Source organism: Urtica dioica, chromosome 9 (genome assembly GCF_054948205.1).
Source record: "Urtica dioica subsp. dioica isolate 48M chromosome 9, U.dioica_male_clone48M_v1_H2, whole genome shotgun sequence".
Classification (NCBI taxonomy): Eukaryota; Viridiplantae; Streptophyta; class Magnoliopsida; order Rosales; family Urticaceae; genus Urtica; species Urtica dioica.
In genome coordinates this window covers 25,962,151-26,018,066 of record NC_142764.1, presented here as the reverse complement: position 1 = coordinate 26,018,066, position 55,916 = coordinate 25,962,151, and the positions used below count along the sequence as shown (strand labels likewise).

At 36.0% G+C, this 55,916-nt stretch overlaps 4 protein-coding genes, 1 long non-coding RNA gene and 2 pseudogenes across 7 annotated transcripts in view; all 7 read right to left on the bottom strand.

Annotated features, from left to right (window-relative positions):
* Positions 1 to 5,205: 5,205 nt before the first annotated feature.
* Positions 5,206 to 9,755, bottom strand: LOC149386255 (uncharacterized). The gene is made up of 7 exons (XM_089626498.1): positions 9,600 to 9,755; positions 8,396 to 9,319; positions 7,766 to 7,840; positions 7,346 to 7,661; positions 6,503 to 6,942; positions 5,469 to 5,971; positions 5,206 to 5,389 (listed from the first exon to the last, which is right to left on the bottom strand). Exons 1-7 carry the CDS (start codon positions 9,753 to 9,755, stop codon positions 5,206 to 5,208), a joined length of 2,598 nt encoding a protein of 865 aa, XP_089482624.1.
* Positions 9,756 to 17,731: 7,976 nt separating this feature from the next.
* Positions 17,732 to 18,622, bottom strand: LOC149386254 (wall-associated receptor kinase 2-like). Its single transcript, XM_089625984.1, has one exon. The coding sequence runs from the start codon at positions 18,613 to 18,615 to the stop codon at positions 17,830 to 17,832; it is 786 nt and encodes a 261-aa protein (XP_089482110.1). The 5' UTR covers positions 18,616 to 18,622; the 3' UTR covers positions 17,732 to 17,829.
* A 2,166-nt stretch (positions 18,623 to 20,788) lies between these two features.
* LOC149386253 (uncharacterized) lies at positions 20,789 to 28,029 on the bottom strand. Its single transcript, XM_089626497.1, has 4 exons — positions 26,868 to 28,029; positions 26,504 to 26,741; positions 21,010 to 21,080; positions 20,789 to 20,841 (listed from the first exon to the last, which is right to left on the bottom strand). Exons 1-4 carry the CDS (start codon positions 28,027 to 28,029, stop codon positions 20,789 to 20,791), a joined length of 1,524 nt encoding a protein of 507 aa, XP_089482623.1.
* Positions 28,030 to 33,886: 5,857 nt separating this feature from the next.
* On the bottom strand, positions 33,887 to 34,338 carry LOC149386252 (uncharacterized). Its single transcript, XM_089626496.1, has 2 exons — positions 34,332 to 34,338; positions 33,887 to 34,062 (listed from the first exon to the last, which is right to left on the bottom strand). Exons 1-2 carry the CDS (start codon positions 34,336 to 34,338, stop codon positions 33,887 to 33,889), a joined length of 183 nt encoding a protein of 60 aa, XP_089482622.1.
* LOC149386251 (wall-associated receptor kinase 2 pseudogene) lies at positions 34,296 to 42,571 on the bottom strand (annotated as a pseudogene). The gene is made up of 3 exons (XR_016301355.1): positions 42,049 to 42,571; positions 39,094 to 39,255; positions 34,296 to 35,611 (listed from the first exon to the last, which is right to left on the bottom strand). The product of XR_016301355.1 is annotated as a wall-associated receptor kinase 2 pseudogene (transcript).
* A 6,107-nt stretch (positions 42,572 to 48,678) lies between these two features.
* On the bottom strand, positions 48,679 to 51,637 carry LOC149386250 (uncharacterized). Its single transcript, XR_016301468.1, has 5 exons — positions 51,435 to 51,637; positions 50,951 to 51,025; positions 50,753 to 50,808; positions 50,568 to 50,611; positions 48,679 to 49,068 (listed from the first exon to the last, which is right to left on the bottom strand). It is a non-coding gene; the product is annotated as an uncharacterized LOC149386250 (long non-coding RNA).
* A 2,628-nt stretch (positions 51,638 to 54,265) lies between these two features.
* The window catches only part of LOC149386249 (putative wall-associated receptor kinase-like 16 pseudogene), a 3,236-nt pseudogene continuing 1,585 nt past the window's right edge, over positions 54,266 to 55,916 (bottom strand). The window contains exon 3 of the transcript XR_016301354.1: positions 54,266 to 55,565. The product of XR_016301354.1 is annotated as a putative wall-associated receptor kinase-like 16 pseudogene (transcript). The remainder of the gene's footprint in view (positions 55,566 to 55,916) is intronic.

Below are 55,916 nucleotides of genomic sequence, written 5' to 3'. Positions count from 1 at the left end.
AATATTATTAGAGAAATTGCTCAAACTACAACCATTTCAATACTTTTTTCCAAAAATCCACCAAACTATAACTTTGGCCAAAAATACAACTTCCTCAAAAGTGAAAAACCAAATTTACCCTCAACTTTATTTTTTCTTTCAATTTCACACCAACCTCATTTAATATCATTCCAAAATAAAATTTCTATTTTTTATCTCTTTTTTATTCATAATTATTTATATCTCTCTCTCCCTAACCGTGTAAACCCTTTACCATTTACTCTCTCTCTCTCTCATTCGAACTCACCCAGCCAGAATCGCCTCTCTCTCTCACCCTGAATCGCCTCTCTCTCTCTCTCATTCGAACTCACCCAGACCTCGCGACTCTCTCTCCCTGAATCGCCTCTCTCTCTCCCTGATTCGCGACCAGCCTCACTCACCCAAAATCGCGACCGAACCCGAATCCTTCACGACCAGTCTCACTCTCTCTCTCTCTCTCTCTCTCTCTCTCTCATTCAACTTTGAGCTCACCCTCCGACACGCTCAAGGAAACACGACCAAAGCTCATAGATCCGGACTCAAGGTTAGTTTTGTTTTGTTTTTTGTTTTATCAAACTTTTCTTTGGTTTTTGGGTATGTTTATTCTGGGTATGTTTGAGATTGAAAAAAAAGACTCTTTTTGTTCTGGGCAATTTTTATTGTTTTCTCTTGTTTTTAGGCGAAGTTAATGAGTTGTTGACATCAGATGTCAACAGTTGACGCAACTGTTGACATCTGATGTCAACAACTCATGAACTTCGCTGATAGTAATGTCATCGAAGTTCATCAGTTGTTGACATTAGATGTCAACTGTTGACGTCAACTGTTGACGTAAATTGTTGACATTAGCGAGATTTAGAGATCAACTGTTGACATCAACTGTTGACATCTGAAGTCAACAGTTACTAACTTACCTTTGTTTATTGTATGCAGTGATGACGGAAATTTATTTATTATTCAAGCATAGTGGTACTTGGGTTGAACCTGGTCGGTATCATGAGAAAGGATCTTTCGGAATTATGGTGCCGTCTGAAGTGAGCTTCGCTAGTTTGATGCAAATAATTTACGCGTATTTGCGCAAATCACCATCTACCCATACAATTGGCGTTTCATATTCGATGGCTGGTGCAATGATACCTGTTGAGATAACCAACGACGACTCACTGAAAGGTTATTTATACTTGAGAAGAAGGAGGGAAGATGACACGGAGAAATTACAATTGATATTGGACATAAAAGAAAAACCATCGGGGCTCGATTCTCCAAGAGTTGGATCCACTCGCAACAGCCGTGATAGTGGTTGTGACGGAAATCCCCTTATGCCATCAATACCCGAGGAGGGGTGTGATTCGGTCCCAACTCATGAATCGGCAATTCGTTCTACGTTAGGATTGGATGACATTAGGTTGTCAGACAATGAGACACAACAACAACGACGAGGCTTCCCACCACGAAACCCAACTCCTCCTCAACCACCACAAAACTCCCCCCCTCAACCACCACGAAACTCTATGTCTCCACCACGACGAAACTCCCTTCCTCAACCACCACAAAACTCCCCTCCTCAACCACCACAAAACTCCCCCCCTCAACCACCACAAAACTCCCCCCCTCAACCACCACGAAACTCTATGTCTCCACCACCACAAAACTCCACTCCTCAACCACCACGAAACTCCCCCCATCCACCACCACGAAACTCCCCCCTTCCACCGCGAAGAACAAGTCATCCACCGTCCCCTCCACATAGTGTGCCAAGTTCGTCTACTACGAGAGAGGACACCCTTATTTTGGATGGTGATTCCCCTGTATTTATTGAGCGTTATGCATTGTACTCGAATAAAAAGACTTTAAAGAAACACTTGATGTTGTTCGCCATAAGCAACAACTTCTCGTATATGACAAAGAGCTCGGACAAAAACACCTTGCACGTTGTTTGTCCGGGAGAGCATTGTAAATGGGCTGTTCGAGCTGTGAGAAAGGAAAACACACCCATATTTCAAATTAGAAGGTAAACTCTTTGTTGAATTATGAATTTGAATTAGAGTTATCAACTGTTGACATCAATTGTTGACGTCAATTGTTGACATCTGTGAGATATTTCCTCTCAGTCAACAGAAGGCAAATAAGTCACAGATGTCAACAATTGACGTCAACTGTTGACATCAATTGTTGACGTCGGTGAATTATTTTCCTTCTTTTGACTGAGAGAGAGGACATTTTCCTTCAATCTCAATTGTTGACATTTTGGTTTTGAAACTAATTGTGTAATTTTCATATTTTAGATTTGACAATGAGCACGCTTGTCCCCTAAACTTAAGGCAATGACGTCACCCTCAAGCAACAGCTTCGTTAATAGGAGAGATGGTTAAGCATAAGTGTATTGATCCAACCGTTGGAATGAGCAAACCAAAAGAGATAAGGAATTACATGCAAATGGATTACGGAGTGTCTATGTCTTACAAAAAGGCTTGGCGGTCCAGAGAAGAGGCTCTAAAGTCCCTCTACGGCAATTCGACAGACTCGTACAAGTTCTTGCCTAAGCTAAGGTACATGATCGAGACTAAGAATCCGGGTTCTTTTTTTGACCTTGTCACTGGTGATGGCGGTGTATTTGTAAGTTTTTTCATGTCACTCGGGCCATGGAGAACGGGGTGGAAGTACGTAAGGCCTGTTATTATTGTCGATGGTACGCATTTGAAGAATTATTACAAAGGGACGTTATATACGGCATGTGGGATGGACGGAAACAAGCAGATTTTTCCACTAGCCTACAGTATTGGTCCTTCAAAATCTAACGAGGCTTGGATTTCCTTCTTTGAAAAATTAAAGGACGCAATTGGGGAACGGGAGCAACAAGTATTTGTATCCGATAGACATGCTGGTATAATCAATGGCCTCAAGACGGTATTTCCAAATTGTGATAATGGTTTTTGCATGTTCCATCTACACGGTAATTTGAAGACTACTTTCAAGGGGATCACGAAGGAGGTGAAGTGGAAATTTTACGGTGCCGCAAAAGCATACACTCAGCGGGAATTTGAAAGTTTTATGGTCATGTTGGACGCTGAAAATCCTGAAATACGTCGCTACTTAGCCAATGATGTCGGGTACCAAAGATGGGCAAGGTGTATGTTCAGGGGAAAGAGGTATGGTATCATGACGAACAACAATGCGGAGTCATTAAATGCATTAAATGTAAAGGTGAGACAATTTCCAGTTTCAAAATTGATGGATTGGCTGAGAGAGCGAAGTATGAGATGGTTTTATGAGCGTCGGGAAGCTGCGGCAAATACACAAACCATTTTGACAAAAGAATACCAAGCCAGAGCAGAAAAATACACTTCATATGCTGTTCGAATGTTGGTAAGTGTTTGAGAATTAACTAACGATGTCAACAGTTGACGTAATTTGTTGACGTTGATATCAACAGTTGACGTAATTTGTTGACGTTGATGTCAACAGTTGACGTAATTTGTTGACGTTGATGTCAACAATTGACGTAATTTGTTGACTTTGATGTCAACAGTTGACGTCAATTGTTGACTTTGATGTCAACAGTTGACGTCAATTGTTGACATTGATGTCAACAGTTGACGTCAATTTGTTGACATTGATGTCAACAGTTAACGTCAACAGTTGACGTCAATTGTTGACATTGATGTCAACAGTTGACGTCCATTGTTGACATCTGTGATGTATGAGCTCTCTGTTTGTATGTCAACAATTGACGTCAATTGTTGATGTTGATGTCAACAATAGACGGCAATTGTTGACATTGATGTCAACAGTTGACGTCCATTGTTGACATCTGTGATGTATGAGCTCTCTGTTTGTTGACATTGATGTCAACAATTGACGTCAATTATTGATGTTGATGTCAACAGTAGACGTCAATTGTTGACATTGATGTCAACAGTTGACGTCAATTGTTGACATGGATGTCAACAGTTGACGTCAATTGTTGACATTGATGTCAACAGTTGACGTCCATTGTTGACATCTGTGATGTATGAGCTCTCTGTTTGTATGTCAACAATTGACGTCAATTGTTGATGTTGATGTCAACAGTAGACGTCAATTGTTGACATTGATGTCAACAGTTGACGTCAATTGTTGACATCAATGTCAACAATGTAAGAATTCTCAGTAATTAAATAGTAAATATGATTTTTTGTGCCAGGTGAGGCCATCTTCAGTCGAGGAGTTTGAGGTAGTTGACAGAGAGGGCATTGTATATGCCGTTAACTTAGAAGAACATACATGCTCATGCCGGCGATGGCAAGCTCATGAATTTATTTGTCCACATGGAATTGCGGCTTGTCGTGAACGTAATCTTCCGGTTGAGAACTTCATTTCCAAGTTCTATTCAACCGAGTATTTGAGGGCAACCTACGCAGATGTACACCATCCTCATGGCGACATTTCGAGTTGGGTTATCCCCCCCGAGGTGGAGAATATCGTAGTTCTTCCGCCTGAACACGCAGCGCGTGCCGCCGGTAGGCCGAAAAAGAGAAGAATACCCTCTCAAGGAGAGGAAGTTAGGAGGCGCAAGTGTGCGCGATGTGGGGTACTCGGCCACAACCGTCAAACATGCAGTAGTGCTACTCCATTGTCTACGGATTAGTTATAGCTTTATGTATTGTATTAATTATACTTTCTTCAGACTACTTTTGTTAGAGAGAATGTCTTTGTTTAAGAATCTCTTTGTTTAATTATACTTTGTTTAGAGTACTTTTGTATTGTTGACATTGACGTCAATTGTTGACGTAAATAGTTGAAATTGATGTCAACTGTTGACGTTAATTGTTGACATTGACGTCAATTGTTGACATCAATGTCAACAGTTGACGTCAACAATTGACATCAATGTCAACAAACAGAAAGGTAATAAATCGCAGATGTCAACAGTTGACGTAAATTGTTGACACCAATGTCAACAATTGACGTAAAAACCATTAAAAAGAGAAATACAGATTGATAATTGAAATATTGTTGATATTCATTAAACATGATATCATAAAATAAAGAGAAATGAAAAGTTTGAGAAGTTTCCTAATTATCATCTATTGTTAACATTGCTTCCTAATTTACCAAAAGATTAAGATAATAGTACTACGTGAACAACATTTTTTCCTAATTTACCAAAAGATTAAGATAATAGTACTACGTGAACAACATTTTTTCCTAATTTTCATCCATCTCCATGTCCGATCCAACATGGGTCGCCAACTTCACTGCCCCATGCCTGTATAAGTCGATCGTGAGCTGTTGTCGGTGCATGTTCATATGTTCTTGTTTGACCCCAAGCAGATCTATGCCGTGACTCATAAACTCCATAGCCTTGACGACAAACATGCCACAATCACCACTGTTTTGAACAAATTTGCGATTAGACAATTTGTTCATCATATAAATACGGTATTATTAAATAATAGTTATATATGTACCCATTGCTCTGTTGTGGCATGGTGAGCGACGTGGATACTGTGAACGGGGCTGAGCTCGTGTCTTCAATACTCATACGATCAAACGCGTCAATAGAGCACAGGACTAGTGGGAGGAATTCTGCAATTTGTTGGACGTGGCATGTCACCATTTTGTTATGAGGCTTGTTGCTTGACATAGAATCATAGATTGTAATGGACCGTTCTCGAATCGATACAACCAGAAGCAACCAGTGCGTCCTATCCTTGAAACAACAGGGCAAATAGACGTGATCGACGTCTACCCAGGGCCAAGAGTGTGTCAAGGACTTGTTGGTCGCGGTTATGTAATCATAGATCCGAGACTGCCTTGACCAATTAAACTTGTCCTTGTCTTTGCATTTCATCCAAGCGTCATACCCAAGGAGGCAATAGGTGACAAAGAAAGCCGGCATAATTGTGAACGACTTTTGCAATTTCCCAGTCATTCTCTTCTTCCGGAGGTAGTAAGAGATGATATCAACATGCTGTCACAAAATATTGAGGGATTAATATTAGAGAACAAAGAGCTTTTAAGTCACAGATGTCAACAGTTGACTTCAATTGTTGACAAAGATGTCAACAATTGACGTACAGTTGACGTCAATTGTTGACATTGATGTCAACAATTGACGTCAACTGTTGACACAGATGTCAACAATTGACGTCAACTGTTGACATTGATGTCAACAATTGACGTCAATTGTTGACATCTGTGTCAACAAACAGAAAGAAATCGCAGATGTCAACAGTTGACGTCAACTGTTGACACAGATGTCAACAATTGACGTCAACTGTTGACATTGATGTCAACATTTGACGTCAACTTTTGACATCAATGTCAACAGTTGACGTCAATTGTTGACATCTGTGTCAACAAACAGAAAGATAATAAATCGCAGATGTCAACAGTTGACGTCAATTGTTGACACCTATGTCAACAGTTGACGTCAATTGTTGACACCAATGTCTAGACTTCAAAACCATTAAAAAACAACAGTAGAGTTGAATTGTTGTACCTGATCGCTAAGCCATTCTTCTTCGGTCCAGAGGTTACGGAAAAATGTCTTTGATCTAATTTCAACTTCTGTGAAATTCCATCCCCATGGCAATTTATCTTCCAGTGCCTCGTACCAACGTTGTTCATCATCTTTCTTCTTCAACAATCCAAACTTCAGCCATGTCTCCATTACAGTGATGTCCTCAAGATTTGATGGAGTAAAAGGAGGAGTCAATGGATTTTTGAATGGACGCGAAATTCCTTTCGTAAACTTCGCGAACGGCCTCGGAATGGGTGTAGGAGTGTACCTATCCGGCGGTCGAGTGATTCTCACAGGTCTTTGCGGTGAATCGTCTATGTTAATCGGAATCATCTTCCATGAATCCCGATTTTCCTTATCCTTTGCGGCATTTAACACGTCCTCCATTTCCTCGCGGGTTCGTCCCTCAGGAACCGAGCCTACATAGATAACTTGACTATCATCATACATCTCATCTTCAAACTGCTCACAATCTAATTCTAGAAGGCGGGCTCTCGATTGGGACTCTGTTAGTTCTTGACTTGATTCTAACTAGCTGTCTTTGATCAACCCTGAATTTAAAAGAATTTAAAAAGATGAATGTCAACAATTGACATCAACTGTGGACATCAATGTCAACAATTGACGTCAACAATTGATGTCAATTGTTGACGTCAATTGTTGACATTGATGAACATAGATAGACCACAAACCACAAACCAAAAACTTCATAAAAGACAAACCAGAAACTTTTCATCAAACACAAACCAAAAACTTCATAAAAGACAAACAAAAAACTTTTCATAAAACACAAACCAAACTCGACTCTTCAACCAATAATACCTTCTTGAGTCTCTTGTGTATCTCTTATGTCATCTCCTATGCTGACAACCGGCTCAACATCTCCATCTTCTTCTTTGTCTTTTTTTCTCTTTTCAGCCTCTTCCTCATCACCGTCTTTCTCGGTCGAATCTTCTGGATCCTGTAGCTCTTCAGGTTGTGCATCTTGGACAGCTCCCGGTATCCTCTTGGCCAGCTCCATCAACTTTTCATTCACACATCTAGTGAATTCTTTGAAGCTCTGTTCCATCTCCGTCTTGAACGCCGCGAACTCTGTCCTTATATGGGTGACAGAGGCTTCAACGGCCATCAACCGAGCCTATGTTAAAAGTAGACGTAAGCCAATGTTTTCTATTGACATCAACTGTTGACATCAACCGAGCCTATGTTAAAGAGTAAATCATGTATGAAAGATTTACAAACCTCAGAGTTTTCTCCGATGCCGGACGTATGTGTTGTATACGGAGTGGATGTGCCTCCACTTGATTCCACCGGTGCCTGTCAAAATTAATGTCAACAAAGGTTAGGCAACTCTCATAAATCACAGATGTCAACAGTTGACGTCAACTGCTGACATCATTGTCAACAAACAGAAATGTCATAAATCACAGATATCAACAGTTGACATCAATTGTTGACATTGATGTCAACAATTGACGTCAACTGTTGACATTAATGTCAACAATCAGAAATGCCATAAATCACAGATGTCAACAGTTGACGTCAATTGTTGACATTGATGTCAACAATTGATGTCAACTGTTGACATTGATGTCAACGGTTGACGTCAACTGTTGACATTGATGTCAACGGTTGACGTCAACTGTTGACACCTGTGATTTATGACATTTCTGTTTGTTGACAATGATGTCAACAGTTGACGTCAACTGTTGACATCGATATCAACGATTGACGTCAACTGTTGACATCGATGTCAACGATTGACGTCAACTGTTGACATCGATGTCAACGATTGACGTCAACTGTTGACATCAATGTCAACGATTGACGTTAAAACCATAAAAAAACACATAATCAAGATTAATCGATTACCTTCTGTTTCAGCTTCGGTTGGCTCGGCTTCTTCATTGTCTTCAAGCTAACCTCTTCTCCTCCCATTGGCTTGAACACAAAGTTCTCAGATTGCCACGAAATGGTTGAGAACGTGTTGTCAACGACATGAGTCGTTGATTTCCACCGACGCATGAGAGGTACAGCGGTATCAGACAATCTCTCGCAATACGAGAGTGTCGAGAACACGGGCATGGTTTCGTACGCCCAAATTTGAAGTGGGTACATGAAAGAAGGAAGGTTTATCTTCGCCTTGGAATCCTTCTTCTCCACATTCTTCACGTACTTACGGCAGTTTTCAACGAAGAACTTCCAAACCACATTGCCCCACGGGTACGAGTTAAACTGGTCCAAGTCCTCTACCAATTTAACGTACGACCAATCTCGAATGGTCGTACCCAAAGGGGCACCGAGAAGTACGTTGAAGAGAAAATGAAGCAGCAAGAGCTTGACTCGCTTCTCATGCGGCCACCCTTGCGATTCCACCAATTTTGTTGTAAGCACGACGCGACTGTTGGTCGTCCCCTTGGAGAACAATTCACTGAACAGTCCACCTTCGGCCGGCTCGGTATAATCCAAGGCTGGGACGTCCCCATGGCGCAGCCCTAAGATAGAACAAAAATCCTCTCTTGTGAACGCCCGCGGTTCTCCCCCGAGCTCAATAAAGAGAGTATCTTCCCTCTCTTCTTCACCGACAAAGTAACCGACCCTCATCAATAAATGGTTAATTATCTTAGAGGATCGGGTGACCTTCGGGACGTCCAGAAATTGGCCAAAACAAGAGTTGCTGAACATAGCCTTCACTTCTGGACCCATAGCCGCTGATTTATCGAACGTCTCCAACGTCCCATAAAAACTGATATTATGATCAACCACATTTGATTCACAAATGTACCTCCTCCACCCCTGAATACCGAGCACAATTTCACACAATTTCAAACACAATTTCAACCAATTTCAAACACAATTTCACACAATTTCACACAATTTCAAACACAATTTCCGAGCACAATTTCACACAAATTCCGAGCACAATTTCACACACTTTCAAACACAATTTCCGACCATAATCAAAGATTTTGTAACACATCAATTCACTACCACACCAGAATTCATTCACTACCCAACAGAATTAATTCACTACCCAAAACCAATAAATCTAAGAGATCTAAACCGGTGAGTTTACCTGGTCCGTATCAGAGGTGGGTTTCAGGCCACGGCGGGGCTTCTTCGTAGCCTTCTTCGAGTTCAACTTGGGCGAAGCACTCGTTTTCCTTTTCCGGGCCGGAGAAGTGTTTGGCGTGGTCGCTCCGGACGCCTCCGGTTGTTTGAGCCCTATCATCCTAGGACTCTTTCGCGTTGTGGGTTCGAAAATAGGATTGGGTGGGTCAGACATGGCGACTTGAGGAATTGGTCGAGTGAAATCGAGTTCGGGCAAGGGTTTCGGTCGCGATTGTGGGTGAGTTTGAATAAGAGAGAGAGAGAGTGAGTGAGACTGGTCGCGATTGTGGGTGAGTTTGAATAAGAGAGAGAGAGAGAGAGAGAGTGAGTGAGTGAGAGGCGATTCAGGGAGAGAGAGTCGCGAGGTCTGGGTGAGTTCGAATGAGAGAGAGAGAAATAGGCGATTCAGGGTGAGAGAGAGAGGCGATTCTGGCTGGGTGAGTTCGAATGAGAGAGAGAGAGAGAGAGTAAATGGTAAATGGTTTACACGGTTAGGGAGAGAGAGAGATATAAATAATTATGAATAAAAAAGAGATAAAAAATAGAAATTTTATTTTGTAATGATATTAAATGAGGTTGGCGTGAAATTGAAAGAAAAAATAAAGTTGAGGGTAAATTTGGTTTTTCACTTTTGAGGAAGTTGTATTTTTGGCCAAAGTTATAGTTTGGTGGATTTTTGGAAAAAAGTATTGAAATGGTTGTAGTTTGAGCAATTTCTCATATTATTAAAACGTTGGCTATTTCACAATTCTAAGTTTTAAAAAGGCTAATAAGCTAGAACGCCCAATAATAAAACTATTAAACGAAGCTGTTTTAATTAAACACTGGCAGACCTAATTAATATATAAAGTTATAAAAATCATAAGGATTTTCTTTAAATGATAACAACTTCGGTTTGACTGGTTCAGCATTCTATCATGTCTTTCAAATTTTCCTTGCTTAAAATGAGAATAGGCCACTCAAACTAATATCTTAAATGAACGGTCAGGAATCTCTTAAAAAAGACAAAAAAAAAAAAAAAAAAAAACAATTCTTACGAAAAAGTAGGAGCGGAAATTACACGTAATAGATTTTTGGAAGTTATCGCGAAAATAGCATACGTTTAAATGTGTATACAATTCAAGCATTATTGATGAATAATGATGTTTTATTAAATTATTATGATGTTTTATATATAAACTGCAAGAATTAAAATACCGCTACTGTACCACACATTGTATATCGATTATAATTTGTTATATTTTGACATTTGACGAAGTTCACAGATTATCGTTACCGCATGGTAAACTATTACTACAAAGGTAAACCACGAAAAAGAGGTCTAACGCGGTATTTCAAAAACAAATATTTAATATGTTTATGATTAAACCAAAGTTATCCAATTTATTACTAATAAAAACTTTATTATGATGAATATAAAGGATTCATGAGTATAATATTTACAGTAATTAATTTTGATATATGTGGTGTATTTTAAGTATTTTTTTTTAAAATATGTATCTTTTAATCTGATTTTTGGTATCTCCAGTATTTACGAAAATAATTTCGGTATTTACAAAAATACCACAGTATTTAAGATCTATCGTAATTTATACCTAGAACCCTACCATGGAGGTGCGGTATGCGAGATTCCGTGCTGTAAGTGCGGTATTTGAAACCTTGATACTGATTATTTAATTGTATATTGATTGCATGTTTACTAGAAATTATGTACTTAAACTATATGTATATATACTGAAAATTGTATTTAATTGTATATTGATTGCATGTTTACTGGAAATTATGTGCTTAAACTATATAATGTATACTGAAAATTGTATAATGTAGATAAAAAATTGTATACTGAAAGGTATTATCGTCCTAAATATTTGAAAACTTATATTTTTTTTTGTATGCTTTGAAATCACAATTAGTTTAAAAAGAAAGGCTCTAAAAATGTTAATTAAAAAATTCTCTCAGAGTAGAAAGAGTCGGCGTTCGGTAACAATCCAAACCGTGTGTAAATTAAGTGGTATTAATTAGTAGTCATAATTTTTATATATCTTATCAATATTATCATCATTATTTTTTTTATTCAAGATAAATAAAAACGTTCAAAAGCTCAATACTCAGAAGAGTAAGTTGAAAGGTCGGATATTTTAATACATCTACCCCGACTTTGTAAATGGTTTACTTTGTCTCAAGACAATGGGTATTATAAACTAATGGATATCCCGACCCTTGTCCGGGATCGTTTAGTTGAGGAAGCTTATTATTAATGAGATGTTGGGGTTCTCTTTTTCCTTTCCGATGCACTTTTTTAGGGACGGAAAAGATTTTAGTGACGCCCCTTAATTTTTCAAAAAAGACATCCACCCGCACACTAGTTAATTAGAGATCATGGGTTTGAGTCGACAAATTACCCTTAAGAAATACTATAGACATGAGTAGAGTGTTTACGGACACCTCTAGAGAACATGCTTTGACCAAATCTTTTGTATTTCTTACCACTTCTCTACTAACTTCAAAATTTTCTTAGGAAAAAAAAAAGATGATTAGTTTCAAAGACCTTTCACATTTTTTTATTTTTAACTTTTTGCAATATCATACTACAGATTATTTACAGGTACTATTTAATCAGCTTGTATGTATTTATTGCATAAATCGAGTGGGTTTTTTTGGGGGGGGATTAAATACACCCCAAATAGATGTATGCTCATTTATATAATCTAAAATACAGCACGTTTTTTTTTACATTGTGTTTTTGTATGTTATTAACTATTTTGCATAATTTTTATAACGTTTCGACTGTATAATTCTCACGACAAAAAGATAACGAATCATGTATATAATCTATTCCTATTTAAATGCATCAAACACCCGGCAACAACCACGGGCACAATGCATGTTATTTATAACACTCAATCTGATCTCTATACCAGCAGCAAGTTGGATAAAAACTTCATCGGAGACACGAATATCTACACACCTTAGTCCATTATTTCTGTATAAGGTTAATTTATTACATACCATAGATCCTGAGTTTTGAGAAAACTAAAAAACTATAATGATCATATCAACTTGATCAAACCTGCTGAGATTAAGAGGTCATATTTCTTAGCAACGGTGCAGCAAAGCGTCTTGACAGCTTTGAAAGCTTCGTCATCAATGGATACACTGCTCAGACGACTAAGCATAGTCTTCTCGGTAGCTTGATCAAATTCAGGCCTTGACTTGTATAAAAAGTGGCCTCCACATTCCCAAGCAGAGAGGAAGCCAGATTTCTTCAAAGGATGAAATGTGTCTAGTTAGCAACTTAGAAACATGTGAATTTGGTTCCATTAGGTAAATAGTCACATTTACAGTTCGACATATTGCTAAATAGCCAACGTTTCGTAAATCTTAAGTAAACAATCACTTATATTTACAAACTTAAATCTTAAGTAAATAGTCACTCAAACTAATATCTTAAATGAACGGTTAGAAATCTGTTAAAAAAGACAAAAAAAAAAATCATTCTTACGGAAAAGTAGGAGAGGAAATTACATGTAATAGATTTTTGGAAGTTATCGCGAAAATAGCATACATAGTCATTTTATATTGACATATTACATTTTGCCCTTGTTGATTAAAAATCGTATCCGTAGCTACTACTGTTTTACCTCTTTGTATGTCCCCAATAATTAATTCTGGTTGACCACGTCCTATACGTATCATCGAACCAATTGCAATAAGTCCTTTTTGAAGCGGCTCATATCCAGAACGAATATTGGAAATTTTTTAGATTGCATCAAAGTTGAAGAATTGCCGAATTTATTTCGAAGCTGTAGGAAAATTTAAGAAGTTGAAACGTGGAAATTGCAATCTAGTTAACGTTTCGATTAAGTTTCAAATATAGCCTCAATTGATGGCATGACTTTTATTAGTCATTTAGCAAATTACATGTTTATCATTTGTTTAAAATCCGGCTAAATAACACTTGTAGCCAACATTTGACCGCTGCTAAATATTGAAACTTTAATACACGTTGTAGCAAATTAGTGATTGTCCATTAAAACCCCAAACGTCACTCTCTCTCTCTCTCTCTCTCTCTCTCTCTCTCTCTCCCTAGTCACTCCGACCACCACCACCACCCTCACTTCTCTCTCTTTTCACTCCGACCACCACCAGCGTAGACCACCAGACCACCGCTCGCTGCTCCTCTGTCCACCATCGGCGCAGACCACCAGAGACGACCGTGCTCTCTCCTTCGCGTGAGACCACAGATCTGACGCGACCACTTAGATCCGCCATAATCGCCTCATCTCACTTCGTCGATTTTTATTTGAGAAATATGTTGTTAAAGACATTTAATCAAAAGGTCTACTAGATATATATAATCATAAAAATATTGAATTTTGGACTTTCTTGGGGTGAACCCAGAGCCGGCTTGATAATTTCCGGGGCCTTGGGCACAAATTAAGTTAAGGCCTCCTAATAATTTTTTTTAAATACTTTTATTAATTCTCATATAAATTAATAATAAGAGTTATTAGCAGCAAAAATACTCAATATTTTCTATTTTTTGTAGTTTAATATCTATTCTTTAAAAGTTACGGGAAAATATTCAATGTTACAATATCTTTCCACCGTTACTATTTGTCCGTTTAAATGGATTGAAAGACACATGTAAGTCAATTAAATGAGCAAAACTAAAAATGAACTTAATATTTTTTATGTTAAAAAAAATTAAAATTCCATATTCTCTCATCTCATCTCTTTTCTCACCATGAGCATGTATATTTATATATACGATTTTTTTTTGGCAAACTTCAAGCTAATAGCATTTTATTTTTTATTAATTTTTAATTCTTTTAATGTTGTAGAAAATAAATAATTTTAAATTAAAAAAATTAAATAAATTGCTTTTAGCTCTCTATTTATTAATAGTTTAATATATTTTTAATTTATTTAAAAACAAAGAGTGTTCAAACTTTTTCAGTATTAAAATAAACGTAAATGCGTTAGAGGGGTAGAAAATTTAAACCAATGATAGAGAATGAGAATTTTTTTTTTCCAATTTATTGAATATTATAAAAATATGATTTTATAGATTAATACTAAAGATTAACACATATTTGATAAACATTGAGTATTTTTTCAGCAACTTTTAAAAAATGGGTATTAATCTGCAACGATTCGAAAACATTGAATATTTTTTCCACCAATTTATCTAATAATAAATACATAATATTTAAATTATTTAATCGCACTTCAAATTATAATTATAGATTAATACTAAAGATTAACACATATTTGATAAAATTATAATTATAAATTAATATAGTAAATTATGACTATAAATTAAGCTATATTATAGGTTTAGAAGTACAAATATATATATATATATATATATATATATATATATATTGAAAAAATAAATGGGCCTTATTGGGGGAGGGGACTTGGGTAATGGCCCCTGATATATAATAAGACAAAGTCGTAAGAGCGTTAATAGTTCTATTTTTTTTTTGAAATAATGACTATTAACATGATTAAATCAACTAAATAACTTCTAAATTTAAACACATAACACAGTTCAAATTTAAATGAATAACTGCCAAAAATAGTTAAATAAAAACGTATAATAAATGTGGTAATATCTATTAATATATGCTAATAACTGTAAATATTTTGTAAATATCTTTTTATACGTATAAATGTGAACTAGGATTTTAAAGAACACAAAATCAGAAAAATAATTATTGGGTATATTTTGGGCAAAGAAATAATGTAGAAATAACTCCTTCCTATATCTTTGAAAATATAAAAGAGAGAATTTAAAATTCAATTTTAAAAAAAAAATTGCCTTACATAAACTGCCGAATTAATAATCAAAATTTAAATAAAAAGGAGGGACAAACCTGGAAAACATAAAATTTGTTATAGGACCATTTCATTTTTTGGCTATTTACCTAAGATTTACGAAACGCTGACTATTTAGCTATGTCAAACGTTTAAGTTGGCTATTTTCTTAATGGACAAAAAAAACTACAAGATATATATACAATCGTTGTTCTAATAAAAATTGTTCTCTCTAAATATATAACTATATAAAAATTCAAGTTTTACCATGTAATTAACTTTCCGTAACTTCTGAGTATATAATCACTAGGGCGGCGCAAAAAAATCGTAAAAACCGTAAACCGGACCGGACCGGTGATTTTTAAACCGCCGGTCCGGTTTAAAACGGTTTTTTTTTTCCCCGGTCCGGTCCGGTCCGGTTTACTCAATACAAACGGTCTGGTCCGGTTTTTTTTATAAAAAAAACCGTTAAACCGGACCGGACCGGTTTATTTATAAATTTTTTTTTTAAAAATTAAAAAAATTAATTAATGTCCAATTAGCCAAATTAGGCATTTGTGCATGTATTTAACTCCCATATATGACTATATGTTTGTGTTTTGGTGAAAAATTAATGGTTTTTTTAAAAAAAAATTATGTAAAACGGTTCAAAACGGTCCAAAACGGTCCGGTTTGGTCCGGTCTAAACGGTCCAAACGGTTCAAAACGGTCCGGTCCGGTTTAGATGATTTAAAACGGTCCGGTCCGGTCCGGTTTTTACAGATTTTTGGTCCGGTCCGGTTTGGGTTTTTTTGAACCGTTTTGAACGGTCCGGTCCGGTTTTTTGGCCGGTTTTGGACCGGACCGGACCGTGCACAGGCCTAATAATCACAATATTTTTTTAACAAAGCCAAAAGACGTACACAGTTGTAAATAATTGTTAATAATTATAAATAAATTATTATACTCCATAAGTATAAATAGAATGTTAAAAATCCTATTATGACCAAAATTTGTAACACAACCTACATTGTTATTGTAATAACATGAACCTGTGAGAAATGATGTCATGTTGATGTCACTTTGACCTTCAGGAGATGGTGTTGGTGCAGTGAGTTGATTGGAGAGCATGGAGATGATCTGGTGAATCTGATCATTGCTGAGATTTGGTGTTGATCCACGTGAGTCCTTCATCACTTCCAAGGAGGCTTCAGCCACATCTGTTGAGTTCTTTGACCTTGGCTTGTAACCAATGGGGTAGCCATGCAGTTTGTAGCATTTGTCAACAGTATGCCCGGCCATCTTGCAGTGAGTACATATAGGTCGATCTTTCTTGTTGTTAACATTGGTGTTGTTGACTCTGCTTTGGTCATTCACGGCCATTGAGACAGAGTTGGACTGGTCTTGATTGGCAAAAGTTTCAGCACTGATTGACATCTGCTTCTCATCTTGACACACCATGGCAAACACCTTGTTGATGGGAGGGAGAGGATCCATTAGCAGGACTTGACCTCGAACAGTCGAGAAAGAGTCATTGAGCCCCATCAAGAACTTCATGACATATTCATTTTGCATGAAGTTGAGTAATTCTTTGGATCTTTCACAGGTACAAGCACAAGCAGGCCTATAATTACTCAATTCTTCCCAGAGGATCTTGAGTTTAGTGAAATAAACCCCCACAGATTTTTGATCTTGAACCAAGTTCATGATCTCACGTCGGAGCTCAAAAATCCTCGGACCATTGCTCTGCTCATATCTCTCTCTCATATCTTCCCAAATATCCTTTGCATATTCACCATACACAATACTCGAAGCAATCTCTTTTGTACAAGAATTCAAAATACAGGTGATCACAATATTATTATTCCTTCTCCAAGAATGGAAGAGATCACCTCAGATTCGTCAGGTTTCTTGATGGATCCATCAATGAATCCGAGCTTATTCTTGATTGAAAGCGCCATCCTCATCGATCTGCTCCAAGAAGGATAATTCTCGCCATTCATCTGCTGAGTTACCAAGATCATCCCCGGTGAATCCGTGTGGTGCAAGAAGAACGGATCAATAGAATCATCAATCGGAGCTTTCCTCGATGAAATCGCCGTCGCCAATCTATCTCCAGACATAGCTTCTTCGGTCGTCATCGCCGATCGTGATGCAAAAAGAAAGACGGGAAGAAGATTTAGAACAGCTGAGATTTGGTGAACGATCGATAAAGCCTAGTAGCGAAAGTCGCTCTGATACCATTTCACGATTTGAAGCGTGAAATCAATCAGAGATTGAAAGAGAAAGAGAAGAAAAGAAGAATGAAAAATACTGTTTCATTGAAATTCACCGAAATACAACCGAGGATATTTAAAGACAATTGTTAATCGAAATGACTAAGTTACGCTCACTTAAGCATAAGTAAAGAGGACAAAATAGTAATCCGATAAAACAAAGGTTCGAAACAAAAAGAAAATCTTACAGCTAAGGTACACCATAAACACACGAAAATACAAACATAACCAACGATTCCAAAAGTCCTCGACGATAAAAGCGTAGCTGCAGAGGTTGAAATCCTTCACTTCGGTGTGGTTGTATAAGCTGGTGACCGTCACATTGATATCCTGGATACCCGAGGGGATAGCGATCTCGCAGCAGCCGGTGCCGGAGCACGATCCCCCGACCTCCGACTTGGCGCTGCCGCAAAAAGACACACAGCCCGTAGTCGTCAGCTCATCCTCCCCGGCCTTTTGGCCGTCGAAAGCGGCGCCGGTGTCGCACCCGACGCCGAAGAACTTGTTGCGCGACTGGGACACGGCCATTCCCTTGCCGAGCGAGAGACTCGCCCACAACATGGACCGGGTATTATCGTTGTCCCCGGTGTGGGTGTAGCAGTCTTTGACCACTGGCTGGAGGATCCGGATCTCGCTGCTGTTGGTGAAGATCTCCGTGACTGGGATTGTGCCGTCCTCCCCCAGGTACGCCACGGCCTTCGTGCAGGTCACTCTGAACTGGGGCTCCATGTAACAACCCTTGCCCACTCCGAAAGGGTAAGATATATTCGTCTCACCGCATCGCTCAAGGCACTTGGGGTTGGGTTTGGGGGAGCCTTGAGACGCCGCCACCGGCAAGGACAAGGCTGCGGCTAGTAATATCAATCCCACTTTTATTACTATTAGTTTCCCACGCCCACCCATCTATTAATAATTTTAGTTTTTTTTTTTTTTTTTTTTTTCTGATGCTCTTCGTTGCCACTGTTTTACCAGGGTATTATTATTATTCTCCACACTCGGTTCTTGACTTCTTATATAGCAAATGTAGTATTTGACTGGTTCAAAGTAGCTGACTATGTGTCAGATTCCCTATACTTTTCTTCGGACTCACCTAGTAACTAATTGCAATGTAGTTGCAAGTAGGGGTGTTCATCAAAACCGTCAAACCGAACAAACCGATCACCCAAACCAAACCGCACTATTTTTTAAACCGCCCCATTGAAACCCGATGAAGTTTGGGTTGTAACCAACCCAAACCGTTATTGTTTCGGATTGGTTTGGTTTTTTATAGTCGTGAGATTGGGTTGAACCAAACCAACCCGATAGTGTTAATTCTTTCATTTTTTAAGATTGCAAATATTTTATATGTACTATTACTAAAAAAATATCATTTTTCTAATAATATTATAATTAAATAAAAAAATACTCAGTATTATACTTTATTATTTGTGACTACATGAAAATTGGGTAGTTAAAATATGCGTAAATTTTATTTTAATAGGTAAATTTTCTAAAGATAAGTAAAATTTTGATTTTATTGACAAAACTTTTTAAATATAATATGCGTATATGATTTTCATTCGAGTTATAAAGTCATTTGTCGATAATTATAATCCGAAAAAATCAACCCAAACCAACCCGATTATTTTCGGGTTGGTTTGGTTTGGTTTTACATTTCAATCGGGTTGGTTTGAATTTTAAAACTAAAAAATTAGTTGTAGCGGTTTGGGTTGATAGCACATGAAAAAACCGACTAATCCAACACGATTACACCCCTAGTTGCAACTAAAATAAATAAGACATACCCTTATTATTATCAAATTATTTATCAGATAATTAGCAAATTAGCAAATTTTTACACTTTTAGATTGCTATTTAGTCAGTCTTTGATAAATAGCCAATTTTTATTACGGTTACAACTATTTTACACTATTATTTACAACTATTTACAATTATTTTTACAGCTGATTACACAAAAATTTACTATTTACCAAATATTTGTTAAAAGTTGGCTAAATATATCACATCATACATGTAAATATGACTATATATCTACTGGACCCATTATTTATAAGTAACTAAGTCACCAAAATTTAAAGATTTACTAAATAGCCAATCTTTGTAAACTTTAAATAAATAGTCATCATAATGTGGCACGGTTTGGATTTTATAACATTCTATTTATACTTTTGGAGTATAATAATTTATTTATAATTATTAACAATTATTTACAACTGTGTACGTCTTTTCGCTTTGTTAAAAAAAATATCGTGATTATGTACTCAGAAGTTACGGAAAGTTAATTACATGGTAAAACTTGAATTTTTATATAGTTATATATTTAGAGATCGCAATTATTATTACAACAACGATTGTATATATATCTTGTAGTTTTTTTGGTCCATTAAGAAAATAGCCAACTTAAACAGGTGACATAGCTAAATAGTCAGCGCCTATAAATTTTTTTATGCTTTCCAGTTTTGTCCCTCCTTTTTATTTCTGAAATTTCAGTTAAATTTTGATTATTAATTCGCCAGTTTATGTAAGGCAATTTTTTTGAAAAATTGAATTTTAAATTCTCTCTTTTAATATTTTCAAAGATATAGCAAGCAGCTATTTCTACATTATTTCGTTGATTCCTGATAGCATATCAATGCCCAAAATATACGCAATAATTATTTTCTTGATTTTGTGTTCTTTAAAATCGTAGTTCACATTTATACGTATAAACAGATATTTACAAAATATTTACACTTATTAACATATATTAACAGCTATTATCACATTTATCATACGTTTTTATTTGACTATTTTTGCAGTTATTCATTTAAATTTGAATTGTGTTATGTGTTTAAATTTAGACGTTATTTAGTTGATTTAATCGTATTAAGAGTCATTATTTCCAAAAAAAATAGCAAATAATTATTTTCTACATAATCACGTGAATTGTTGAAATCATATTAGTGCCCAAAATATATACGCAACAAGTATTTACACTATTATGTACACCTATTTACAAATGATTACAACTATTTATAAAAATTTACAACTATTTACAGACGACGCAAAATTCTCTATGGAGACTCAATAGGCCTATTCAGGGAAGACCGTAACTGATCTCCGCCTTTTCGCTCTCCTCAATGAGCGAGCCTACAACGGGAATACCGTAACCGTCATCGACCTCTTTGGATCCCGCAGTCATAGCCCTCCATCTCGGCCTCGTCGGATCTCACAATCCTCCGCCTCAGTCCTCCGCCTCGGCCTCGTCGGATCCCGCAGACTTTGTCTCAATCATATGTCAGGAAGACCGCGACCAACCTCGTCGGATCCCGCAGTCCACGCCCTCCAACTCAGCCCTCGGCCTCGGCAGTTCCCGCATTCCTGTCCACCTGGTACAAGACTATTTTTTTCGAAGAAAACATAGAAAAAATCGAGATTATTGATTACCTGTGCTTTTCGTCGTCTCTAAGATTCTAGTCGGCAGTGAGTAATCTTCGTCTTCTTGTTCTTTCTCTTTTTTTCCGTAGAAGTTCGTCGTTCCTAAGACACTTCTCGGCGGCAACAAATTTTTTCTCCGATAGTCTTTTGTTTTTCTTTTTCTTTGAAATATAATAAAATCGAATGAGGTTTAACGTGTGGTAATTGATATGGTCAGTTAATTTTCTTGATTTATGCAATCTATTTAAATTGATTATTTATTTTTTTAATTTAAAATAAAAGAAAAATCGATTTTGGGCGGGAATTTTATATATGGGTATTTTGTAGAATCGCTGCAGCCGATATCGGAGGTCGGCAATGGTGGACTGGATTTCGTCGGAGGAGAGACAAAGATTTTTCTTTTTCTTTGAGAGCTTTGTTTTTTTAAAGCTTTTGTTGCGATATTTCTCGCGCACGCAAGCGTACGTGTGTCGCCCAAGTAATATAAAATGTAAATTCGAGTATCGTACCCACAGAGACTAGTTACTACAGCGAGTTTCCAAAACCTGATGCTAATTAATTCCAAGTAAAATTGAGAAGATGGTTGTAACAAAAGAAATAATAAAACTAAAGCAGAAAGTTAAATACGAGTTTTGCAAGAAGAGAAGGTAGGGGTATTGATTTCACCGGAACTAACTAGGTTGGGGGTTTCGGGCTCGAACAACAAAATCTACTCCTATGGATGCTAATCTCACTCTATCAAAATTATTCACTAGCCTCTCTCGAGTGTTCTAGCAAACCTATGCAATTGACGGATTATTATCCTCTCGGCATCTAATCCTATTAAAACAATCACACGCAATGAAACAAGAGTTCAAACGATTACATAAATTGCCTAGAGTTTAAAACCTAGGATCAACTATGATGACATGAACAAAAGCACGATTATTTACTCTCTCTCGAGTAGCTAAACAATCCTAGATAACAGTTCTAATGGTGATCAAGCACTAGAAAGCATAATGAACGATTCATATCAAGCAATCCATAATAATGAAGCAAACAATAATTATCTAACCCTAACGAAGTCCCCAACCATTATTAATCCCGGCTACATCGCAACCCCATAAGAAACTTAGCCTCTAATGGAATTCATAATCAACGCTAAACACAACAGAATAATTAAAAGCACTAAAATAAAGATTGAAAGCAAAAGAGAATTCATATTAAATAAAATTGATGTTCAACAATAATTTAGAGCAATAAAATAAATAAAAGAAGAAAAGAAAGAAGAACGAATGAATTCGGAGCAGGAGAACTCGTCGGGTTGTCAATTCCGTTGAAGAACGCCGTTTTCCTCTTTCAAAAGCTCTCAAGAACAACCAAACAATAAAATAGAAACTAAAACAAAAAGGGAGATTTTGTTTTCAGAGCTTAGAGTCTAATATATAGGTCAAGGGGTGATTTTCGGAGCATATTGGGCCTTTGGAATGGGTTGATTCGCTCAAAAACATAAAAAACGGAAAGTAAGTCCGTCAAAACCCGAAGAAGGGCGCGGCGCACGATCTTCCTTGCGCGGCGCGCGCTCAGGAATTCAGCTTATGCGCGCTGCGCGCGTAAGACTCTGTGGAAATTCATGGTTTGCGTTCTCGGTATGCGCGGCGCGCGACTTGATGTGCGCGGCGCGCAGTCTCGAGTTTTTCCTTAGCGCGGCGCGCTGGTGTTAGTGCGCGGCGTGCGAGTTCGCCAATTTTTTTGCTTGTGCTTTTTGACTCTATTTCGACCGTTTTATCTCCAAATCCCGTCCTTTTTCCACGAAATTGATTGTAGACGCTCTATTGCTCATCTAAACCTGAAATTACTCAAAAACCTACTAAAAACCATTAAATTACTTGAGGACTCGTCGGTTTTTGGTTCGGGAAATATGAGTTTTACGCGTGATTAACGCACCTATCAAATCCCCCCAAACTTAAACCGTTGCTTGTCCTCAAGCAACACAAAAGACTAAACAATAAAATAAACACACCAAAGAAGTTACACTAAAAACGAATGGTGATTACAAAGTTAGCAACAATATCAAGTGTTAGTTAAATGCCTCAACCTACAAAAATTTCCGAATCCAAGTCAATCATCATATGAAACCAAAAAATAATTAGATTGACTAAATGGCCTTTTGCAACACATTCCCGATCAAAATCCCCCGTGTGTGAAATATGTCCCGAAAGAGAGAGGGGTCGACTCAATAAGTTCGTTCACGCCTTCTAATGTAGAATGCTCAAATAATAATGAGATGAATGAAATTCGAACACCATAATGCTTTTCGCCGCTCAATCTCCACTAATGCAAGACACTTACCGAGGAAATCAATAGGGCTTTGTCGGCTTGTAATGTTAGGCTAGGGTCAACGGTAGGATATGGTCAATATGTGGCTAAAACGTCAACCTAGCGACTCAATCTCACCAAACTCACCAACTTTCACATGATGTTACTTACTCACCCATTCCCACGTTCATGGCATAACATTTCACCTTTCGAGAACGTTTCCTTTTTCTAAGCCTTTACTTCCCAATGTTTTTCCCCCCAAACTTTGACTATGCAACATCTAGTCTCTAAAACCAATGTCATAGAACACCACGCCAAAAACTAATACAAATAAATAAATAATACGCATAAACTAAACACTCCTTTTTTTTGTAGCTTTTTCTTTTTTTCTTTTTCTCTTTTTTTTCGATTTTTTTTCCTTATAAAAAACAATAAACATGAAAACGAACAATCACCGGCGTGGTGTCTAATGAACTATAAAACACGTAGAGACTAGTCAAAAACATGTCACAAAATCGAAAGAATTCACTCAAGAGTCGCTAAGTTAACGGGGATCTTTGTGGGATTTCAAATATTTTTGGCTCGGCTTTTTCTGACTAAGTATCGAGAAAGGATTAATCGTTCGGCTTTTTCTGAAAAGGGTGCTCAAGGGGATGTTACGGGACGGCTTTTTGGCTTAGAGTGGCTAACAAAATGAAGGCCTATGCCATCTTTCCTAGGTTCGTGTCATGTCATTTCGCCTCGAAGAGGGCTAGAGCGGTTCTTAGTGTTCGTGAGCTAAAAGACATTTAAAAACGTGATCGAACCTCTAAGGACTACTCAAACCCCGGGACGGACGTGTGTGCATAAATGGGAAAAATCAACCGAAATTGCGTTACTCAAACCACTAGTCAATCACAATGAAGCACAAAAATTTTTAAAATTGACTCAAACTCGGATTTCTTTGAAAATACATGGTATCATTGGCAAGTAACGAGAGAAAACACTTTAATACTATCACCTCTAAGCAATCACCAAACAAAATTAAGAAAATAAAAATTAAATAAAGACAACCTAATCTAACAGAAATCCCCCACAAAGTAGTTCACCCCCCCAAACTCAATCTCTACATTGTCCTCAATGTAGATCCATAAAAACACGGGAGTCAGAGAACTTACCTCGCGGGGGTGGTAGAACTCCCCTACTCGTCGCCGCCGCGCTCGGGCGGCGGTGGATCTTCTTCCACGCGCTCTTTCTTCCTCCATACCTCTTTGAACGGTTTCGGCCAATGTCCTCGCCATGGCTTGAATGGAGATTTCAGCTTTGCACCCTTGCTCGCAGTTTTTGTTGATTCTTCTTTAGGAGGAGCACGTGGCGGAGGTGTGGGTGGTTGATAAGTGAGATTCATTCACACTTATCTATGACTCTTAGATAAGAATCGAAGCTTGTTCTTAATGTTTTTTATATTATTTTGTAGTTTTTATTGCATTTTCAGGTTTGAGAGAGTATGAGAAGGTTGTGGTGCGAAAACGGGCTGAATCGGAGCTAAATCGAGCAAGTTATGGTCATTTGAAGTCAAGTCAACAAAAGTCAACGACGGTCAACAAGACGTCAGCGTTTCAAGGTTGGCGCGCCGCGCTATTTAAGGGCGCGTCGCGCCCTGGTGACTAAATTTACACCCGAGAGCTCGAGCGGGCAACGCGCAAGAGAGGCGCGGCGCGCCTTCATAAATTCACGGGTGGCGCGCCGCGCCGTTATGTGGCGCACCGCGCCAGTTGCTTTTTCAGCACTTTTTGGAGCTCGTCTTTTAGCTCATTTTTGGCCCTTGGATCTCATCCAAGGGTCTTTATTTGCTCCGAAAACATCTCTTGAACCCTCATATACACTTGTTCAAGTGGGAAAAGGGGAAGCTTTAGCATAGAACACTTTTGTTTTTGTTTTGAAACCTTGAGAGAGAAAGTGAGAGAGAGAAAGCTAGGGTTTGACACCCATTTTGCTCTTGAGCTTGGGAGTGAAGAAGAAGAGGGAGAAGTGACAACCTCCATCATCCTCATCACCTCCATTTTTTCACTCTAAACTCTATCTCTTTTATTTATTGTTCTTTAGTTATTTACTCCATTTAATGTTGTGTTGAACATATTTTAAGCTTTGAAGTATTCTATTTGAGTTTTTGTTGATTACCTTTATCATTTGAGCATTGAGTATTGTGATAAATTTATTGTTTTATCTAAGTAGAATATTGAAGTAGTGCTTGAGTTTAATGATATATTTATTTGGTTGTTGAGATTAGCATTCAATGTCTTGTTTCTTTATTATTTTACTTCTTTTACTAATTTCAATTTTACTTTGTTTATTCTTAATCATGAGTAGCTAAGTAGATTTGGGGTGCGATGTAGTTGAGTAGTTGAGTTGGTTGGTCAAACATTTGGATAGATTGGTGCTTCATGGTTGGGTTGAGAGTGAAATTCTATGGGAATGGGGTGTGTGTTAGCGCTAATTAGAGTAGCTACCTAGTTAGTGAATCTTAGACGAGTTTAGAAACCGAGAGGTAATAAACGAGTGAGCTCTACCCGTCCCATCATTAACCTTCCTAGAGCTATAGAAAGACTAGGGGGTAGATGTAGTTGATTGAAATCCCGGGCTAAATGCGGTTTTGTGCTTTAATAGAACCCAAACCGAGAGGTGTAAGTTCGACACATAGCTAGATTCCTAAAGACTCGAGAGAGATTAGTGAATGTTATAGGAGGGATTGAGACTAAGTTTTAACACTCTAAACCCGAGCTTAGAATCATATCTTGACCGACCGACTCGATGAAATAACGAAATCGTGCCCCTTCCTTTTAACTTGTGTTTAAATATTGTTTTCACTTTTGTTTACATTTCATCTTGTTCTCAAAACAATAAAAAACCCCCATTTTTCACTTTCCATAACTCGAAAAAGAAAGCTAGTGAGTTTGCTTCGGAAATAGTCTAGAGTCCTTGTGGGATCGATATCCGTGCTTTTGCACACTATTACTTGACGACACGTTCGCTTGCGTCGTGTGAGATTTCTCTAGTTGAGAAAATCTCCATCAGTGGTGGAGTAGCGACTTCGTACGTCTCGAGGACGTAGACCTCTTCTTTTTCCTTCTCGCGCTTTCGGGTTTTGCAGGTCCCGAACTTCTCTTCCTCGTTCTTCACGCGCATCATCAGCTCGCCTCTTTGCACGTCTATGCGAACACCGCAAGTGGCCAAGAAAGCTCTTCCAAAGAGAATGAGAATATCTCGATCCTCGTTCATGTCGATGACGTAGAAATCGGCCGGAAAAGTGAATTTTCCGACTTTTACGAGGAGGTCTTCCACGAAACCGTGCGGGTGCCTTACGGTCCGATCCGCCAGTTGGAGAGTGGTGTGCGTGGGCTTTAGTTCACCCACCCCAAGTTTGTTGAAGACGGCCGACGGCATGAGGTTGATGCCCGAACCAAGATCGCACAACGCGTTCTCGATGAAGATGTCTCCAATGGTGCATGACAATGTGAACTTCCCCGGATCTTCTAATTTTGGCGGGAGCTCTTGTTTTAGCAGCGCACTACACTCGGCGGAAAGTGCCACCGTGAGCCTTTGCGGGAACGGAAGTGGCGGCTCATATGTATGGACCGGCGGGTGCGGCTTAGGAGCTTTGGTGACCGGGGCAGCCTCTTCTTCTTCTTTCTTCGGGCTCTCGGTGGCTGCAACGTGTTGATGAGAAATGGCATTGCAGTGCTCCCTTGGATTCACTTCGGGGGCGCTTGGAAGCGTGCCTTGGGGTCGTGTGTGAATGGCGTTAGCGAGCTGCCCCACCTGCGTCTCGAGGTTTCGGATCTGTGCCGATTGGTTCGAGAGGGCTGTCTTCGTTTCATGCATGAAGTCGGTGGTGGTATTCACGAAGGCAGTCGTCAACGTGGCTAGATTAGCTACGAGCTCCTCCAGATTAGTCTCGTTCTTGTAAGCTCGCAATGGTGGTGCTTGATACGGCGGTGGTCGGGGCTGATTCTGAGGCGGTCGAGGCTGAGCTTGCGGTGCGGGTTGCATCGGCATGTTATTTTGGTGACCGCGCCATCCCCCATTCTGATAGTTACTCATCGGGCCTTGATTGTCGGGCGGCCGATTGTTGATGAAGCTTGCTTGTTGGCCCTTGTTCCCTTGCGCGCACTCATCGCTAGAATGAGGGCCGGCACACCAGAAGCACGGCTCGGGAGTAGGGGCTTGGATAGCCTGAACTGTAGCTTGCTGCCCGTGGAGCGTTTTGGTGAGGTCGGCCACCTGTGCTGCGAGGGCTTTTATCATTTCCATCTCGGGCGTGATCGGCTCGCGCTTCTGAATTCTTCGCTCGGAAGGGCATTGATCGTTGTTGTACGCGAGCTCCTCAAGGATGGTATGAGCTTCATCCTCGGTCTTTTGGAAGAACGACCCTCCCACGGTGGTGTTGACGAGGGTGCGCGATGAAGGAGAAAGGCCGCCGTAGAAGATTTGCACCATCATCCACCCTTGGATGCCATGATTGGGACACCTCCTCTCTAACTCCTTGAAGCGCCCCCATGCTTCGAACAGTGACTCCCCGTCGTATTGGACGAACGAATGGATCTCGTTGCGTCTCTTGTGCATCTTCTCGAACGGGAAGAACTTTGAGATGAATTTGACGCGCAGGTCGGCCCACGAGGTGATGGAACCCGGCGGGAGGGAGTTGAGCCACGTCTTGGCTCGGTCCCGTAGTGATACCGGAAGAGGCGGAGGCGGATGGCTTCGTCGGACACGTTGTGGAGCTTGAACGTGTTGCTGATCTCGACGAAGTTGGTGAGATGGTCTTGCGGGTCTTCGGCCGGTGATCCAGCGAATTGATTCGCTTGGACCATGTGTATTATGCCGGTCTTGATCTCGAAATTCTGGTTACCCGCAAGAACCGACAGAACAATGGCCGATTGTGTGGTAACAAAAGAATTAATTCCAAAACAGCGATTTTCCAAAACCTGATGCTAATTAATTCCAAGTAAAATTGAGAAGATGGTTGTAACAAAAGAAATAATAAAACTAAAGCAGAAAGTTAAATACGAGTTTTGCAAGAAGAGAAGGTAGGGGTCACGATTTCACCGGAACTAACTAGGTTGGGGGTTTCGGGCTCGAACAACAAAATCTACTCCTATGGATGCTAATCTCACTCTATCAAAATTATTCACTTGCCTCTCTCGAGTGTTCTAGCAAACCTATGCAATTGACGGATTATTATCCTCTCGGCATCTAATCCTATTAAAACAATCACACGCAATGAAACAAGAGTTCAAACGATTACATAAATTGCCTAGAGTTTAAAACCTAGGATCAACTATGATGACATGAACAAAAGCACGATTATTTACTCTCTCTCGAGTAGCTAAACAATCCTAGATAACAGTTCTAATGGTGATCAAGCACTAGAAAGCATAATGAACGATTCATATCAAGCAATCCATAATAATGAAGCAAACAATAATTATCTAACCCTAACGAACCCCCCAACCATTATCAATCCCGGCTACATCGCAACCCCATAAGAAACTTAGCCTCTAATGGAATTCATAATCAACGCTAAACACAACAGAATAATTAAAAGCACTAAAATAAAGATTGAAAGCAAAAGAGAATTCATATTAAATAAAATTGATGTTCAACAATAATTTAGAGCAATAAAATAAATAAAAGAAGAAAAGAAAGAAGAACGAATGAATTCGGAGCAGGAGAACTCGTCGGGTTGTCAATTCCGTTGAAGAACGCCGTTTTCCTCTTTCAAAAGCTCTCAAGAACAACCAAACAATAAAATAGAAACTAAAACAAAAAGAGAGATTTTGTTTTCAGAGCTTAGAGTCTAATATATAGGTCAAGGGGTGATTTTCGGAGCATATTGGGCCTTTGGAATGGGTTGATTCGCTCAAAAACATCAAAAACGGAAAGTAAGTCCGTCAAAACCCGAAGAAGGGCGCGGCGCGCGGTCTTCCTTGCGCGGCGCGCGCTCAGGAATTCAGCTTATGCGCGCTGCGCGCGTAAGACTCTGTGGAAATTCATGGTTTGCGTTTCCGGTATGCGCGGCGCGCGACTTGATGCGCGCGGCGCGCGGTCTCGAGTTTTTCCTTAGCGCGGCGCGCTGGTGTGGGTGCGCGGCGCGCGAGTTCGCCAATTTTTTTGCTTGTGCTTTTTTACTATATTTCGACCGTTTTATCTCCAAATCCCGTCCTTTTTCCACGAAATTGATTGTAGACGCTCTATTGCTCATCTAAACCTGAAATGACTCAAAAACCTACTAAAAACCATTAAATTACTTGAGGACTCGTCCGTTTTTGGTTCGGGAAATATGAGTTTTACGCGTGATTAACGCACCTATCAGCTTTTTTTTTACCGAGTAAATGGTCCAGCGGTTAATGAAGAGGTTTAATAACCTAGAATCTCGGGAATAGAAATTTCCTGTTTTTTTTTTCATCATTAAATGGGCGGGAATAATTTTTTTTGGGCATTTTAGTAATCTTGGACGGGTAATTAATTCCTGCTGGCTATTTACTTAATATTTACAAAACCTTGATTATTTAGCAATTTCTAAGGTTTGAATTGACTATTTTACTAAATTACCCATTAATTAATGTGAATCCTTTGTCGCAGGCACAGCTATAACTCCCCGGCGTGTTTGTGCATGTTCCGTTACAGTTATTTTCCATCTTACACTCATCGATATTTGAAATCATTAAAGCAGTATATATGGAATTAAGATAATTTATTTTGGCCTTGCACTTCAAGTTTCAACCAATGGTCCTGACTCCTGAATATGTAGATTTTCGTCCTTTTCTTCAGCATACAGTCATCTAAAAAACAAATAAAAATGTGAAATTGACAGCAATAATATCATTTACTCGTCACTTACCAAAAATCAACCAAAACTCAAATATTGACATATTTAGTACCAAATTGGTCACGAGATGCAATCAGTTCCTGATTAATGTGTCACGAAATCAACGCAATTCGTAACCGATTATGTACTAAATGTGTTAATATTTGAATTTTGGTTGATTTTTGATAAGTAACCAGTAATTGGTATTATTTTTGTCAATTTCCCAATAAAAATTTGACACCTAAATCATCATAATATCGTTCATATTTTTCTAATAAAAACTGTATACTTCGACTTCGAGTATATATGACTAATTTGTATTTTAGTCATGTCATTAATAATTTAATTAATTATTTTTTATACAGAAAGAAAAAGTGAAATTCTCTCTAATAATAATTTTCATTTTTAAACAACTAGTGATTAAGGACAATTTGTGGAAGTGCATGTCAAATTCGGAAGCTTAGGACCGTGCCAAAAATCTGTAATTAATTTGTAGCCATACAATAAAATAAAAAGTTATTCGGAAACGTCCGATTTTGGTGGTTCCGGTGCCGGGGAGCTCAAAAAAGGGGGAACCGGACCGGTTCCCGTCCGGTTCCCCCGGGATTTAAAACCTTGGTTGCAACTAAAATAAATAAATAAATATATGGGATCTCCTAATTATTATTGCAATACCGAGAAGCGACAATATACTTTGATCTAGTAGTTTTTTTTAATTGTTTAATATTTTTTTATTGTAAGATATATATGTCAATTAGTTCTTTTTTTAAAATTAATTTTGTTATCAATGTAGATAAAATCTACAAACTCCACTTTTGAGGTGGTGTAAAATTACCGAGTAGGCGGTATTTAGTTCATTTTTTGAACTGCCCTAATTTCTACATTTTAGGAATTACAAAGATTAGACAGTTTAAAAACCTTATTTAAAACATTAATAAAAAATACATTATATTAAACGTAGCATATTTAATTAAAAATTGGCAGGCCTAAGCTATAACTTTTTATTCTTTTTTACTAAAATTATACGGATGTTCTAAGTTTTAAATCGTAACAATCGTGCCTAATTTGTTCGGACTTGTTTTTATTTTTATTCTCTCTCTCTCTCTCTCTCTCTCTCTCTCTCTCTCTCTCTCTCTCTCTCTCAGTCTCTCTCTCTCTCTCTCTCTCTCTCTCTCTCTTTTCTGCTTTCTTACTTCGGAATAAAGATATTTGTATTCATCTGGAAGCCCGCCAGCGAGGAATATTAATGGTCACGACTACTTTTCCGCGCCAGGCCATGTAATAGTGATGTGCCAAATTCCCAATGGCCGTGTTTGATACTCTCTTCGGACACTTGCTGGTAATTGCAATGTAGTTGCGACCAAAGTATGGGACATCCCCTTATTATTGTTGCAAATTGCAATAGCCATAGTATATGCGTTGATCTTTAACAATTAGTATTTACTAAAACATACAATATGTGACATCCCCTTATTTTATTGCAATAGCCACAGCATATGCGTTGATCAATAGAAGAGTAGTATAGACTAAAACCAATCGTCCAAATTATACGTAAAATAAGCGTAGTATTAAACTATTGCACGTATGCGTTAATATTACAAATTTATAAGTAATTAAGTCATTAAAATTTGAAAATATACTAAATAGCTAATTTTAAGTAATTAATCATTATGATGATGTGATATTATTTGAACGTTTTTTGTATTTTATTTATGCTCTTAGATTCTGATAATTTATTTACAACTATTAACGACTATTTATAAATATTAACATCTTTTGACTTTGTTGATAAAATTTTGTGGCTATTTACTTAAAATTGATCAAAATTTGATTATATGGTAACACTTGAGTTTTCGGTTATATATCTAGAGAGCGCTTAATATTATAGAGAACTAATAATTTAGGTATAATTTTTATTTAGAGTAGTAGACAGAAATCATACTAAACACTTTTAAAACCTTATTCAAAACATAAATAAATAAATAAGACTATGAAATGAAGCCATTTTAATTAAAAATTGGCACACCTAATTAATATATATATATATATATATATATATATATAATTATCAAAACCATAAGAATTTTCTAAGTTTTTAATGATAACAACTTCAGTTTGACTGGTTCAGTATTTCATTTCTTTTAAATTGTCCACATTTGAAATGAAAATTGGCCACTCAAAATTATATCTTAAATGAATGGTAAGCCTCAAAATTTAGGTATAATTTTTATTTAGAGTAGACAGAAATGATACTAAACACTTTTAAAACCTTATTCAAAACATAAATAAATAAATAAGACTATCAAATGAAGCCATTTTAATTAAAAATTGGCACACCTAATTAATATATATATATATATATATATATATATATATAAGGGCCGGCTAAAGAACTAGCCAAAATGACACCCCTACTTTAAAATTATAGCCAAACTATTAACATATTTAAGAAAATAGCCAATTTATCATGACAACATTCCAATATTCCAATTATACCCTTAGGCTAATAATATTAACTATCATAGTAAATAATATCATCTATAACAAAAAATTAATAAATCTAATTAACAATAACAAAAACTATATTAAATCTTATTTCTCGTAACAAGAATAATAGTAAATCTTATTTACCGTAACAAGAACAATAGTAAATATTATTTACCGTAACAAGAAAACAATAAATTTTATTTACCGTAATAAGAACAACAGTAAATATTATTTACCGTAACAAGAACAAAAGTAAATTTTATTTACCGTAATATTTTGTAGTTAATCTAACAGGAAAAATATCAGAGATGAGGACTAGTTAATCTAACAGTAAATACGATTTACTAATTATTTCCGTGAACAATCGAGGACTAACAATTCGACAGTAAATCATATTAACCATTGAGTAAATCATTCGTTTCTATGGTAAATATGACTAGTTAATGTAACAGTAAATACGATTTACTAATTATTTCCGTGAACAATCGAGGACTAAAAATCCGACAGTAAATCATATTAACCATTGAGTAAATCATTCGTTTCTATGGTAAATATAACAGTAAATCCGATTTACTGTTATATCGATCTTCTCTTTATATCGCTCATCTCTTTCATTTTCACATCAGAGATGAAGACTAGTTAATCTAGCAGTAAATACGATTAACCATAACATTTTCTAGTTAATCTAACAGGAAAAATATCAAATATGAGGACTAGTTAATCTAACAGTAAATACGATTTACTAATTATTTCCGTGAACAATCGAAGATAATAAATCCGACAGTAAATCATATTAACCATTGAATAAAGATCTGCGCATTCCATGAGTTGGCAATGGCATATCTTTTTGCATCTTATAATACTAGAGGCCACGAAATCCTGTGTTTATAGTATAAAATTTCAAAATTTCAACCAACTTGGAAAAATAAATAAATAAAGTAAATAAAACCACGTAAAATAAAAACAATTGGGAACATCTCAGGAAATGCTCAACTTTGCACACGATCAATATGATCACAAACAAAAAAACAACACCACTGAACCAAAAAAAAAAAAAAAAAAAAAAGCACAATTAATAAACATGAATACATTAGAAGAAGAAGAAGAAGAGGTAATTAAAAATGATCATCCAGTGTAGATATGTACACCAACAGCGATGAGCAAGATAGTGATGAGTCCAAAGAAAATGACCGTGTGAACCAGAATCGAAAGACCACTTGTTTGGAAATTTCCAAATTCGACCACTTTGTTCCTTCCCGGAAGTTGAAACAACAGTCCTGGGCTCAGCAAAACAAATAGCACTGATAGTCTAAACGACAATCATCACTAAAATTATGTATAGCAAATGTAGTGTTAGATTACCTATACTTTCTTCGGTTTAATTACCTAGTAATTGCAATGTAGTTGCATTAAAATAAATAAATATATGGGAAATCGCCTAATTATTATTGCAATAGCGAGTAGTGGTGACAATATACTTTGATTGATCTAGTAGGTTTTTTTTTTTTTTTTTTTTTTTAAATTGTAAGATATATAAAACATTAATAAAAAAAAGTACATTATACTAAACTTAGCATATTTAAAGACCTTGCAAGGGCCAATAACTAACCCTAACGCCCATCTTTATAAGACCTTACAATCGGCTGGTTTTGAATGCTGTCATAGAGAGAAGACGAAGCAACACTAGAACCAGTTTCAAGGTCACTATTACATCCATAGATGTTTGACGATGAACCAGGCAAGTACACATTCTCTTCTACATTCGCAAGTTCAACTTTTCCCGACGCATTTTTAGACATGACTCTAAGTCCTTCCAACTCCATTGCCACTTCCTTCATCGCCGGTCTATCTTCTCCTTTAATCCTCAAGCACCTCTTGGTGAGTCTCACAACTTCTTTGATTACCTCAGCATTAACTTCATGATCTATCTCTTCATCTATGACTCCACAAAACTTTTCGTCTTCTTCCAATGATATAAAAATCGTCGCCAAATTGATGGTAGTACCTTCTGATTTGTTGAAACCGAGAGCCCTCTTTCCAGTGAGAAGCTCAGCCAGCACCACGCGAAACTGTAGACGTCGCTTTTATTTGTTAATTGACTCGATTGTAAGTATTCGGGGTCTAAGTATCCGAGCGTTCCTTGCACAAGAGTCGAGAGCTCTTCCTGATCAGTTGGAACTAGCCTGGATGTCCCAAAATCCGTCACCTTTGCATTGTAATTCTCATCCAACAAAATGTTCATAGACTTGATGTCTCGGTGTAAAATCGGCGTATTTGTTTCGGAGTGCAAGTAGGAGAGCGCGCCGGCTGTTTCGGTCGCGATCTTCAGCCTTTGATCCCACGAGAGTGGCGATTCTCCAAACAAGCCTTTCTTGTGAATATGCTCAAAAAGTGTCCCGTTTGTGATGAACTCGTAAACTAGAATAGGAACTTCTGTGTCCAAGCAGCAGCCAAGGGGTCTAACAACATTTCTGTGGTTGATTTGCATAAGCAAAATCACTTCGTTGATGAACTGTTCCTTCTGTTGTTCTGTTTGTGTGTTGATCCCAGTTTTGGACTTCTTTATAGCCACCACTCTTCCATCACGTAATATTCCTTTGTACACTACTCCATAAGCGCCTTCGCCAAGGATCTGATTGTAATTATCCGTTGCCTTTTTCAAGTCTTCTTCTGTAAAGATCTTGGCTGTCTCATCAAGTGATCCATGTGCGTTACATAGTCTTCGTTGTAATAGTAGACCACCGTTTTCTTCAAAAATTCTCACTTTTTGCTCTAGTAACTTTCTTTTATTGTAAACCAAGCATATTAGTAAACTAGCACAAACTAGAACCACAACTCCAACGCTCACACCTTCATACAGAAAATTAATCACAAGTCAAATTATCGTGTCTGCTACTACTGAGCATATATATATTCATCGCTAAATAATTTAGAGTTATGTAATAATAGCAGAGCCAGAATTTAAACTGGTGAAATAATTAATTTTTTTAGGAAGAGTGTAAGAAAATAAAATAGAGGGAAATATATGAAAATTTGTATATTTGGTTTTCTGTTGAAAATGAAAATAATAGTACGAATTGTGTGTAAAAACCAATTTTGAATGTTCAATGTAAAAGTAATATGTAAATGTTCAATGTAAAATTTGACTAACAAAGCTGGGAAGCAAAACATGCATGCTGCATGCTTCAAGTATGAATTAGGCTATTTTTTTAATATTTGAGTGATTAAACTATAATTTTTATAGAATTGTAATCATTTGGCTAGTTACAAATCTTTTTCTAATATTATTAGTATTTGTTCTAGGCTACTTATTATATAGTGATAGGAAAAATAAATTGCACAAATGATGGACCCATAGCTAGATGACGATAGTTTAAATGACGATATCTGCATGTCAACATTCTTCAATTTGAGAAACCTAAAAATTAGACATTTATCATAACATGTATAAATGTATGGGAATTTCCAAATGTACCTGCTGTGATCTAGCTAACTAATTAATTAAAATTTAAAATGTTTAAAATGACTAAAATTTGTCTAAAATTAACAAAAAGTAAAAATAAATTAATAAATAAATAAATAAAGTACTAGATGTAAAAAAAATATATGTTCCGACATGTATAAATTTAAATATGGGGTACATAGTTTATTTTCGGTGTATATGGTTTATTTAAATAGTTACAGTGTCTAAAATTTATATGTCAAATGCATAAAATGTTTGCTAATTTTGCTTCGAACTTTAAAACCTTGGATCACTTTTCTAATTATTATTCTTCGATTATCCTTGTTTCAATTTAATATTTTTAAGTGATTGGCCTTTCAAGAAAGAATTTTGTAACTAAATAGCCCACCTTAAACTCAAGGTTTGGGATTTAGCCCACGTTTTGAAAGTTTTAGAAAAATAGATAATTATATTAGGTGGTATTATAAGTAATGAGTTAAAATTCCATATTTGTACTTAAATAAATATAGTGTTTTTTTTTCTTCAAGATTCATCATTTTCTCTCTCCTATTTTTTTCAAACATTTTTTTTCATCAAAACTTCAAAAGTCTATATCTATCTCATACGAACTCGAAATTGAGTAATTCCAAATCCTACCGATTCGTGGCGTCAAGATCTTAAAAAATAGACCCATTGAGTTTGATGAAAAATCATGTTTAATGCATCATATTTCCGTTTTCATTTATTTCCATATAATTTTCGAAAATTTTCAGTTATTTTCATGTCTAAGGCAGTAACATGATTTTTCTACATCTATGGCATTAAACATGATTTTTCATCAAACACAATGGATCTATTTTTGAAGATCTCGGTGTCACGAATCCGCATGATTTAGAATCACTCAATTTCGAGTTCATATGAGATAGATATGGTTTTTTTGAAGTTTTTATGAAAAAAAATATTAAATGTAGGAAAAAAAGTGTAGGAAAAAAAGTAGGAGAGAGAAAGTGACGAATTTGTTAATAGATAAGGATAAATTAGACTTTTTATTTTACTTATCAGTCTATTTGGCTATATTCATAAAGTTTGGCAAATATGGACTAAAACCAAAAAAAGAGATTTTCTTTTTATCATATTTCTAAAACGCCCTTAAAGAAACCGTATTAAATATTAATAATAGTCAAATGACTCCTTTGATTAAAATTATAGTTAAACTATCCGATCACAATCCAGAATCGTCGTTCCTCTCCAGAATGTTGAAATAAGAGGATTCAAATTCTTACATTTTTTATGGTAAGAACTTTTATCTAATGTTTGTCTGAGTTTGTCTAGGTTTGTGACCTAATTCTTTTAATTTCTACATATCTCTTTGTGTTGTCCCATTGTTAACACCTATTTTTTTTTCTTTTAGTATTATTCATCATTCACTTCGAAGAACATCTTTTATAGATAAGTTCATATAATTAAATTCATAATCATTTTCATGTGCTTTTGAATTTCGCAAATGGTAAATATAATTTTCAATCGTATGCCTATATAATAAATATTATTAACAGTCAATTTAAGGTTTATTTCTAATTTTGCTTGATATTTATTATTAATCATCATATGCATGTGTGCTAAATATTATTAACCATTTTTAGTGATGATTAATGGCTTATTAACCTTCATAGTTGATTTGATTAATAATCTTCGGTTTCAATTTTTTTTTTCGAATGGTAAATATTATTAAGCAATGTATGTGTGTAGAATAATTACCATTAGCCATCAATTTAAGGTTTTTTTTTGTCAAATGGTAGATAACCATCATATGCCACTATGATAAATTAAGCATTCAGAAGCGACAACAAATACTTCAAAAGACCCAAATATCACTTTTAAACGTCCGCTTTTAAATGATGGGAAAATATATAGATTACCCCTCGTGTTTAATCTAAATGCGAGATTTATCCCCTCTATTTTTAGAAATATCAGACATATCCCTTCAGTTTAATATAAATGACATATACATCCCCTAAAAAATGTTATATTACAAATATCACCTTTTTCGTTTATTTTTTACAAAAAAATAATTTGAACTCCTCAAAATACCCTTAATAGAATAAATATTTATTTACTATTTTATTAAAAAAAATATCAAAATCTCTCTTTATAAAAAAAACCTTAACTTTTTATAAAGAAATATTTTTAATTTAATTTTTTTGTATATAGAATAGAAGATAAAATTATTTCATTAAGGGTATTTAGGGGATTTCAAATTATTTTTTTGTAAAAAATAAACGAAAAATGGTGATATTTGTAATATAACATTTTTTAGGGGATGTATTTGTCATTTATATTAAACTTGAAGGATATATCTGATATTTCTAGAAATAGAGGGGATAAATCTCGCATTTCGATTAAAAACAAGGGATACTCTTGATATTTTCCCTTAAATGATTTGGAAGCGACATATTATTTATAATATTGTTTTTAATTAGTTTGTAAAACAATAGTTTAATTAGCGTTGCTTTGTTATACAACGACCTCAATTATTTTTTAATAATGATCTAGTGTCCTACTGACTAAATAGCTTCCCTCAGTTGACCACAGCCAACATCGTCTTCAGTCAAACGACAGTGGTTGACTGCGGTCAGCTATACGGTCAAGTTGAATGTTTTAAGGTTAAATTTTTCATTTTTTGTTTGAAAACTACGTGTCCAATAGTATTAGTGTAAAGTTCTACATATTTCGAAGTTTTAATTTTTTTATACATAAAATGAATTAGACTATTACACATGATTTCAAAAAACAAATTATTTTCTTCGTGATTTAGAAAAAAAAAATCTTTAACACAATAAGAAGAATTTAAGTACGTGTAAATACCAAAGAAGCATGTAAGGATTGTTACCTGACAGAGCATAGATAATAATTCTTAGAGTATCTTTTATGCATTCAGTTCCATTAGATTTGAAACCTTTGAATTTGTTGCAGATGCATCTAAATTTCCCCTCCGTGTTTTTGCATTTTCCGTGCTGCTTACAGTATATACGCAGCTTGCACTCATCAATATCTGAAATTAATTTTGAAATTAAGATAACTAATCCTGGCCTTACTTTTCAAGCAATAATATATCTGTAGAGTAGTTGTATTTGCGTTTGTTTAGCCGAAAATATTTTAAAAAGTAAAAAAATAACACATATATAAACATAGCGCTATATTATAGAGATGTAGACATAAATTGAGCTAGTTATTTTTTTAATATTTAAATAATTATATTATAATTTTAATTGAAAATAGCTATTTAACTAATTGCAACAGTATTTTCTTAGTTGGGCACGCTCACTAAACTTAATGTTGATATTTTCAATAAAAACTGTATGCCAAGGATTGAAATGCCGACTGCCGATTTCGTGCCGATGGCCTCAAAAAACGGAAATTGCGGTAGCCGATGGGAATTGCGACGGAAAAAAAATGTGGAAATTTGCTTAAAAAAATGTCGACGGAAATTGCGGTGCCGATGAAAATTGCGGTGCCGACGGAAATTTCGATAAAACACGGAAATGTCAACGAAAATAATGTTGCATAATTCTCAATATAACAAATAAATTAGTTTCAAACACACACATAATAAGTTTAAACTCCAAATTCAAGTCTCCAACACACGTAATAATTTCACATATCATTAAAAAAAACATAAACAAAAGGTCTAAAACACTTAATAGGTTCAAAAACAAAGATAAGTTCAAAACACATACTAAGTTCAACATAGATAAAAAGACTCAATAGTAGGTTGACTCAATAGTAAGTTCAAAACACATTCTAACTTTGAAATCTAAGTCTCAAATGTCAAATAAATTTGGATTCTATTAAAAAATAAATTGAGAAAAAGTTATGTGAACCACACAACATAAATACACATATTTCATTCAGCAAGATTTTTTCAAAAAAATTAAAAAGATTCGATTTTATCACAAATTCAAATTGTCGGCACAAAACAGTGGGAATAATACGGGAATTTCGGTGACATTCCCAAGAAATGACGGAAATATTGTTGATTTTGCACAGAAGGCGTGAGAATAATGTGGGCACGGTCGAAATTCCTGGGAATGCCGACGAAAAAAATACGCGAAATGACAAATGTTCATTTTTGTGCTGGAATCCCAAAAATAACGAAATTTCCACCCAATTTCCCCGAAATACCCCGAAATTTTAAACATTGTTGTATACTAAGTATAAACTTAAAAATTATAAGAAACTAAACCAAGTCAAATTTATTGTTTGCTAAATAACTAATATATAGTTAAATAATTTTAATTACATAAAATTAGGAAAATAGTCAACTGATACATTTGACATTGTTAAATAGCCAAAATTTGATAAATTTTAGGTAAATAGCCATAAATAATGATGTGGCCTAATATGTGAAGGTGACTATTTATCTAAGATTTACGTCTGTAAATACATGAAAATGACTATTTACCTAAGATTTATCAAACGTTGTTATTTAACAAGAGATTTGTAAGTAACTAGGCCACTTTAAACATGTGATTTTGGATCTAACCTATGTTTGACAATTTTTAGGGATATAGCCAAATGGCTTATGTGGCAATAATTAAGGTATGATTTGCCCTTATTTATTAACAAATTCGTCACTTTCTCTCTCCTATTTTTTTTCAAATAATTTTTTTTTCATCAAAACTTCAAAAATTCGTATCTTTCTCATAAGAACTCGAAATTGAGTGATTTCAGATCCTATAAATTCGTGGCGTCGAGATCTTCAAAAATAGACCCATTGTGTTTGATGAAAAATTATGTTTAATGCATCATAGTTACATTTCCATTTATTTTTTTGATAATTTCAAAAATTTCCAGTTATTTCCATATTTAAGGTAGTAACATGATTTTTCTACATCTATGGTATTAAACATGATTTTTCATCAAACACAATGGATCTATTTTTGAAGATCTCGGTGTCACGAATCCGTAGGATTTGGAATCACTCAATTTCGAGTTCATATGAGATAGATATGGTTTTTTGAAATTTTTATGTAAAAAAAAGTGTAGGAAAAAAATATGAGAGATAAAGTGACGAATTCGTTAATAAATAAGGGTAAATCAGACCTTAATTATTGCCACATAAGTCTGTTGGCTATTTCCCTAAAAGTTGTGAAACATAGGCTAAAAACAAATTTCATAGTTTCATTTTGGCTATTTCGCTACAGTGCCCATTTAACAATATCAAACGTTTGAATTGGCTATTTTCCTAGTGGACCATTTTAATTAACCACTAATTCTATTAAGAACATTTTATTTAGAAGTGTCATTATTGACCAAAATTACATGATATATTAATAGTGCTAGATCAAAAACCTAATTGCTAGGAGAGCATGCATTTCTTCTGTTCAGGGAATTCAAATCAAAAACCTCTTCGTCGAGGTATGTGTGATATTACCATTAGATCAAGCTAATTATTACGTTATTAAGAACAATTAATTAACAATTTTACTTAAATAATTCCAGCCTACATTGAACGGAAATAGATACAACTAGTTTTTATTTTTCTCATGTCATTAATAATTTAATTAAATATTTTTTTTTTCAAAAAGACAAGTAAAGTTCTCTCTATAAAATAATTTCCATTTTCACTTTTAAACAATTAGCAGTGATATTGTTAAAAGACACTTTAAAATTATAGTTGAGAATATAACTTAAACCGTGTTGCTTATAAAAACAACAACTAGATAAAACCTTGTTATTATTAGGACCGTGCAACAATAACATCAAAAGCTATAATTTTTAGCCATATATATAAAATAAATAAATAAGTAAGTATTAGTAAAGGTTGAGAGTTGAGATATAAAACCTTGGCAACCATCTGGGTGGTATGGATTTCCCTGGTAACCAGGCTTGCACTTGCAGATATACCCAGTCCCGGTGCTCTTGGAGTCAACGCACGTGGTGTTTCCCATGCAGCGATAAGAAGGCTCCGATTTGGCCCGGTGGCACGACCGGTTTCCCACGGACCAGTCGACGATCAGCGGAAGCTCGTCCACGAGGTCGAGCTTCTCGAAGCTGGACACTCCGGAGAACGTGAAATTCCCGTCCTCGACGATAAAAGCGTAGCTGCAGAGGTTGAAATCCTTCACTTCGGTGTGGTTGTATAAGCTGGTGACCGTCACATCGATATCCTGGATACCCGAGGGGATAGCGAGCTCGCAGCAGACGGTGCCGGAGCACGATCCCCCGACCACCGACTTGGCGCCGCCGCAAAAAGACACACAGCCCGTAGTCGTCAGCTCATCCTCCCCGGCCTTTTGGCCGTCGAAACCGGCGCCAGTGTCGCACCCGACGCCGAAGAACTTGTTGCGTGACTGGGACACGGCCATTCCCGTGCGGAGCGGGACTAGACTCGCCCACAACAGGGACCGGGTATTATCGCTGTCCCCGGTATGGCCGGAGGATCCGGATCTCGCTGCTGTTGGTGAAGATCTCCGTGACTGGGATTGTGCTGTCCTCCAGGTACGCCACGGCCTTCGTGCAGGTCACTCTGAACTTGGGCTCCATGTAACAACCCTTGCCCACTCCGAAAGGGTAAGATATATTCGTCTCACCGCATCGCTCAAGGCACTTGGGGTTGGGTTTGGGGGAGCCTTGAGACGCCGCCACCGGCAAGGACAAGGCTGCGGCTAGTAATATCAATCCCACTTTTATTACTATTAGTTTCCCACGCCCACCCATCTATTAATAATTTTAGTTTTTTTTTTTTTTTTTTTTTTTCTGATGCTCTTCGTTGCCACTGTTTTACCAGGGTATTATTATTATTCTCCACACTCGGTTCTTGACTTCTTATATAGCAAATGTAGTATTTGACTGGTTCAAAGTAGCTGACGATGTGTCAGATTCCTTATACTTTTCTTCGGACTCCCCTAGTAATTGCAATGTAGTTGCAACTAAAATAAATAAGACATACCCTTATTATTATCAAATTATTTATCAGATAATTAGCAAATTAGCAAATTTTTACGCTTTTAGATTGCTATTTAAGTAGTCTTTGATAAATAGCCAACTTTTATTACGGTTACAACTATTTTACACTATTATTTACAACTATTTACAATTATTTTTACAGCTGATTACACAAAAATTTACTATTTACCAAATATTTGTTAAAAGTTGGCTAAATATATCACATCATACATGTAAATATGACTATATATCTACTGGACCCATTATTTATAAGTAACTAAGTCACCAAAATTTAAAGATTTACTAAATAGCCAATCTTTGTAAACTTTAAATAAATAGTCATCATAATGTGGCACGGTTTGGATTTTATAACATTCTATTTATACTTTTGGAGTATAATAATTTATTTATAATTATTAACAATTATTTACAACTGTGTACGTCTTTTGGCTTTGTTAAAAAAATATCGTGATTATGTACTCAGAAGTTACGGAAAGTAATTTACATGGTAAAACTTGAATTTTTATATAGTTATATATATTTCGAGAGAGCAATTATTATTACAACAACGATTGTATATATATCTTGTAGTTTTTTTTGGTCCATTAAGAAAATAGCCAACTTAAACATTTGACATAGCTAAATAGTCAGCGTTTCGTAGATCTTAGGTAAATAGCCACAAAAATGACGTGGCCCTATAAAAAAATTTATGTTTTCCAGTTTTGTCCCTCCTTTTTATTTCTGAAATTTCAATTAAATTTTGATTATTAATTCGGCAGTTTATGTAAGGCAATTTTTTTAAAAAAATGAATTTTAAATTCTCTCTTTTATATTTTCAAAGATATAGCAAGCAGTTATTTCTACATTATTTCGTTGATTCCTGATAGCATATCAATGCCCAAAGTATACGCAAATAATTATTTTCTTGATTTTGTGTTATTTAAAATCGTAGTTCACATTTATGCGTATAAACAGATATTTACAAAATATTTACACTTATTAACATATATTAACAGCTATTATCACATTTATCATACGTTTTTATTTGACTATTTTTTGCAGTTATTCATTTAAATTTGAACTGTGTTATGTGTTTAAATTTAGAAGTTATTTAGTTGATTTAATTGTATTAAGAGTCATTATTTCCAAAAAAAAAAAAAATAGCAAATAATTATTTTCTACATAATTACGTGAATTGTTGAAATCATATTAGTGCCCAAAATATACGTAACAAAGTATTTACACTATTATGTACACCTATTTACAAATTATTACAACTATTTATATAAATTTACAACTATTTACAGACGACGCAAAATTCTCTATAGAGACTCAATAGGCCTATTCCGGGAAGACCGTAACTGATCTCCGCCTTTCGCTCTCCTCAATGAGCGAGCCTACATCGGGAATACCGTAACCGGAAAACTTTAAAACTTTGAAACTTTGACCACATAAACAGAAATTCGGAAATGTTTTGCAAGTGGATTATCTGTTTAGTTTTCATTTTTTTAGGGAAAAAACCTGAAAATGATATATCTATCTATATTCCTTGACGCATGAAAAATGTCACTTTGATCCCCGCAAATAAATAGTAATATTATAATGAACTAATTATATATATACCAGTCCTCTAGAGTCTAGACATGCATTACCTATCGAGCATATATAGAGAAGTTTCTTCGATAGTTTACAACCCTCGCTAGACTTTCATCAAGGTCAATTAATGAACTTATGACCATGTGTGTTCAAGAAGAACATAGGCTGGCTATGGAGGGTGAGAAAGTGAATCTGACTTTCTCTGAAAGGAAGAAGAAAGATCGTGCCAAAGACAAAGGCAAGATCCCTGTCAAACCGGACATAAAGAAAGAGTCAAAGTGTTTCTATTGCAAGAAGAAAGGACACATGAAGAAAGAATGCTCTAAGTTCAAAAATTGGCTTGACAAGAAAGGTATTCAACTTTCGTTTGTATGTTATGAACCAAATCTACCTGATGTTGGTCATAATACTTGGTGGATTGACTCTGGTTCATCAATCCATGTTTCAAATACCTTGCAGGGTATGCAAAACCTACGGAAGCCAGTGGGAAGTGAGCACTACATCCTTTCAGGAGGCAGGATGAGCTCGCATGTAGAGGCTGTCGGTTCTTGCGATTTGGTGTTAAGTAGTGGCTTTATTTTGCGTTTAGAAAAGACCGTTTATGTTCCTAGTTTTTCAAGGAATTTAATTTCAGTTTCAAGACTTGTACCTCTTGGTTTTGGCTTTAAATTTTCGGATAATGGTTTTACATTATTAAATAAATCCGAAATTGTTGGTTATGGTACATTGTCTGGTGGTCTTTATTCAATTACATTGCAAAATGATGTTGCTAATAACTCCTTGAATGTTACTACTGGGTTGAAGCGTTGTATTATGAATGAAAATTCTTCTCTATTGTGGCACCGGAGATTGGGACATATCTCCATTCTGAGAATTAAAAGGTTAGTGAATGATGGAGTACTTAGTGCTCTTGATTTTACCGACTTTGAGACCTGTGTGGATTGCATTAAGGGAAAGCAAACCAACAAGTCTAAAAAGGGTGCAAAGAGAAGTACTGAATTGTTAGAAATCATACATACAGACATTTGTTGTCCTGACATAGATGCAAGTAGTCCAAAATACTTTATCACTTTCATAGATGATTTCTCACGATATACGTATCTATATTTACTTCGTTCTAAGGATGAAGCTTTATTCGCCTTTAAAGTTTTCAAGGCTGAAGTTGAGAAACAATGTGGTAAACAAATTAAGATTATGAGATCAGATAGAGGTGGTGAGTATTATGGTAGATACACTGAGAATGGACAAGCACCTGGGCCATTTGCGAAGTTTCTTCAAGAACATGGGATTGTTGCCCAATACACTATGCCTGGTACTCCGGACCAGAATGGTGTTTCAGAAAGAAGAAACCGAACTTTAATGGACATGGTGAGAAGTATGAGGAGTAAAAGTAAACTTCCTCAATTCTTGTGGACTGAAGCACTAAAGACGGCTGTGTATATATTAAACCGAGTTCCAACCAAGGCTGTTTTAAAAACGCCATTTGAGTTACTCAAAGGTTGGAAACCCAGTTTGCGACATATACGCGTTTGGGGATGCCCGTCTGAAGTGAGAATTTATAATCCACAAGAAAAGAAACTAGACCCTAGGACTATAAGTGGGTATTTCATTGGATATGCCGAAAAGTCTAAAGGTTATAGATTCTACTGTCCATCTCACAATACTAGGATTGTGGAATCAAGAAACGCAAAATTTCTTGAGAATGACTTGATTAGTGGGAGTGACCAATTGCATGACTCAGTGTCTACGTTAGATCACAATGAAGCCGAACCTTCTAGTTCAAGTGATAGACTGATTATCGTACACACTCCTCAAGCTCAATCGTGTGTAAGACAACCAGCTATTGAGATTCCACAAGTTAATAATGCTGATCCTTTAGATCAAGTTGCTGATCAAGATCATGTTGAACAACCAATCGAACATCCGATTGTACAACAAGATCCTCAAGAGAATAATGAAGCAACATTAAGAAGATCTACTAGAGTTAGAAGATCGGCAATTCCTAGTGATTATGAAGTGTATCTGCAAGAGACGGACTGCAACATTGGAGCCGAGAATGATCCTGAAACGTTTTCACAAGCTGTAAGTTCTAAAGAATCTAACTTATGGCACAAAGCTATGATTGAGGAGATGAACTCTATGGCAATTAATCAAGTCTGGGATCTCGTCGAGTTGCCTGATGGTTTAAAAGCCATTGGATGCAAATGGGTCTTTAAAACAAAGAAAGACTCACAAGGCAACATCGAAAGACATAAGGCAAGACTTGTAGCAAAAGGGTTCACTCAAAGAGAAGGAATCGATTACACAGAGACCTTTTCTCCTGTATCAAAGAAAGATTTTCTTCGCACGATTATGGCATTAGTAGCTCACTTTGATTTTGAGCTACATCAAATGGATGTGAAAACAGTCTTCCTTAACGGAGATCTAGAGGAAGAGGTTTACATGAAACAGCCTGAAGGATTCTCTTCTAGTGATGGTGAGCATTTAGTCTGCAAGCTTAATAAATCCATTTACGGTTTGAAACAAGCCTCTCGCCAATGGTATTTAAAATTTCATGATGTCATCACTTCATTTGGCTTTGAAGAGAACGTCATGGATCAATGTATATACCAAAAGGTTAGTGGGAGTAAGATACGTTTTCTTGTTTTATATGTGGATGATATTTTGCTAGCGACTAATGATAATGGAATGCTACATGAGGTGAAACAATTTCTTTCAAAGAACTTTGATATGAAAGATATTGGTGAGGCATCTTATGTTATTGGCATTAAGATCCATAGGGAAAGATCACGAGGCATTTTGGGTTTGTCTCAAGAGACCTATATCAACAAAGTTCTTGAGAGATTTCGGATGAAAGATTGTTCACCAAGTGTAGCACCCATTGTGAAGGGTGATAAATTCAGTTTGGACCAATGTCCGAAAAATGACCTTGAGAGGGAACAAATGAAGAATATTCCATACGCTTCCGCTCTAGGGAGCCTTATGTATGCTCAGGTTTGTACCAGACCTGACATTGCATATGTTGTTGGAGTATTGGGTAGATATCAGAGTAACCCAGGTCTTGACCATTGGACTCCAAGCTGCAAAGAAGGTTATGAGATATCTTCAAGGAACAAATGATTACATGCTTATGTTCAGACAAACTGATAAATTGGAAGTGGTTGGCTACTCTGACGCTGACTACGCTGGCTGCATTGATTCAAGAAAATCCACTTCAGGATATGTTTTATGCTAGCTGGCGGAGCCGTGTCTTGGAGAAGCACAAAGCAGACATTGACTGCTACTTCCACGATGGAAGCTGAGTTCGTATCTTGTTTTGAAGCTACATCGTATGGTGTTTGGTTGAATAGTTTAATATCTGGGCTTAGAGTTGTCGACTCTATTTCTAGGCCACTAAAGTTGTACCTTGACAATTCAGCTGTTGTTTTATGACTAGTAAAAGTGAAGTCGAAGCAAACACATCGACATTAAGTATCTAGTCATTAGAGAACGTGTTAAAGATGATAAAATGGTCATCTAACACATTAGCACTGAGTTAATGATTACCGATTATTGACTAAAGGCATGCCACTAAAGAAATTCAAGGATCATTTAGAAATCATGGTATCTGGTTACATGATGTAATCCTTACTATGAGGTACATTTATTTTTTCATAAACTCTAATTCAGTTAGATATTTTCTCATATGGTTGTGCACATTCATTTTAGTTTATCGAGAAATATCGTTTAAGCGGACCTAGAATAAACATATGGTTTATTCATTATGTGTGATGGGGTATTATTGGAAAAATAATATGTGATACATGGAAGATAATACTCATTTATAGAGGACCTATCGCCATGATTCATATATTAAATTTCTTGTGACATATATTGGATTTTAATAGACCAAGTGGGAGAATGTAGGATTTCATAACATTTATTTGCATATCAAATATATTAAGTACCGTATATTTGATCTATTATATCAAGCAAATACATGTTATGACAAATCTCATATTTATGGCCTATTAAATCTCATTATTTCAGCCACAAATCAATGCCATAATAGCTCTCATTTCCGTTACTCTTTGATGGAAAGAGAATGGTTATAAATTGAGAGGTTGAGTTTTGGTCCCTAAGCTTATAATCTCATATAGAGAATATACACCATCTAGTTCGAGATTATCAAGGTTTAGAAGAGCAAAACTTCGTTTTTCGTGTTCATTGGGACGCCGCCGCCGACGTTCCGAGTCACCGTTAAAGCTCCGACGATATTCCGATAACAATGGCCGGAGGTAAACGCTTGATCCATTTCGCTTCCGCTTTTGGGTTCATGTTTCTAATCATATATGTTCGGATTAGAGACTATTAAATCTTACATACGTAATATATCAGCTATTCTAAATTTATTATTGATTTTAATTTATATTTCATTCTTATATTACGTACACTCAATTACATAGACATTAAAGCTACTTCGAACAAAACAAAGCAGAAACAAAAACAAAAAACAAACATTTATGCATAAGGTGAGACTTGAAAGGACCTCACAAAAAATAAGTTGTGTTATCTAAATTAGGCTCTTAGGAAGAAGAATTTGTTTCTATGAACACCATTCCCACAATGAACAGCAAAGGATTACGAGATATAAATAAAAAAATAAAATAAAAAATATAAAAAACCCAGAAGTTGGACAAGTTTTGACTTAGAGACATAAAACACGTAACTTTGGTCATTTCAATCACAAACGCACATCATAACTCAACCACACACGCACACAAGAAAAGTATTGCAACCGAAAAAACTCAAAAGCCTAAACTGATTATGTAAAGAACGCCACGAACTCAACACAAAACTGGCAAAAAAAATCATGCACACCAGATGAGGCAATTACTTGAAAGTGCAATAATCTTCTAGCAAATCAAACATATACATGAGCACTCTCTCACCATCATTTTGTCCAAAAACTGCAATTTTCCAGAAGACACTACCAATTGCATGTAGAAAGGTAAAGGAAACTTAGACCCTTTAAAAATATTTTTTTTGTTAAAATGTTGATATTGCAGTATAACAGCAACAATTCAATAACAGAATGGAAAAGTTTTTTATTTAATGAATGAAACTATATCATAGATTAAACTTTTTCCAAATTTATAGCGTATGATAATTTAACCATACAGTAACTATTAACCATTAACAGACTTAATTCGTAAAAATGTTTTTCTACAGAAAATGTAAAGAAGGAAATATCATAAAATTACTTAAATGATAACAAACCCACATCATAACTCACCCACAGACGCACACAAGATATTGGCTAGGAAATTAAAAACAGAAAGCAATCATACGGCACACTAGAAAAGTATTGCAACTGAGAACTCAAAACCAAGACTCATCACGTAACACCACGAACTCAACACAAACATGTTGAGGTCAAAACTGAACCACCACAAAAAAGAGTAAAGTCAAAACTGATTAGGTCACTAATGACACAAAAATACAAGTACTTTAAGGTTATACGCATCAGATTTAATAGACAAAAAGTTGAAAAACAGGTAAGTAATACATAAAAAACAGAGCAAAGAAGTTAAAACATCATCTAAATGTCATATCACGTGGAAAGAGAAAAAAAATGATGAATTCATTGACCAGCAAAAGCCTAGACAGATACCTAAATAACAATATCAAAGTAAGGTATAAATAAATATATAAAAGCAAAACCAAATTGTCCATTTCCTTAAAAAAAACAAAAACTCAAGACTAAAAAGTCCATCACAAACACATATAGTATCAAGACATTCCCACAACATCTAAGAAATTCTACTAAAATTTACTTACCGAGTCCAATTTAGAGATATAGGTCTGTGATCTCATTCTCTTATCTGATATAACAAACATTTCAAATAAGAATTTTCATTAGATAATTGCAATGACAGAATAAAAAATGACAAACGTGCCACTAAAGAAAAAACTCCATCAATTTCAATACTTAGAGAGTGACATCAGGATCCCTAGTTCCATACCTGCATCCAGTTGTTCCATGTTTCATATAGCCCAAAGTTAACTCTTTCACACACAGCTGAAAATATATGATAGTACACTGATGATTAATTAGATCGTGTCATATATACTCACCTGAGATTCAGCCCCTCAAGAAACAACAGTGTCAATAGAAATGAGATTATGCAGGATGGAAAAACGAAGAGGGTAGATGTTGATACCTGATGATATTGGCTGGAAGATAAGCATTGGTGTAGGTGAGACACTAATCGAAGACAACATTAGGACTTACGTGACTGCGGTGGTCATAATCGATCAATATAACATGAGTAATGAAAATAATTTGATGTATGCAATAAAAAATTAAAAATAAATTGTTTAGAACATCTGTGATCAAAACAAGACAAAGAACTAATTCATAACAGCCGATATGAAATGAGCATGGAATATTAGCACATAGTAAGTAGAACAAATCTGGAGTGGAGTTCCAGTCAAAAGCACACGAAGATTACTAGAGTATTGCTTCAATGATGAAAATAGCTTTGAAACCTTGTACTTGAGATGAGGACTTTCATCCACAATATACATACAGATCTAATCATTGACCTGGAGCCCAAAATAAATATAGTCCAGCAATCATGAAGGATATATAATTAAAAAAAAAAGATCGACCTAGCAATCATGAGAAATGGTACAAGATATTACCTTGCTTTCCCACTTTAAAGGTATTAGTCAGGCCTAGTCCAGGTTTATCATCTTGTACAATGTTAAGAGATATCATCGAATTTGTGCGTTCTTGTTTACTATGACTGACCCCAGCAGATTTCTTCAGCTTCAGCTTGGGATTTCTTGGCAAGTAAAGTCCATATTCTTGTGTAACAGTGCGAACCTATGAAGCACCAACATACATGACCTGGCAGAAAACACTATAAATAAATAAATAAATCAGACATTATATATTATTTTATATTATAAATAAAATATAAAAATGAAATGCTTTGAATTGTTTTCCCTGGAACCAAACAAGATGATAAGAAGAGGCCCAAGGTCAAGTTTACGTGTGCCCAAAGAGGAAGCAAAATGTCACCAAAGGACTTGCTGGAGCAGAACAAGGGAAATTCAATCTAGAAAGTTTGGGAAAAGCATAAACCTGCAAGCAAGGATCCGGTCAACAAACGTACACTCGGTCTAACAGTAACAAAGTCCTCATCGGAGTTATTATTTGACTCCATCTGACAATGGAAATTGCTAAGTTTGGTTCTCAGTCATGGATTTGTCTTGAAAACTTTGAGGAACTCTATCTCTGGCCCCTTGAACAAAAGTATACACAACACTGGAAATGGAAACTTAATCCAAAAGCCATTCACAGCTAGGCGAATTTACTATGTAATTACCATGAGCAGTGCAAATAAGAAAAGCCTTTGCACTTAACATAATACTGCTTCACGTAAATCTGATTCGACCGTCATCAGCCGCAGTGGGTCACATTTTACAATCCAATATGTTAGCAATTTCATTAAGAGGACTAACCTGAAAACAGTAATAAAAAAATCCTCATGAATCAGAAAATAGCGCGTGAATGACGACATGATTGTACATCAATTATAACGCATTCAGGACATCTCCATTTCCCAGGATTCTCAGCTTTCAGCGGAAAAAGTAAGCACTTGGAATGGTACATGTAATTACACGTCTCTCACGTGAACGAAAAATTTCGACTTCTCCAAAAAATTGACATAAATACCGGCCCACCATGGGCGAGGTCTTGTGGCACCTCGAGTACGTCTTGCAGCTCCACGTTGCTTGGCTCGCAAGCAACGACAACGTCGAAGAAGAAGAAGAAGAAGAACGAGGCTCCGAATCAACCGCTGCTTGAGGACCTCTCTCATGATCATTGTTACACAGTATGAATTTTTTCTTCTTCTTCTTCTTTCTTTTGCTGGTATAGTTTTTGTTTATCCTTATTGGTTGTTTGTAATGTCTGCATAGCGTGTTACAAACATGATTCTTTATTAGTCACGGCCTTTACATATATTAATTGATTGGTTGTGATGTATACTTTGAGATTCTTTCTCAAAAGCTTTTGGTTTTAAGTTTTTATATCTTAGGAGTTCTTTGGGTGTGGTTTATAATACGAGTTTTGTCTCTCTTTTTTTCTTTTTAGCTTGATTTTGATGTCTTGAGTTGATGACTTGTGTATTCACTTGTACTTTTTTAAATGCCAAAAAATGGGAAAATATGCTTAAAAGCGTTAATTCTTTTAGCTAGATCTCTTGCTTTTTCAGTACAGTCGATGAGTAACGGAAAATAAGCGAAAGCATATGTTAAAACCAATCTTTTCCCTGTATTTAGAGAGTGAGTAAATCTCAACGATAATTGAGATTCAAGCTAGCAAACTTTCTGTTTTTGTCTTTTTTACTTTCGTCTATTTTCAAATATAATCGGCTGCTTATTTGCCCAGCGAATCTGCTGTATTTCCTAATGGCAAAAGATAAAGTGAAAAACGCCCAGAGGAATATCACAACGCTGGTGAGCAATTTACATGCAAGAAAGTGTAATAAAAAGATATTTATTGTAGATTAGAAGACACTTTTACAGACTGGAAAAAGAAAAAGAAAAAAAAGGAAATAACAAATAAAACCACCCTTGAATCGAATAAGGGGGCATGGATAGTGAGATTATAGTTAAAATCCAAGATTCTAAAAGAAGACGAAAAGCAATGATAGCCGTATAAGTCTACCATATATCCCACCCATTTATTCATAAATTCACCTATAAAAAATTGGTATTAAAATAAAGCATTATGTATGTTGAATGTGACTTGTGATGAGAAGACGAAGACGCGTGAAATGAAATATACAGATTGAGGCATCAATCTATGAAGATAAATACATTTATATTAGTTGGCAAAACATATCATGTTTGTCACGAGACCCACCCTGACATGCTCTTCTTTAGTAACTTGTCTGTTTTAACGCCAAACTCATGCTTTGCTGGGTTATAATAATTAAGCTCATTTTTCCATCTTTAAGTCGTCTTCAATTTCAAGTTGCAACTGTATGACCCAAGTTCTCATTCACCAATCCATTTCCCCTAACAACTCACTGTCCAAACTTGGAACTAACCTATATATCCTCGATCAACATTGTCTCTGTAGCTGTAAAGGTTTGCATAATAATAATGCATGTACCATTATAAGACGTTTTAAGGTAATCTCAGTTGGTTCTTATGTGGTTGTTCCGTTAATGCGAAAAATAGATGGTGAAATAAATGCAGACTGACACTAGAGAGATTCCAAACACTTGACAAAATTACTGGGATATAAGAAGTCTAATTGGCCTTTATCATTAAACGTTTTACAAAAATTGATTCCAAACACTTTTCTATTACAAAACATAAACTTAAATATTTTTATTCCTTGAAAAGAATATGTGGGGGGACTAAAAGAAGAAATTGGGACCACTTACAAAAAAGACGTATAAAATTTTGACATGCATAAAGAAAACACATTTTATTCATCGATATATGACCTATTAATAAACACACAAAACATGAATAATAAAAAGGTCCTTAACTAACTCTATCGCCCATCACTGTCAGACCTTAAGATCGACTGGTTTTGAATGCTGTCATAGAGAGCAATCGAAGCAACATTAGAGCCAATTTCAAGATCATAATCACATCCATAGGCGCTTTCATGTAAAGGTGAACCAAGCAAGTATGCATTCTCTTCTTCATTCGAAAGTTCAACTTTTCCCCACGGATGCTTAGACATGGCTCTTAGTCCCTCCAACTCCATTGCCACTTCCTTCATCGTCGGTCTATCTTCTCCTTTTATCCTCAAACACCTCTTTGTGAGTCTCACAACTTCTCTGATTGCCTCAGCGTTAACTTCATAGTCTATCTCTTCATCTATGACTCCGCGAAATTGTTCATCTTCTTTCGATAACAGGAAAAACATCGCCAAATTGACGGCAGTACCATCTGATTTGTTGAAACTAAGAGCCCTATTTCCAGTGAGAAGCTCTGCCAACACGACTCCGAAACTGTACACATCACTTTTATCTGTTAATTGACTCGTTTGTAAGTATTCGGGGTCTAAGTATCCGATCGTTCCTTGCACAAGAGTCGAGAGCTCTTCTTGATCAGTTGGAACGAGCTTTGATGTTCCGAAATCCGCCACCTTTGCATTGTAATTCTCATCCAACAATATGTTCATAGACTTGATGTCTCGGTGTAAAATCGGCGTGTGTGTTTCGGAGTGCAAATAGGCAAGTGCCCCGGCTGTTTCGGTCGCGATCTTCAGTCTCAAGTCCCACGAGAACGACGATTCTCCATACAAGCCTTTCTTGTGAATACGCTCAAAAAGTGTCCCGTTTGTGATGAACTCATAAACCAAAATAGGAACTTCTGTGTCCAAGCAACACCCAAGGAGTCTAACAACATTCCTGTGGTTGATTTGCATAAGCAAAATCACTTCGTTGATGAACTGTTCCTTCTGTTGTTCAGTTTGTGTGTTGATGCTGATTTTGGACTTCTTGATCGCCACCAGTCTTTCATCAGGCAATGCTCCTTTGTAGACTATTCCATAACCTCCTTCGCCAATGATCTGATTGTAATTATTCGTTGCCCTTTTCAGCTCTTCTTCGGTATAGATCTTGGCCGTATGATTAGACGATCCATTTTTATCACGAGTATTACACAGTCTTCCTTGTAACAACAGACCGCCATTATGTTCAAAGAATCTCTCTTTCTTTCTGAGCAACTTTCTTTTTTGGTATACTAAGCATATCATCAAACTAGCGCAAACTAGAGCCACAATTCCAGCGCTGACACCTTCATATAAACAACAAATAATTAGCAAACTAACTAACTAAAACTAGAGGAATTTATAATTAGCCTATATTTTGTAAATTTTAGATAAAGTCAACGTTTTTTAAGTTTTAAGTAAATTTTAGGTAAATAATCAATATTTTTGATAGAATATTTCAATCAATTTATGCATGTAAATATTTAGTCATGTCTATTTACCAAAAAAAAATTACTAAAAATTAATTAAATGACAAACAAAAACTGTAAGTAATGCTATGTATCAAATAGAACTATAAACGATGATACTCAGTCACATCATTCTCACTTCAAAATTATGATTATGTAATTTATTGTTTGATTCATTTAGAGCTATAT

What these genes read in the sequence shown, in the direction of transcription:
- LOC149386255 (XM_089626498.1), bottom strand. Translation starts at nt 9,755, where the DNA reads ATGATAGGGCTCAAACAACCGGAGGCGTCCGGAGCGACCACGCCAAAC. An exon ending in AACCGAAGCTGAAACAGAAG is followed by an intron (nt 7,841 to 8,395) that starts GTAATCGATTAA and finishes TAATTTTGACAG; the next exon opens with GCACCGGTGGAATCAAGTGG. An exon ending in TACACAAGAGACTCAAGAAG is followed by an intron (nt 6,943 to 7,345) that starts GTATTATTGGTT and finishes TTATCTATGTAG; the next exon opens with GCTCGGTTCCTGAGGGACGA.
- LOC149386254 (XM_089625984.1), bottom strand. Translation starts at nt 18,615, where the DNA reads ATGGGTGGGCGTGGGAAACTAATAGTAATAAAAGTGGGATTGATATTA.
- LOC149386253 (XM_089626497.1), bottom strand. Translation starts at nt 28,029, where the DNA reads ATGCACAAGAGACGCAACGAGATCCATTCGTTCGTCCAATACGACGGG. An exon ending in GAGGTCTACGTCCTCGAGAC is followed by an intron (nt 21,081 to 26,503) that starts GTACGAAGTCGC and finishes GTCTTGTACCAG; the next exon opens with GTGGACAGGAATGCGGGAAC. An exon ending in GGACTGCGGGATCCGACGAG is followed by an intron (nt 20,842 to 21,009) that starts GTTGGTCGCGGT and finishes TTCCCGTTGTAG; the next exon opens with GCTCGCTCATTGAGGAGAGC.